General features: G+C 39.8%; 2 protein-coding genes across 4 annotated transcripts; both read right to left on the bottom strand.

The window, feature by feature from the left end:
* Nucleotides 1-38,343: 38,343 nt before the first annotated feature.
* On the bottom strand, nt 38,344-41,614 carry LOC130961143 (cyclin-dependent kinase G-2-like). Of its 3 annotated transcripts, XM_057886871.1 has the most exons (6): nt 41,379-41,614; nt 39,599-40,901; nt 39,322-39,457; nt 39,070-39,158; nt 38,860-38,971; nt 38,344-38,772 (listed from the first exon to the last, which is right to left on the bottom strand). In XM_057886871.1, exons 2-6 carry the CDS (start codon nt 40,519-40,521, stop codon nt 38,674-38,676), a joined length of 1,359 nt encoding a protein of 452 aa, XP_057742854.1. In that variant the 5' UTR covers nt 40,522-40,901; nt 41,379-41,614; the 3' UTR covers nt 38,344-38,673. The 3 variants fall into 3 exon arrangements, 2 of the variants coding, with proteins under 2 accessions (XP_057742854.1, XP_057742843.1); XM_057886860.1 differs by having other exon boundaries at nt 39,599-41,561; XR_009079378.1 differs by having other exon boundaries at nt 38,664-38,772; nt 38,860-38,987; nt 39,599-41,565.
* A 6,806-nt stretch (nt 41,615-48,420) lies between these two features.
* On the bottom strand, nt 48,421-50,163 carry LOC130980964 (uncharacterized). Its single transcript, XM_057904606.1, has 2 exons — nt 49,207-50,163; nt 48,421-49,101 (listed from the first exon to the last, which is right to left on the bottom strand). The coding sequence occupies exons 1-2, from the start codon at nt 50,161-50,163 to the stop codon at nt 48,421-48,423; spliced, it is 1,638 nt and encodes a 545-aa protein (XP_057760589.1).
* Nucleotides 50,164-72,089: the final 21,926 nt, after the last annotated feature.

Below are 72,089 nucleotides of genomic sequence, written 5' to 3'. Positions count from 1 at the left end.
TCCGCTAGGACAAATCTTGCCGTCGACCTTTTTAGTGGTGGCAACTTCAATACCCGGTAGACGGAGAGCGGCATGATGCTAACACATGCTCCGAGGTCACACATACAATCTATAAATTGAACTCCATTGACGGTGCAAGTGACCATACAAGGGCCCGGATCATCACACTTCTCGGGCAATGCTCCCATTAAAGCGGAAATAGAACTCCCCAATGGGATGGTTTCCAATTCAAGAATTCTATCCTTGTTCATGCATAGATCTTTAAGGAATTTTGCATATCTAGGAACTTGATGGATAGCATCAAAGAGGGGGATGGTTACCTCAACTTTCTTAAACATTTCTACCATTTTGGGGTCGAGTTCTATGCGCTTTCTAGCTTTCTTTGCAAGTGTTGGAAATGGGAGTGGTTGAGCAATTTCTTCTTCTAAGGTTCTCTTGGTCTTGGGGGTCTCCTTTGTTGGTTGAGCTTCATCTTCAACTATGACTTGTGGTGTCTCCTCTTCCACTACCTCTTCTATATCTATTCTCTCCTCCTCTTGAGTGATTGTGATGGGATTTGAATCCTTTGCTCCCTTCTCTTTTAATTGTGTTCCGGATCTTAGAGTGATGGCATTGATGCCCCCTTAGGATTGGGTTGAGGTTGAGAGGGAATGACGCTTTGGATTGGGGGTTGAGGAGTGGGATTTGATGGTGTGTCCATTCGTGCAAGAAGAGCTTGTAGTGTAGAGGTGAGGCCGGTGAGACCAGAAGCAAGTGTGTTTTGTAGTTTCTTTTGGCCTTGGATGATGGTCCGAAGTGTTTCATCTTGGTTGGAGGGGGTGGTTGCATATGTGAGTTGAGGAGTTTGTGATTGGTTGGGTGATGGTCTTTGATGTGGTGGTTGGTATGTTTGGTAGTTTTTTTGTGGGTTTTGTTGGTTGTATGGTTGATTTTGTTGGTTGTATGGTTGATTTTGTTGGTTGTATGGTGGCCGGTTTTGTGAGAAGTTTTGTGAGTTGTTGTTCCATCTTTGACCTCCTCCATTGTTGTTGTTGTTCCTATTCCCTTGTTGATGATTGTCTCTCCAATTTTGATTGTGATACCCACTCCCTTGATTGTAGCTTCCTCTTTGATAAGGGTGCCCTTGGTTAGGATTACCGCCTTGGTAGTACCCTTGATTTGGGCGGTCATAGAAATTATGGGTAGCCGCCAAAGTGTTGTCTTCTTGAAGGCTTGGGCACTCATCCGTGTAGTGGGAATAGCAAGAACAAATGCCACACACTTTTTGAGGGACCAATTGTTGATTGTATTGTTGAAGGGGTGGGGAGTGTTGTTGATATGGTTGGGGTTGTTGTGGTTGTTGTTGGCTCAATTGGAGTTGCTTCAAGATGGATGTCATTTCGCTCAAGGATTGAGTTAGAGCGGTGGTTTCACTACTAGTTGATACCTCATTCACGGTTCTTGGGCGGTTGACTCTTCGTCTCATATGTTGATTGGATTCGGCTAGGTCAATGATAAGTTGTCATGCCTCCTCCGCTGTTTTATATTTAGACAAGGAACCATTGCTAGAGGTGTCCAAGAGAGTTCTATCTTGTTCTCGCATCCCTTGACATATGTATCCAAGCAATACTTGAGTGTCAAGCATGTGATTAGGGCATGCGTCTAGTAGCTTACGAAACCGTTCCCAATACTCGTATAGCGGTTCCGTTTCACCTTGCACAATACAAGACATTTCCTTCCTTAGCCTATCCATCTTTTTCGGGGGCAAGAATTTATCCAAGAATCCTCTTCTAAGTAAGTCCCAATCGGAGGTGACTTCACTAGATAGAGTGTAGAACCATTCTTTAGCCTTGTCCTCAAGAGAGAAAGGGAAAGCAAACAACCATATAGCAACCTCATCGGATCCTTCCCGTCTAGTTGTTGAGCATATACGATGAAAGTCTTTGAGATGTCGAATAGGGTCTTGTGCGGGAAGCCCATGGAACTTAGGTAGGAGGTTGGTGGACGAAATTGTGATCACTTGTTCTTTGTATTTGTAGGATGTTTACTCTTAGGGCACTGTTTATTTTCACAACTCCGTTCAACTAACCAGCAAGTGTACTGGGTCGTCCAAGTAATAAACCTTACGTGAGTAAGGGTCGAATCCACAGAGATTGTTGGTATGAAGCAAGCTATGGTCACCTTATAGATCTCAGTCAGGCGAATTAAACATTATTTATGGGTTCGAGGATAGGAATAATAAAATAGAAAATAAATAATAAAAAGGATAGAAATACTTATGTAGATTCATTGGTAGGAATTTCAGATAAGCGGAATGGAGGTGCTGTAGAGCTCACGGACGCCTGCTCTCCTATTCCTTCTACTCAATCCTTCTTACTCCTTTCCATGGCAAGCTTTGTATAGGGGTTCACCATCAGCTGTGGCTACTTTCATCCTCTCGGGGAAATATCCTATGCGGCTGTCACTCGCACAGCTAACCAGTCTGGAGGCATCACCCATGGTTGATGGCTACATCCCATCCTCGCAGTGAAAGCTAATGCTCACGCACTCTGTCACAGTACGGCCAATCACCGGTTGGTTCCCGCTCCTACTGGAATAGAATCCATTGATTCTTTTGCGTCTGTCACTAACGCCCAGCAGGTTACAAGTTTGAAGCACGTCACAGTCATTCATTACCGGAATCCTACTCGAAATACCACAGACAAGGTGAGACTTTCCGGATTCCCAGGATCCTACTCGGAACACCACAGACAAGGTTGGACTTTCCGGATCCTCATAAATGCCGCCATCCATCTAGCTTATACCACGAAGATTCTGTTGGGGAATCTAAGAGATACACATTCAAGCTCGGTTGCATGTAGAACGAAAGTGGTTGTCAATCACGCGCGCTCATAAGTGAGAATAATAATGAGGGTTATCTAACTCATTATATTCATCATGTTCTTGGGTACGAATGAATATCTTGGAATAAGAATAAGATAGAGACCGAATAAAAGAAGATAGAATTGCATTGATACTTGAGGTACAGCAGAGCTCCACACCCTTAATCTATGGTGTGCAGAAACTCCACCGTTGAAAATACATAAGTGAAAGAGGTTCAGGCATGGCCGAATGGCCAGCCCTCTCCATGATCAAGTGACCGAATGAATAAAGAGTTTAAAGTGGTCAAAAGATTTTTAATACAATAGATAAATGTCCTATATATACTAGACTAGCTTCTAGGGTTTACATGAGTAAGTAATTGATGCATAAATTCACTTACGGGGCCCACTTGGTGTGTGCTTGGGCTGAGCTTGATCAATCCACGAGCTAAGGCATTTCTTGGCGTTGAACTTTGAGTTATGACGTGTTTTGGGCGTTCAACTCCGGATCATGACGTTTTTCCGGCGTTTAACTCCAGACAGCAGCATGAACTTGGCGTTTAACGCCAAGTTACGTCGTCATTCTTCGAATAAAGCATGGACTATTATATATTGCTGGAAAGCCCTGGATGTCTACTTTCCAACGCCGTTGAGAGCGCGCCATTTGGAGTTCTGTAGCTCCAGAAAATCCATTTCGAGTGCAGGGAGGTCAAAATCCAACAGCATCAGCAGTCCTTCTGTCAGCCTTTTTCAGAGTTTTGCTCAAATCCCTCAATTTCAGTCAGAATTTACCTGAAATCACAGAAAAACACACAAACTCATAGTAAAGTCCAGAAATGTGAATTTAACATAAAAACTAATGAAAACATCCCTAAAAGTAGCTTAAACTTGCTAAAAACTATATAAAAACAATGCCAAAAAGCGTATAAATTATCCGCTCATCACAACACCAAACTTAAATTGTTGCTTGTCCCCAAGCAACTGAAAATCAAATAGGATAAAAAGAAGAGAATATACTATAAAGTCCAAAATATCAATGAATATTAATTTAATTACATGAGCGGGACTTGTAGCTTTTTGCTTCTGAACAGTTTTGGCATCTCACTTTTTCCTTTGAAGTTTATGAATGATTGGCTTCTCTAGGAACTTTAGAATTTCGGATAGTGTTATTGACTTTCCTAGTTAAGCATGTTGATTCTTGAACACAGCTACTTATGAGTCTTGGCTGTGGCCCTAAGCACTTTGTCTTCCAGTATTACCACCAGATACACAAATGCCACAGACACATAACTGGGTGAACCTTTTCAGATTGTGACTTAGCTTTGCTAAAGTCCCCAGTTAGTGGTGTCCAGAGCTCTTGAGCACACTCTTTTGCTTTGGATCACGACTTTAACCACTCAGTCTCAAGCTTTTCACTTGGACCTTCATGACACAAGCACATGGTTAGGGACAGCTTGATTTAGCCGCTTAGGCCTGGATTTAATTTCCTTGGGCCCTCCTATCCATTGATGCTCAAAGCCTTGGATCCTTGCTTTAAAATTTTCACCCCTTCTCTTTTTTTTTTTTCACTGTTTTTTCTTGCTTCAAGAATCAATTTCATGATGTTTTTCAGATCATCAATAACATTTCTCTTTGTTCATCATTCTTTCAAGAGCCAACAATTTTAACACTCATAAACAACAAGATCCAAAGACATATGCACTGTTCATTCATTCATTCAAAAAACAAAAATATTGTCACCACATCAATATAATTAAACTAAATTCACTAATAATTTCGAAACTTATGTACTTCTTGTTCTTTTGAATTAAAACATTTTTCTTTTAAGAGAGGTGAAGGACTAATGGATTTTATTTCATAGCTTTAAGGCATGGTTACACACTAATGATCATGAGATAAAGACACCAAACATAGATAAACATAATACTTAAAAACCGAAAACAGAAAGAAATAAAGAACAAGGAATGAATCCACCTCTAGTGGCGTCTTCTTCTTGAAGGACCAATGATGTTCTTCAACTCTTCTATGTCCCTTCCTTGCCTTTGTTGCTCCTCCCTCATTGCTCTTTGATCTTCTCTTATTTCTTGGAGAATGATGGAGTGCTCATGATGTTCCACCCTTAATTGCTCCACATTATGGCTCAAATCTTCTAAGGAGGTATTAAGTTGCTCCCAATAGTTGTTGGGAGGAAAGTGCATTCCTTGAGGCATTTGTTGATGATGAACTTCCTCATGTTCTCCTTGAGGGCCGTGAGGAACTTCTCTTGTTTGCTCCATCTTTTTCTTGGTGATGGGCTTGTCTTCTTCAATGGAGACATCTCCTTCTATGATAACTCCAGCTGACTAACATAGATGGCATATAAGGTGGGGGAAGGCTAGCCGTGCCATGTATGAAGGTTTGTCAGCTATTTTGTAGAGTTCATTGGAGATGACTTCATGAACTTCCACCTCCTCTCCAATCATGATGCTATGAACCATGATGGCCCGATCCACAGTAACTTCAGATCGGTTGCTTGTAGGGATGATGGATCTTTGAATGAACTCCAACCATCCTCTAGCTACAGGCTTGAGGTCCAGTCTTCTTAGTTGGACTGGCTTGCCTTTGGAGTCTACTCTCCATTGGGCGCCTTCCACACATATGTCCATAAGGACTTGGTCCAACCTTTGGTTAAAGTTGACCCTTCTTGTGTAGGGGCGTTCATCACCTTGCATCATGGGTAAGTGAAACGCCAACCTCACATTTTCCGGACTAAAATCCAAGTATTTCCCCCTAACCATTGTGAGATAATTCTTTGGGCTTGGGTTCATACTTTGGTCATGGTTCCTAGTGATCCATGCATTGGCATAGAACTCTTGAACCATTAGAATTCCGACTTGTTGCATGGGGTTGGCTAAGACTTCCCAACCTCTTCTTTGAATTTCATGTCGGATCTCCGGATACTCATTTTTCTTGAGCTTGAAAGGGACCTCAGGGATCACTCTCTTCTTGGCCATAACATCGTAGAAGTGGTCTTGATGGCTTTTGGAGATAAATCTCTCCTTCTCCCAAGACTCGGATGTGGAAGCTTTTGCTTTCCCTTTCCCTTTTCTTGAGGAAACTCCGGCCTTAGGTGCCATTGGTAATGGAAAAACAAAAAAAAGCTTATGCTTTTACCACACCAAACTTAAAATTTTGCTCGTCCTCGAGCAAGAAAGAAAAGAAAAGTAGAAGGAGAAGAAGAGAATATGGTGGAGAGGGAGAGAGGTTGTTTCGGCTATGTAGGTGAAGAAGGGGTTTGTGGTGTGTGAAAATGAAGAAGAATGGGAGGGTATTTATAGGGAGAGGGGAGGGTTAGTGTTCGGCCATTTTGGGTGGGAATGGGTGGGAAAGTGAATTTGTATTTTATGGAGGTAGGTGGGGTTTATGGGGAAGAGGGGGTTTATGTGAATGGTGAATGGGGTAATTGGGAAGAGGAATTGAGGTGATTGATGAAGAAGATGTTGGGAAGTGTGACATGGGGAAGAGTAATCACATCCACAAAAACTAGGATTAGAAGGTAAGGTGTGAATATGTTAGGTGGGGATCCTGTGGGGTCCACAGATCCTGAGGTGAGGATCCTGTGGGGTCCACAGATCCTGAGGTGAAAACAAATTCCATTCCTTCACCATATAGGCATGTAACATGCCTCCATGCATCATCCTGGCGTTCAAACGCCCATTTGTGCATGTTCTGGGCGTTCAACGCCCATGTAATGCATGTTTCTGGCGTTGAACGCCAGTTTCATGCTTGTTTCTAGCGTTCAGCGCCAGATTGTCCTCTGTGTGCGCATCCTGGCGTTTAACGCCAGGTTGTTGCTTGTTTTGGGCGTTCAGCGCCAGAATGGTGCTCTGTTCTGGCGTTGAACGCCGGCCAGATGCACCTTCTGGGCGTTGAACGCCAGCCCGTGCGTCCTCCAGGGTGAAAAATTTTTTTTCTTCTGTTTTTGACTCTATTTTTAATTTTTTTGATTTTTTCGTGACTCCTCATGATCATGTACCTAATTAAACACAAAAATAACAAAGAAACAAAATAAAATAAAATTAGATAAATAAAATTGGGTTGCCTCCCAACAAGCGCTTCTTTAATGTCAATAGCTTGACAGTGGCTCTCATGGAGCCACAAGGTGATCAGGTCAACTTAAGTGTGGTATTCCCAACACCAAACTTAGAGTTTGGATATGGGGTTTGGACACCAAACTTAGAGTTTGGTTGTGGCTTCACAACACCAAACTTAGAGTTTGACTGTGTGGGCTCTTCTTGACTCTGAACTGAGAGAAGCTCTTCATGCTTACTCTCTTTTGTCACAGAGGGATGGCCATGTGCCTGAAACACAAGGTAATCCCCATTCAATTGAAGGACTAACTCACCTCTGTTGACATCTATCACAGCTCCTGCTGTGGCTAGGAAAGGTCTTCCTAGGATGATGCATTCATCATCTTCCTTCCTAGTATCTAGGATTATGAAATCAGTGGGGATATAAAGGCCTTCAACCTTTACTAGCACGTCCTCCACTATTCCATAAGCTTGTCTTATGGACTTATCTGCCAATTGCAATGAGAACAAGGCAGGTTGTATCTCAATGATCCCCAGCTTCTCCATTACAGAGAGTGGCATAAGATTTATCCCTGACCCAAGATCACATAGAGCTTTTTCAAAGCTCATGGTGCCAATGGTGCAAGGTATTAAGAACTTGCCAGGATCTTGTTTCTTTTGAGGTAGAGTTCTCTGAATCCATGTATCTAGTTCACTAATGAGCAAGGGAGGTTCACTTTCCCAAGTCTCATTACCAAACAGCTTGGCATTCAGCTTCATGATAGCTCCTAAGTACTGAGCAACTTGCTCTCCAGTCACATTTTCATTCTCTTCAGAGGATGAATATTCTTAAGAGCTCATGAATGGCAGAAGGAGATTTAAAGGAATCTCTATGGTCTCTAGATGAGCCTCATATTCCTCAGGATCCTTACTAGGAAACTCCTTCTTGATTGAGGAACGTCCCAGGAGGTCTTCCTCACTGGGATTTTCGTCCTCCTCCTCCTTGGTGCATTCGGCCACTTTGATTAAATCAATGGCCTTGCACTCTCCTTTTGGATTCTCTTCTGTATTGCTTGGGAGAGTACTGGGAGGAGTGTCAATGACTTTCTTACTCAGCTGGCCCACTTGTGCCTCCAAATTTCTAATGGAGGATCTTGTTTCATTCATGAAACTGAAAGTGGCTTTTGACAGATCAGAGACTATATTGGCTAAATTAGAATTATTTTGTTCAGAGTTCTCTGTCTGTTGCTGAGAAGATGATGGATATGGCTTACTATTATTCAGCCTGTTGCGTCCACCATTGTTGAAACCTTGTTGAGGTTTTTGTTGATCCTTCCAGGAGAAATTTGGATGATTTCTCCATGATGAGTTATAGGTGTTTCCATAAGGTTCACCTAAGTAATTAACCTCTGCCATGGCAGGGTTCTCAGGATCATAAGCTTCTTCAGAAGCTGCCTCTCTAGTACTGTTGGAAGCATGTTGCAATCCATTCAGATTTTGAGAGATCATGTTGACCTGTTGAGTCAACACTTTGTTCTGAGCCAATATGGCATTCAGAGCATCAATTTCAAGAACTCCTTTCTTCTGAGGTATGCCATTGTTGACCGAATTCCTCTCAGAAGTGTACATGAACTGGTTATTTGCAACCATGTCAATGAGTTCTTGAGCCTCTTCAGGCGTTTTCTTCAGGTGAATAGATCCACCTGCAGAATGGTCCAATGACATTTTCGAAAATTCAGAGAGACCATAATAGAATATATCTAGTATGGTCCATTCTGAAAACATGTCAGATGGACATCTTTTGGTCAGCTGCTTGTATCTTTCCCAAGCTTCATAGAGGGATTCACCATCTTTTTGTTTGAAGGTTTGAACATCCACTCTCAGCTTGCTCAGCTTTTGAGGAGGAAAGAACTTATCTAAGAATGCAGTGACAAGCTTATCCCATGAGTCCAGGCTATCCTTGGGTTGTGAATCCAACCATACTCTAGCTCTGTCTCTTACAGCAAAAGGGAAAAGCAAGAGTCTGTAGACTTCAGGATTAACTCCATTTGTCTTTACAGTGTCACAGATCTGCAAGAACTCAGTTAAAAACTGGTAAGGATCTTCAGATGGAAGTCCATAAAACTTGCAGTTTTGTTGCATTAAAGCAACTAGTTGAGGCTTAAGCTCAAAGTTATTGGCTCCAATGGCAGGAATGGAGATGCTTCTTCCATCAAATTTGGACGTTGGCTTTGTGAAGTCACCAAGCATTCTCCTTGCATTATCATTATTATTTTCGGCTGCCATGTCTTTCTCTTGTTCGAAATTTTCTGAAAGGTTGTTTCTCTTAAAGACGTTTTTGGATTGTTTAGCTTCTCTTAATTATTTTTTTTTTTTCAGAGTCCTTTCAGGTTCTGGATCAACTTCAACAAGAGTGCCTTTATCCCTGTTCCTGCTCATATGAAGGAGAAGAAAACAAGAATAGAAAGAGGAATCTTCTATGTCACAGTATAGAGATTCCTTTATGTTAGTAAAAAAAAAGAAAGGGGTAGAAGAAGAGGGATGGAAGGTTTCGGATTTATGGAGGAAGAGAGGTGAAGATAAGTGTTAGTAATTAATTAATTAAATAGAAGAGGAGAAGAGAAGGAAGAATTCGAAAATAAATTTGAAAAGATGGTTAGTGATTTTCGAAAATTATAGACAAAACATAATTAAAATTAAAATTTAAAACAAAAAGAATTTTTGAAAAAGAGAGGGAGAATTTTCGAAAATTAGAGAGGGAAAAGTAGTTAGGTGGTTTTGAAAAAGATAAGAAACAAACAACAAGTAGTTAGTTGATTGAAAAAGATTTGAAAATCAATTTTGAAAAAGATAAGAAGATAAGAAGTTAGGTAAGATATTTTGAAATCAAATTTTGAAAAGGATAAAATTTTTGAAAAGGATAAGATAAAAATAAAATAAAAGTTTTAAGAAAAAGATATTTTGAAAAAGATTTAATTTTTAAAATTACTTAGCTAACAAGAAACTACAAGATAAGATTCTAGAATTTAAAGATTGAACCTTTCTTAACAAGAAAGTAACAAACTTCAAATTTTTTGAATCAATCACATTAATTGTTAGCATATTTTCGAAAATTTGATATAAAGATAAGAAAAAGATGTTGAAAATATTTTGAAAAAGATTTTTGAAATTTTCGAAAATAATAAAAAAAATGAAAAAGATATGATTTTTGAAAAAGATTTTGAAAAGATGAGATTTTTAAAATTGAAATTTTGACTTGACTTGTAAGAAATAACTAATTTTGAAAATTTTTGACCAAGTCAACCCAAAATTTCGAAAATTTGGAGGGAAATAAGGAAAAGATATTTTTTTTTATTTTTGAATTTTTAATTATGAAAGAGAAAAAACAACAAAAATACTTTATGCATGAAATTTTTAGATCAAAACAATGAATGCATGCAAGAATGCTATGAATGTCAAGATGAACACCAAGAACACTTTGAAGATCATGATGAACATCAAGAACATAATTTTGAAAAATTTTTGATGCAAAGAAAACATGCAAGACACCAAACTTAGAAATTTTTAATGCATGGAAAATATGAATGCAAAAATGCACATGAAAAACAAGAAAAGACACAAAACAAGAAAACATCAAGATCAAACAAGAAGACTTATCAAGAACAACTTGAAGATCATGAAGAACACTATGAATGCATGGATTTTTCGGAAAAAAATGCAAGAAAATTTTTAAAAGCATGCAATTGACACCAAACTTAAAAATTGACTCAAGACTCAAACAAGAAACACAAAATATTTTTTATTTTTATGATTTTATGAATTTTTTGTATTTTTATTATATTTTTTCGAAAATATAGTTTTGAAAAACGAAAAATAAAAAGAAAAATTTTGAAAAAGATTTTTGAAAAGAAAAGTACCTAATCTGAGCAACAAGATGAACCGTCAGTTGTCCATACTCGAACAATCCCCGGCAACGGCGCCAAAAACTTGGTGGACGAAATTGTGATCACTTGTTCTTTGTATTTGTAGGATGTTTACTCTTAGGGCACTGTTTATTTTCACAACTCCGTTCAACTAACCAGCAAGTGTACTGGGTCGTCCAAGTAATAAACCTTACGTGAGTAAGGGTCGAATCCACAGAGATTGTTGGTATGAAGCAAGCTATGGTCACCTTATAGATCTCAGTCAGGCGAATTAAACATTATTTATGGGTTCGAGGATAGGAATAATAAAATAGAAAATAAATAATAAAAAGGATAGAAATACTTATGTAGATTCATTGGTAGGAATTTCAGATAAGCGGAATGGAGGTGCTGTAGAGCTCACGGACGCCTGCTCTCCTATTCCTTCTACTCAATCCTTCTTACTCCTTTCCATGGCAAGCTTTGTATAGGGGTTCACCATCAGCTGTGGCTACTTTCATCCTCTCGGGGAAATATCCTATGCGGCTGTCACTCGTACAGCTAACCAGTCTGGAGGCATCACCCATGGTTGATGGCTACATCCCATCCTCGCAGTGAAAGCTAATGCTTACGCACTCTGTCACAGTACGGCCAATCACTGGTTGGTTCCCGCTCCTACTGGAATAGAATCCATTGATTCTTTTGCGTCTGTCACTAACGCCCAGCAGGTTACAAGTTTGAAGCACGTCACAGTCATTCATTACCGGAATCCTACTCGGAATACCACAGACAAGGTGAGACTTTCCGGATTCCCAGGATCCTACTCGAAACACCACAGACAAGGTTGGACTTTCCGGATCCTCATAAATGCCGCCATCCATCTAGCTTATACCACGAAGATTCTGTTGGGGAATCTAAGAGATACACATTCAAGCTCGGTTGCATGTAGAACGAAAGTGGTTGTCAATCACGCGCGCTCATAAGTGAGAATAATAATGAGGGTTATCTAACTCATTATATTCATCATGTTCTTGGGTACGAATGAATATCTTGGAATAAGAATAAGATAGAGACCGAATAAAAGAAGATAGAATTGCATTGATACTTGAGGTACAGCAGAGCTCCACACCCTTAATCTATGGTGTGCAGAAACTCCACCGTTGAAAATACATAAGTGAAAGAGGTTCAGGCATGGCCGAATGGCCAGCCCTCTCCATGATCAAGTGACCGAATGAATAAAGAGTTTAAAGTGGTCAAAAGATTTTTTAATACAATAGATAAATGTCCTATATATACTAGACTAGCTTCTAGGGTTTACATGAGTAAGTAATTGATGCATAAATTCACTTACGGGGCCCACTTGGTGTGTGCTTGGGCTGAGCTTGATCAATCCACGAGCTAAGGCATTTCTTGGCGTTGAACTTTGAGTTATGACGTGTTTTGGGCGTTCAACTCCGGATCATGACGTTTTTCCGGCGTTTAACTCCAGACAGCAGCATGAACTTGGCGTTTAACGCCAAGTTACGTCGTCATTCTTCGAATAAAGCATGGACTACTATATATTGCTGGAAAGCCCTGGATGTCTACTTTCCAACGCCGTTGAGAGCGCGCCATTTGGAGTTCTGTAGCTCCAGAAAATCCATTTCGAGTGCAGGGAGGTCAGAATCCAACAGCATCAGCAGTCCTTCTGTCAGCCTTTTTCAGAGTTTTGCTCAAATCCCTCAATTTCAGTCAGAATTTACCTGAAATCACATAAAAACACACAAACTCATAGTAAAGTCCAGAAATGTGAATTCAACATAAAAACTAATGAAAACATCCCTAAAAGTAGCTTAAACTTGCTAAAAACTATATAAAAACAATGCCAAAAAGCGTATAAATTATCCGCTCATCAGAGGTTGATCAAAGCGGTCTTAAGTTCAAAGTTTGCATTCAAGTTGGGGTGAGTTACATGAAGGGGTTGAAGGACATAATCCGGTGCACCCGCTTCCTTGATAGTAACTCTCCTCGGAGCATCCATGGCGTTAGTACCTAAAACAAAAAAAGAGTTGTTAGTGATATTGATGGGAGAATGACTATTGCCTTCTTTGAGTGACGGTTCAATGTTCACTTTTAGTAAGGTGGTTGAGGTGGTGAAAACCTCTTCACCTTTTCCAAACTTTAGCTGCCTCCGAGCTTGTCTAATATGAAACAAAGTTCGTTCTATTTCCGGATCAAAGGGGACTAAGCTCAGATTCGGTTGTGAACGCGTCATGCAATGAAGGGGAAGTGAGATTCATGGTAACGATGAGGGGTTAGTCACTTGAACAATTTACAATGAAATGCAATTATGTACATATATACACACATTTACTCTAAACAATAACATGGCACGCTAAGCAAATTTCCCCGGCAACGGCGCCATTTTGATAAACGAAATTTATCATGCCGATATAGAAGTCAATAATGAATATGATCGTGAGTATAGTCTAACCGACACTTAAACTTCGCATCAAACAATCCTACAATCTATAACCGAGAGTACTAGTCTCCCGAGTCGTCCTCCCTTGGAATTGCTAAAGCATGCATCTTATTGATTAGGAAGCCTTGTTATGATTCTTTGAAGGTTTAGCAAAATAGATGACAAACAATCAATCTTTAAAAGACTTGGCCTAGGGTTGGCATTAGAAATCCTATCCTTATAGTTCCTTCAATGATGACAACAATTAGGCCTTGCTTCATTTAGTTAACCCCTAGGTATAGAGGAAAGTCAAATGAGAGTAACTAACTTGAGTCACAAGTTCTAGTTTTACCTTAGGAAAATATAGCTTTAGTGCACTCCAAGTCAACTAGCAATTTCTAATTCCAAATCAACAATAGACATAAACTATTCAACTCCTTCTAATGGCCCAAACCCTATGTCAAGTAAGAAACTTTTACTCCATAACTAGTGTTGGCATTTTATCAAACAATTGATGAGCAAGAATGAAAGACATAGTAAGAATGAGAAGAAAGTAGAATTAAAAGTGCTTCAACACAAGAAATTAACAACAATTAACAAAGAACAACAATGGAAATGAAATTCTCAAGAGCTTGATAAAATTCAAAACTACAAAGTTGAATCTAGGATCTATGAAAATTGAGCAATTACAAACACTAATTGAGATTGGAGAAGAAGATCTATGACATGAACAAAGTAAATCGAGAATTGCAATGGATCTCACCAAAGAGTGATTGAAAATTCAGAAAATGGATGAAGATGAACCCTAATGAGAGCTTGCAATCTCTCTCTCCCTCTCCAAGAGTGTAACTAACTATAGCCAAAAATATCTAGAACAATCTAAAGTGAGCTAAAAGTCCCTTAACCCTTCAATCTTTGGTCTTCTTAAGCTCTTCCCGCCAAGGCACTTCCCCAAGATGAGATCCCCAACTGTCTCCATGCCCAGGTCACGTGACTCTTTAAAAAATCATATTCGAACATCGGCGCGCACGTGCAAAGCACGCGTGCGCGCCACTGGGGCATCTTGTAATGTGCGCGGAGGCGTAATGTACGCGTACGCGCCCATGGAGATCATGGCCTAGCCGCTACACAAGCCGGCTCGTGGCTTGGCTCTTGGCTTTGACTTCTAGCTGTTCAATCCATGCGGGCGCGCCAAGTGCGCGCACGCGCCCTTGCTGAAGTTTCCAAAGCTCAATTTCTCATGCTCCCTTCCTTTGCGCCCGTTCTCCTTCTCTCTTCCGGTTCATCCCTACCCTATATTCTGAAACCACTTAGCACACAGGTCACGGCATCGAATGGCACCAAGAGAAGATTAGAAATGTATCTAATTTAGTGCAAAATAAGCATGTTTTCATCCATGAGGCAAAGATTAGGAAAGGAACACAAAGTCTCGTATTTTCATATAAAAAGCGTGTGGAATCATTGATAAAACCCCTGAAATCGATACAAGATAAACCCTCAAAATGGGGTTTATCACTTGCACCTCAAAGATCCCTAGCTTCTCCATTACAGAGAGAGGCATAAGGTTTATGCTTGACCCTAGGTCACACAGAGCCTTCTTAAAGGTCATGGTGCCTATGGTACAAGGTATTGAAAACTTTCCAGGATCCTGTCTCTTTTGAGGTAATCTCTGCCTAGACAAGTCATCCAGTTCTTTGGTGAGCAAAGGGGGTTCATCCTCCCAAGTCTCACCACCAAATAACTTGTCATTTAACTTCATGATTGCTCCAAGGTACTTGGCAACTTGCTCTTCAGTGACATCTTCGTCCTTTTCAGAGGAAGAATACTCATCAGAGCTCATGAATGGCAGAAGTAAATCCAATGGAATCTCTATGGTCTCATTATGAGCCTCAGATTCCCACGGTTCCTCATTAGGGAACTCATTGGAAGCCAGTGGATGTCCATTGAGGTCTTCCTTAGTGGCGATTACTGCCTCTTCCTCCTCTCCAAGTTCGGCCATGTGGGTCATGTTAATGGCCTTGCATTCTCCTTTTGGATTCTCTTCTGTATTGCTTGGAAGAGTACTAAGAGGAAGTTCAGTAATTTTCTTGCTCAGCTGTCCAACTTGTGCCTCCAAATTTCTAATGGAGGACCTTGTTTCAGTCATGAAACTTTGAGTGGTTTTGATTAGATCAGAGACCATGGTTGCTAAGTCAGAGTGGCTCTGCTTAGAATTCTCTGTCTGTTGCTGAGAAGATGATGGAAAAGGCTTGCCATTGCTAAACATGTTTCTTCCACCATTATTATTGTTGAAACCTTGTTGAGGTCTCTATTGATCCTTCCATGAGAAATTTGGATGATTTCTCCATGAAGGATTATAGGTGTTTCCATAGGGTTCTCCCATGTAATTCACCTCTTCCATTGAAGGGTTCTCAGGATCATAAGCTTCTTCTTCAGATGAAGCATCCTTAGTACTGCCTGGTGCAGCTTGCATTCCAGACAGACTTTAAGAAATCATATTGACTTGCTGAGTCAATATTTTGTTCTAAGCCAGTATGGCATTCAGAGTATCAATCTCAAGAACTCCTTTCTTCTGATTTGTCCCATTATTCACAGGATTCCTTTCAGAAGTGTACATGAATTGGTTATTTGCAACCATTTCAATGAGTTCTTGAGCTTCTGCAGGCGTCTTCTTCAGATGAAGAGATCCTCCAGCAGAGCTATCCAATGACATCTTGGACAGTTCAGACAGACCATCATAGAAGATACCTATGATGCTCCATTCAGAAAGCATGTCAGAAGGACACTTTCTGATCAATTGTTTGTATCTTTTCTAAGCTTCATAGAGGGATTCACCTTCCTTCTGTCTGAAGGTTTGGACTTCCACTCTAAGCTTACTCAATTTTTGAGGTGGAAAGAACTTTGCCAAGAAGGCATTGACTAGCTTTTCCCAAAAGTTCAGGCTTTCTTTAGGGTGTGAGTCCAACCAAATCCTAGCTCTGTCTCTTACAGCAAAAGGGAATAGCATAAGTCTGTAGACCTCAGGGTCAACCCCATTATTCTTGACAGTGTCACAGATTTGCAAGAATTCAGCTAAAAACTGATGAGGATCTTCCAATGGAAGTCCATGGAACTTGCAATTCTGTTGCATTAGAAAAACTAATTGAGGCTTAAGCTCAAAGTTGTTTGCTCCAATGGGAGGGATAGAGATGCTTCTCCCATAGAAGTCGGGAGTAGGTGCAGTAAAGTCACCCAGCACCTTCCTTGCATTGTTGGCATTGTTGTTGTTTTCGGCTGCCATGGTTTCTTTTTCTTTGAAGAGCTCTGTTAGGCCTTCTAGAGAGAGTTGTGCTTTAGCTTCTCTTAGCTTTCGCTTCAAGGTCTTTTCAGGTTCAGGGTCAGCCTCAACAAGAATGCTTTTGTCTTTGCTCCTGCTCATATGAAAGAGAAGAGAACAAGAAAATATGAAATCCTCTATGTCACAGTATAGAGATTCCTTGAGGTGTCAGAGGAAGAAAAATAGAAGGAAGAGGTAGAAGAATTCGAACTTATCAAGAAAGATAGAGTTCGAATTGTTCATTGAGGAGGAGTGTTAGTCCATAATTAGAAGGATGTGAGAAGATGGGAAGAAATTTTCGAAAATAAATTAAAAAGATTTTAAAAAAAACATTTTGAAAAATACTAATTGATTTTCGAAAACTAAGAGTGGCAAAGAAATCAAGTGATTTTTGAAAAAGATTTTGAAATTAGAAATTTAAGAAGATATGATTGAAAACTTATGGTTTTAAAAAGATATGATTGGGAAGATATGATTTGAAAAACAATTTAAAAAGATTTGATTTTGAAAATTAATGACTTGGCTAACAAGAAAAGATATGATTCAAACATTAAACCTTTCTCAACAGAAAAGGCAACATAATTGAAATGTTGAATCAAATCATTAATTGTTAGCAAGTATTTTTGAAAAAGAAAGAAATTGATTTTGAAAATATATGATTGAAAAGATTTGATTTGAAAAAGATTTGATTTTGAAAAATTTTGAAAACTTGAAAAAAAATTTTGAGTTAAAAACAAAATCTTCCCTCTTGTGCCATCTTGGCGTTAAACGCCCAGAATGGTATCCATTCTGGCGTTTAACGCCCAAAACACTACCTTTTTGGGCGTTAAACGCCCAGCCAGGTACCCTGGCTGGCGTTTAAACGCCAGTTTTCCTTCCTCACTGGGCGTTTTGAATGCCCAGCTTTTTCTGTGTAATTTCTCTGTTGTACGTTCTGAATCTTCAATTCTCTGTGTTATTAACTTGAAAAGACACAAATTAAAAATTTTTTTGGATTTTTAATAATGAGGAATAATTAAAATGTAACTAAAATCAAATAAACAATGCATGCAAGACACCAAACTTAGAAGTTTGTATACTACTGACACTAACAAATTGAGAATGCATATGAGAAACAACAAAACACTCAAGTCAAGAGAATTTAAAGATCAGAACAAGGGAATCATCAAGAACAACTTGAAGATTAATGAAGACACATGCATGAATTCGAAAAATGCAAGAAAAACAGAAACATGCAATTGACACCAAACTTTAAAATGAGACACTAGACTCAACAAAAAACATAAAATATTTTTGGTTTTTATGATTTTGTAATTTTTTTTTGGATTTTTTTCGAAAATTGAGTGAAAAAGAAAATAAGGATATCAAAATTCTTAATGAGAATTCCAAGAATCATGCAATGTTAGTCTAAAGCTTCAGTCTAAAGAAATTAGACATGGCTAGCCAAGCTTCAGCAGGACATTACATTCAAGAGCTAAATTGATGAGAATCAATCAGCTTTGGTGATGATAAGAACATCACCTTGAAACACTAGAATTCATTCTTAAGAACTCTGAAGAAAAATACCTAAGCTAAGCAACAAGATGAACCGTCAGTTGTCCAAACTCAAACAATCCCCGGTAACGGCGCCAAAAACTTGGTGCACGAAATTGTGATCTCTACTTTTCACAACTCAAACAATCCCCGGTAATGGCTCCAAAAGCTTGGTGCTCAATACCATGGTCTAAACATAATTTCGCAACTTCGCACAACTAACCAGCAAGTGCACTGGGTCGTCCAAGTAATAAACCTTACGCGAGTAAGGGTCGATTCCACAGAGATTGTTGGTATGAAGCAAGCTATGGTCATCTTGTAAATCTCAGTCAGGCAGATTCAAATGGTTATGAGTGATTTATAAATAAAGCATAAAATAAAGATAGAGATACTTATGTAATTCATTGGTGAGAATTTCAGATAAGCGTATGGAGATGCTTTGTCCCTTCCGTCTCTCTGCTTTCTTACTGTCTTCATCCAATCCTTCTTACTCCTTTCCATGGCAAGATGTATGTTGGGCATCACCGTTGTCAGTGGCTACAGTCCCGTCCTCTCAGTGAAAATGTTCAACGCGCTCTGTCACAGCACGGCTAATCATCTGTCGGTTCTCAATCAGGTTGGAATAGAATCCATTGATTCTTTTGCGTCTGTCACTAACGCCCAGCCTTCAGGAGTTTGAAGCTCGTCACAGTCATTCAATCATTGAATCCTACTCAGAATACCATAGACAAGGTTTAGACCTTCCAGATTCTCTTGAATGCCGCCATCAATTCTAGCTTATACCACGAAGATTCCGATTAAGGGATCCAAGAGATATCCACTCAATCTAAGGTAGAACGGAGGTGGTTGTCAGGCACACGTTCATAGGTGAGAATGATGATGAGCGTCACGGATCATCACATTCATCAAGTTGAGGAATAAGTGATATCTTAGAACAAGAATAAGCCAAATTGAATAGAAGAACAATAGTAATTGCATTGATACTCGAGGTACAGCAGAGCTCCACACCTTAATCTATGGTGTGTAGAAACTCCACCGTTGAAAATACATAAGAACAAGGTCTAGGCATGGCCGTGAGGCCAGCCCCCAAAACATGATCAAGAGATTCAAAGATCTCAAGATCTGATCTAAGAACTAGATGTCCAAAGATGAAAATACAATAGTAAAAGGTCCTATTTGTAGAGAACTAGTAGCCTAGGGTTTACAGAAATGAGTAAATGACATAAAAATCCACTTCCGGGCCCACTTGGCGTGTGCTTGGGCTGAGCATTGAAGCTTTCATGTGTAGAGACTTTTCTTGGAGTTAAACGCCAGCTTTTGTGCCAGTTTGGGCGTTTAACTCCCATTCTTGTGCCAGTTCCAGCGTTTAACACCGAGCAGTTTCAAAGCTGATTTGGAACGCCAGTTTGGGCCATCAAATCTCGGGCAAAGTATGGACTACTATACATTGCTAGAAATCCCAGGATGTCTACTTTCCAACGCAGTTGAGAGCGCGCCAATTGGGCTTCTGTAGCTCCAGAAAATCCACTTCGAGTGCAGGGAGGTTAGAATCCAACAGCATCTGCAGTCCTTTTCAGCCTCTGAATCAGATTTTTGCTCAGGTCCCTCAATTTCAGCCAGAAAATACCTGAAATCACAGAAAAATACACAAACTCATAGTAAAGTTCAGAAAAGTGAATTTTAACTAAAAACTAATAAAAATATAATAAAAACTAACTAAAACAAACTAAAAACATACTAAAAACAATGCCAAAAAGCGTATAAATTATCCGCTCATCACTCACAATTGCTCGTGGTGATCCAAAGCGACAAATAATATGGTTTCTAATAAAGGAAACAACAGTGTTAGCATCATCAGTATGGGTAGGAATTGCTTCCACCCATTTAGAAACATAATCTACAGCTAACAATATATAGAGATGACCATTAGAATTTGGAAATGGACACATGAAGTCAATGCCCCAAACATAAAAAAATGTCACAGAAAAGCATAATCTGTTGAGGAATCTTGTCCCTCTTGGATATATTACCAAACCTTTGGCATGGGGGACAAGATTTACAAAATTCAGTAGCGTCTTTAAAAAGAGTAGGCCACCAGAATCCACAGTCTAGAATTTTTCTGGCTGTTCTTTGAGGGCCAAAATGTCCTCCACTCTCAGATGAGTGGCAGGCTTCTAAAATGGACTGGAATTTTTAATTGAGGCACACATCGTCTAATTACCTAGTCAGCACTACACCTCCATAAATATGGATCATCCCATATATAATATTTGGACTCACTTTTCAGCTTGTCTCTTTGATGCTTAGTAAAGTTTGGAGGGAGAGTGTGGCTGAGTAGATAATTAGCTACAGGCGCATACCAAGGGACTACTTCAAATACTGCTTGTAAGTTGTCAAATTGGAAATCATCGTTTATAGGAGTGGAGGCATCCTTAATGTGCTCAAGGCGACTCAAGTGGTCTGCCACTAGATTTTGGTTACCACTCCTATCCTTAATTTCTAAATCAAATTCTTGTAGTAGCAGTATCCAACGTATGAGCCTTGGTTTAGACTCCTTTTTTGCTAATAGATACTTTAGAGCTGTATGGTCTGAGTACACTACTACCTTAGTACCCAGTAAATAGGCTCGGAATTTATCCAGAGCAAAAACAATAGCTAGAAGTTCTTTTTCAGTAGTAGTGTAATTAGACTGAGCAGCGTCTAAAGTCTTAGACGCGTAAGCGATTACGAAAGGATCCTTACCTTCACGCTGAGCCAGCGCTGCTCCTACTGTATGATTGGAAGCATCGCACATGATTTCAAATGGCTGGCTCCAGTCTAGTCCTCTCACAATTGGAGCTTGAGTCTGGGCGGTCTTCAGCTTATCAAAAGCTTGCTCACAATCTTTACTAAACTCGAACTCGCTGTCTTTCTGTAGCAATCTGGATAAAGGTAATGCGACTTTACTGAAGTCCTTAATGAATCTCTTGTAAAAACCTGCATGGCCAAGGAACAAACGGACTTCCCTCACGGAGGAGGGGTAAGGTAAACTAGAAATAACATCCACCTTTGCTGGGTCTACAGAGATACCAGTATCAGAAATAATATGTCCTAGAACAATTCCTTGTTTCGCCATAAAATGACAGTTTTCGAAATTTAAAACAAGGTTTGAACTAACACACCTATCCAATACTCTAGATAAACTACCCAAGCAAAGGCTAAATGAATCACTATATACGCTAAAGTCATCCATAAAACCTTCCATACAGGTCTCAATGAGATCAGAGAAAAGACTCATTATACACCTTTGGAAAGTAGCTGGTGCATTGCATAAGCCAAATGGCATTCTTTTATAAGCATAAATCCCAAAAGGACATGTAAAAGTAGTCTTTTCCTGATCTTCAGGAGCTATATGGATTTGAAAATAACCTGTATAACCATCTAAAAAGCAGTAATGAGATTTACCTGACAGGCGATCAGGCATCTGATCAATGAATGGCAAGGGGTAATGATCCTTGCGAGTGGCTTGGTTGAGACGCCTGTAGTCAATGCAAACTCTCCATGAATTATGTACTCTAGTTGTCAGAAGCTCTCCTTGCTCATTTCTTACAGTTGTGACTCCTGATTTCTTGGGCACCACTTGTACTGGACTGACCCATTCGCTATCTGAAATGGGATAAATGATATCTGCTTCAAGTAGTCTGGTTACTTCCTTCTTAACAACTTCTAAGATGGTTGGATTCAATCTTCTCTGAGGTTGACGGACAGGCTTTGCTCCTTCTTCTAAGAATATTCTATGTTCACAAACTTGAGGGCTGATGCCTACTATATCCGCCAAGCTCCATCCAATTGCTTTCTTATGCATCCTCAATACACTAAGCAGTTGTTCTTCTTGTTGGGAAGTGAGCTCCCTTGCAATAATAACTGGGAACTTCCGCTTGTCCTCAAGGTAAGCATACTTGAGGTGTGGAGGAAGGGGCTTTAATTCTATTTTCTGCTTAGGTCTTGGCTCTTGGTCATCTGGGGCTTGTGATAATGGTGAAGTGCTCTCATTATCCTCTGAAAATATCCCCACACTTGGACCTTGCCCTATGTACTTCTCTTCTAATTCTTCCTGGTGAACTTCAGCTACGGTTACATCAATGATGTCATACTGGGAGATAGAATGACCTTCCGGAGGATGCTTCAGAGCTTCATTTAAACTGAATTTCACTATTCTGCCATCTATTTCAAAAGAATAAGTTCCTGAAAATGCGTCCAGCTTGAACTTTGAAGTCTTCATGAATGGTCTTCCAAGCAGGATTGATGATGGCCTCCCGGAGTCATTAGGGGGCATTTCCAGGATATAGAAATCAATGGGAAATGTGAGCTCCTTAATGCTCACCAATACATCTTCAGCAACTCTAATCACTGTAATAATGCTTTTATCTGCCAACACAAAATGAGCTGCCGACCTTTTTAAGAGGGAGCCTTAAAGCATTAAATATAGATAAAGGCATTATACTAACACACACTCCTAGATCACACATGTAGTCAGAGAATATCACACCTCTAATAGTACAGTTGACCATACATGGACCTGGATCACTACATTTTTCAGGTATACCTCCCATTAAAACAGAGATAGAACTACCTAAGGGAATAATTTCTAATTTATTAATTTTATCCTTATGTATACATAAATCCTTTAGAAACTTCGCATATTTAGGTACCTGTTGAATGGCATCAAAAAGGGGAATAGTTACCTCAACCTTTTTGAATATTTCTACCATTTTGGGGTCAAGTTCCATCTGCTTCCTGGGCTTCTTTGTGAGTTGTGGAAAGGGGACAGGACGTGCGTTATCTGCAACTTCAACATCCTTTGGTGCTTCACCCTGTGGTTAAGTTTCCTCTTCTTCAACTATATCATGTATGTCCTCTTCCTCTTCAACATCTTCCACTTCTACTGCATCTTCAACTGGGGTGTGTTCTGGTGGACTTGGCTCCTCTTGGTTCCCATTGTTATCTCTGCCTCCTCTGTTATGATTGTCCCTCCAACCCTGGTTAGAATTATCTCTCTAACCTTGGTTGGAATTGTCTTGCCATCCATGGTTGTAGATGCCACCTTGATTGTTTCCTTGATTGGGGTGGTCATAGAAGTTATGAGTGGCTGCCACAGTGTTGTCTTCCTATTGGAGCTGCGGACATTCATCAGTGTAATGACTATAATCAGCACAGATCCCGCATACTCTTTATGGAACCAGCTGTTGGCTTTGCTGTGATGGAGAAGGCTGAGCTTGCTGAGCTTGTTGTTGACTCAATTACATCTGCTTCAGTAAGTTGGTCATTTCACATATACTCTCAGTTAGAGCAGTAGTCTCTTTGCTAGAGGATACCTCTGCAACAGTTCTTGACCGGCTTTGTTTCTGCCTGTGATTCCTAGTAGATTCAGCTAAGTCATTGATCAATTGCCATGCCTCATCAGTAGTCTTGTACTTTTTCATAGACCCATTGCTAGCACCTTCCAATGTGGTCTTATCTTGAGGTTTCATGCCCTGTGTGAAGTAGCCGATCAACACTATCTTGTCAATCATATGGTGGATACATGCTTCCAGAAGATTGTTGAAGCGCTCCCAATATTCGTAGAGAGTCTCAGATTCGTCCTGAACAATCATGGAAATGTCTTTCCTCAGTTTATCGGTAACTTCAGCTGGAAAGAATTTTTCCAAAATTCTCTTGAAAGCGTATCCCAGTTAGAAATAGTTACTCCGGGTTGAGTGTAGTACCACTCTCTTGCCTTTCCCTCAAGAGAGAATAGGAAGGCTTTTAACAGAATAAAAGTTTCATCAGCACCATCACGCTTAACAGTAGAACAAGCTGTCTGGAAATTCCTAAGGTGCTTGATAGGTTCTTGAGTAGGTAAGCCATGAAACTTGGGCATCAAGTTGAGTAGTACAGTCTTTATTTCAAAATATACAGCCACCACTGGGTGATGCGCTTGATACGATTGCAGTGTGAAATCTGGGGCTCCAGCTTCCTGGATAGTAACTCTCCTAGGTACTGCTATGTTATCTACACGTGAATCTACTGAATCAGTAGTAGAGGAGCTTGTTTCTTCCTCAAATGGCGATTCAGATTCACCCTCGGATGAGATTGGTGAATTGACGTTAATCACTTCACCACCCTCAGAGGCTAGCCGACGTCGAGCTCGCCTAATACGTGAAATAATTCTTTCAATTTCGGGATCAAAAGCGGCTAAGCTTGAATCAGGCAATGAACGAGTCATTCAGTGGAAGAGACATATAGCTCATGATAACAAAAACAAAATAAAATAAAATGCAGATAAATAAATTCCAATCAATAAATTAGCACTCTATTGCAACTCCCCGGCAACGGCGCCAAAAATTAACGTAGCGAAAATTGGCAGATTAAGAAATTAATATAAGTGATACGTTGCAAGTACAGTTCTTAACCAACAAAAATCCGCTTATCAATTTAGAAAGGTTGTCACAAAATTAGAATTAAAATATCGGGAGTATGAATCCCAGGTCGTCTCCCAACGAGTTGCAGGAAGATGTGATATCTTATTAATCAGAGGTTTTCCAAAATGGTTTTGAGTTTGATAAACGGGAAATTAAATTAGAGAATTGATGTAATTTAAATAAAAATCTTGACCGGGAGTAGATTAATCGAAAGTTCTATCCTTGTTGGAGTTTTCCCAAGATCAATTGATAATTGAAGGTTGTTCTACTTAGTTATCCTTTACTAGGTAAAGGAGAGTCAAGTAAGTTGGAAGTCTACTTCTATTCACAAGTTCTAATCCTCTCCCTTGGAAATGATTAGTGTCAGTGACTAGAGAGCCATCCAACAATAAACCCAATTACAATTTTACTCTTGAGCATTCCAACTCAAGGGTCTCCTTTCAATCAACTCCCAATCAAGTTAGAGAACTACTCACTCATCATGGATGTAAATTTCACAAAATAAAAATAAGGAATAAGGAAAGACATGATAGACAATAATAAAAAAATCAATTAAAAATAAAAATGGTTCTTGTATTAATGAATCCTAAAAATAATCCTATTGTAACTCTGAACAAATTAAGGATATGAAAGAGTAAGCAACAAGTAAAGAGAACAAACTAGAGTGATGAAATCTTGCATAGGTAATAACTCTTCTCAATATCCCAAGCCAAAAAGCAATAAAAACCAAATCCTAAGAACTGTGAATGTGTAGAGAAAAAACCTAGAGGAGGAGTAAAATCATATCTAAAAAACTAAGAATGTTATGGAATGAATGTTGTCCTTCGTCTCTGCATGTTCCCTGGCTCTAATCTGTGTTTCTGAGCTGAAAACTGGGTTAAAACGCGGCCCAGAATTTATGCCAGCGACTTCTGCAATTCTGCAAATCGTGCACGTCACGCGGCCGCGTCGTCCACGCGTTTGCGTCACTCAGCATTTTCTGTGCCACGCGTGCGCGTCGTCCACGCATTCGCGTCACTCGTGCAGCTTTCAATCCACACGTTCGCGTCAGGTACGCATTCGTGTTGCTGTGAATTTCTCCATTTTGCGCGGTCGCGTGAGCCATGCGCCCGCGTCACTTCTCGCTGGTCATCTCCTCAATTTCTTGTGTTACTTCCATTTTTGCAAGCTTCCTCTCCATTCTCTAAGCCATTCCTGCCCTATGAAGCCTGAAACACATAACACACAGATCACGGCATCAAATGGTATAAAGGAGACTAAAAATATACAATTAAAAGATCTTTAGGAAGCAAGTTTTCAATCATAGAACATTTTCAGGAAGGAATTGTAAATGCATGCAAATCATATGAATAAGTGGGTGAAGACTTGATAAAACCACACAATTAAACATAATATAAATCATAAAATAATAGTTTATCAACCACCTTCCTACCATGAACCCTTTCTCCCAACAAATGAACCCTCCTGTCCACCCCAAACCTCTATGGAGAAAGCACTTACCGATCTAAACTCTGCTATACAAGCTCTTGTCACCCAAATTGGACCACCAAATACCTTCAACAATCAACCCTCAAGCTCTAGTGCACTTCCTTTTCAATCCCATAATGATCTCTCCATCCCATCACCACCCTCCATAGAAGAGCACCTACATCCATCAATCCAAGAGCAACAAGATCCCAATGATGCTATTGACATGGAACAAGAGAGAAGGGATCATCTTCATGAATCCATACTTCATAAGGAGCTAGAGGAGGCACTAAAGGTAAAGGTAGAAGAGACCTTTGCAGATGAAGGAGTAGTTGAAGGGAGTTGTCATAAAAAGGAAATCATCAAGGAGGAGTACGATTTTATACTAAAACAACTAGCCGAAGCCGCAATAGTTAAAAAGAAAGTGGTTGTAAACTTAGGAGATGCTGAACCTCCATGGGAAGGTCAAATCATAGAGCCTCCTTCCAAGGTGTTTGATGTTGATGTTGAGGAAGGTGTACAACCTCCAAGGCATATCATAGTTGAAGACTTAGAAGAGGTTGATCAAGAGATGGAGATTCAAGAAGAAGAGGCACAACCTCTCATTCCCTTGGTGAGCAATGAAGAAGAGATTGAATTGGAAGAAAGCTACTAAGAGGAAGAGGTTGATATTGAAGAAGCTTGCAAAGAGGTGGAAGTTGTCAGAGAAGAGCACAAGGGAGTGGAGCTTGCAAATTCATTAGAAATACCTCTCCCAAGGCCATTACCGTCCAACACAACATTCAAGTGGGTAAAATTCTTATCCTTGACCTTTACCTTCCCACTTTAATATGGGCTACTGGAGATGGATGGTCAACTTAAAACTCTTTGTGGCATTAAGAGTAAGAGGAAGATGGTTAATGGTGGGCAACACAATCCTAGGTTCATTATGGTTGAAAGCTCAAAGTTTAAATGCAAAGGTTGGTGTCGAACTCGATTGAATGGGTCTAGGAAGATATTTGGGTGCTTACGTGAGAATTCTAAAGCTGAACCACCCGGATGGAATCATGATAATCAACTTGAAGACGGGTGTAGAAACAAGATTTGGGATCCAGGCATATATGAGGATCAAATTTGGGAGCTCAAAGCTTGTGAAGAACTCCATCAAAGCTTGAAAATTTTACTTGGTATTGATAGAGCTTATTGAAGTCCAAGCATTGGTGGAAGTTTCAGGATGAGTTCAAGCACAAGCCGCCATCACAAGGAGCTCATCAAATGTCCAACTTAAGGGCTTTAACTAAAAGTGCTAGGTGAGAGACAACCCACCATGGTATGATCGTTCCTTTCTCAATTATAATTTTATTTAGTTTTGTTTATTTTTGAGTTTTACTTTATTTTATTGAACCTGGAATCATTCATAAATTTTGCATAAGCATCTGCATTCTGCATTTTTGCATTTAAAAAAAAATGCACGCGACGCGTAAGCGTCGCTGACGCGTCCGCGTCACAAGTGCATTAGGAAGAAAAGAAAAGTGAACAGAATGTCACGCGAGAGCGTGGCTGGAGGTGTGCCTCAGGCATAAATATGCCCACGCGACCGCGTCGCTGACGCGTTCGCATCGTTTGCGAAATAGCCTCCCCACGCGTTCGCGTCACCCACGCGAATGCATGGCCCTATAAAATCGACGTAAATGGGTGCATGGCAGAGAGTTATGATGGAGTAGGGCTGGACTCGTGCTAGAAGCACAAGCCCTACCACGCGAACGCGTGCCTCACGCGTCCGCATCGTTTTTCAAAATGGCCATTCACACGATCACGTCACCCACGCGAACGCGTCACCCAGTTTTTTTTTGGCAAAATGAGTTTGAAACAGAGAGTTGCGCGAACGCGAGGCTGCACTCGTGCCAATCGTACAAATCAGGCCACGCAATCGTGTGACCCACACGTCCGCATCACCTGACCTTATCGCACACCACGTGACCGCGTCACTCACGCTTCCGCGTCGCCTGCGCTGCACAACTTATCCAGATCAGCTCCAATTATCTTATCTTTTCTTTTCTAATCCTAATTTCTTCTATCTTTTCTTCTTTCTTCTTTCTTTCTTACGTTATCTCTTTAACTTCTCTCATCCCTCTTCACTTCAATTTTATTTTACTTAATTTATTTTCATATTTCATTCATTGCATTTTAATTTTGTGCATATTTTTCTTTTCTTTTCTAAATTTATTATTTTTCCATTGGTGTTACTTGTTCATATTCAATTGTTGCGTCTTTTCTGGAATTATTTTGGTACTCAGTGACTTGTTTTACACTGTTGGGTAATATTATTTAAGTCAATGCCAATCTTTTATGATACTTGTATTAATTTTGCATTGACATGAATTTATATTGTCTTTCATTACCCACACTCCTCCCCTTTGTTGCAAATTTTGCACCATTGGTATGCCATGTGCTTCTATTGCTTTCTCACATACATGTTGTAGCTACCATGTAATTGAGACTTTCATTATTTGGAATTAACCCACCCAGACTTTATTTATTTTCTTATCTTTATTTCTGGGTTACTTTTTTTTCTTTTTCCTCTTCTTTCAGGCTGGCCACCGAGAAAGGAAAAAAGAAACTTTTATATGGGGCAACAGACAAGTCCATCTGTACAATCTCTAGAGAAAAGCATCAGTTGAAGCAACCCGTCCACTTGCACATCTTAGCATGCACCGAGGACGGTGCAATCTTTAAGTATGGGGAGGTCGATACCGATCTCCATGGGTTAGTTACTCTTCTATCTCAACACCAATGGTTTATTTTCCTTGTTAGTTGTTGCATTTGCATGTTTGATTGCATATTTTACCACTTGGTTAAAGTAATATTTTCTTTTTTCAAGAAACTTTTTAGAGTATTTCACTAATTTAAATTAAAACTTTTTATTAAACTTGTTCGAAGGAATATTATACTAGAACATGGTTTAGAGCTCGAACACACAAAACCAGTGAGATTTTGAGCCTACTTGATTGGTTGCATCTTATCAACCAATATTTTATTTTTTATGTGTATTTTTCTCTCTAAAATTGTGATCTTTGTCTTGCTTAATTCTATATTTCCATTGTTTAATGTATGCATGCACTTATGTGATTGAGGCCTTGTTTCACTAAGCTTACATACCCATATGGCCTTTACCTTTCATTATCCCTTACAAACCAATTTTAGGCCTATTTTACCCCTTTGTCCTTTACTTTAGCTCATCACTAACTCTAAGCGGAAAATAATAATGTCCTTAATTTGAATCCTTGGTTATCTTAGACTAGTGAGAGTGCTCATGAATTAAGTGTGGAAAAAAGTGGGTTTGGAAACATTTGGTTTAAGAATTGGGTGTTATATATCTTTATGAAAATGTGAAAGAAATGTTTAGGACATGTTCATGCATTCAATAATTTAATCACATGCATTGAGAAAAACAAAAGAAAAAAATATAAAAAAATAAAATAAAATAAAAAAGAAAAAAATAAAAGAGAAAAAGAAAAGAAAAAGAGTAAACAATAAAAAAGGGACAAAATGCCCCAAGGTAAATGGTAAAAGCAATGCATATGTACTGTACTCGAAATTATAATTAATGGATAGTTAGATTTTGTATTATAATTACATGGATTGTCCTAAGTTAGGTGAAAAGTTTATGTTAATTAAGGATTCAGATTTTAGTCCACTTGGCCAAATACAATCCTACCTTGACCCTAACCCCATTACAACCCTTAAAAGACCTCTTGATATGTGTATCTGTGCATTAAATTTTTTGTTGATTGTTTGATGAAAAGCAAGCCTTAGAAAGCAAGATTAGTAGAGAATTGAGAGAATCGAACCTCAAACACCTGAGCGATTAGAGTGTATACACTTCCATTGAGAGTTCGATGCTCGATTCCTTGTTCTCTGCTTTCATGAGCTATTTTCTTCTTGCAAGTCATTTGTACTTTATTTTGTGATTTGAATTAGTGAAATCCAGTTCATATTTGTTCTTGAAAGATTTATTTACTTTTTCACCAAGTAGGTAGAATCATTTTAGCATGTAGTTGCATTCATATACATAGGTTGCATTTCATGAGTCTCACTTTCCTTTATTCATTCTCTTTGTCTCCTTGAGCTTAGCATGAGAACATGCTAATGTTTAAGTGTGGGGAGATTGATAAACCACTATTTTATGGTTTATCTTGTGCTAAATTGAGTGGTTTTTATCAGCTTTTCACCCACTTATTCATATGAATTGCATGATATTACAATTCCTATCCAAATTTATTCTATGATTGAAAACTTGCTTCCTAAAGCTTTAAAAAATTGTGTATTTTAATTTCTCTTTTATACCATTCGATGCCGTGATCTGTGCGTTAAGTGTTTCAGGCTTCATAGGGCTGGAATAGCTTAGAGAATGGAGAGGAAGCTTGCAAAAATGGAAGGAACACAAGAAATTAAGGAGATGACCAGCGAGAAGCGACGCGGACGCATGGCTCACGCGGACGCATGGACGACGCGAACGCGTGCTTAGCGCAAAATACAAACGACGCGAACGCATGGACGACGCGGACACGTGCCTAGCGCAGAACGCAATTGACACGGATGCATGACTGACGCAGACGCGCAAAAGAGCAAAACTCCAGATGACGCAAACGCGTGACCCACGTGTACGCGTGACAGACGCCACGTGCAAAAATTGCAGAAAACGCTCCTAGCAATTTTTGAACCCTCTTTTAGCCCAGATCCAAGTCCAGAAGCACAGATTAGAGGCTATAAAGTGGGGAATCCATCCATTCATCAGAGAGAACTGATACAACACTTATAATTCATAATTTTTAGTTCTTAGATGTAGTTTTTAGAGAGAGAGGTTCTCTCCTCTCTCTTAGGTTTTAGGATTAGGATTTCTTTTAGTCATTAGGTTAGGATTGTTTCTTCATACCAGGTTCAATATTTTTTTATTTTGACTTCTCTTATACTTTTAGATACTTAATGCTTTTATTTATTCATGACTTATGTTGTCAAATTGGCTTATTAACTCTTCATGTTAGATTTGGATTTTCTATTTAATGAATTTTTGAGGTATTTCAGATTTATGATTTGTTTCTTTTATTTATGATATAAATAATTTGGATTTTTCTCCTTTTGGCTTTGGTTGAGTAATTAGAGACTCTTGAGTTATCAAACTCTTTTGTTGATTGATAATTGGAAGTTGCTAATTGACTTGAATTCCACTAACTCTAGTCTTTCTTTGGGAATTGACTAGGACTTGAGGATTCATATTGATTTATCCACTTACCTTCATAGTTAGAAGTTGACTAAGTGGGAGCAACGAGCAATTCTCATCACAATCGATAAGGATAACCAGGATAGGACTTCTAATTTTCATACCTTGCCAAGAGTTTTCTTAGCTATTGATTTATTAATTCCTGCAATTTATTTCTCTTGTTCAAACCTTTCAAAAACCCAAAAATACTATTTTCCATAACCAATAATAAAATATACTTCCCTGCAATTCCTTGAGAAGACGACCCGAGATTTGAATACTTCGATTATTTATTTTTATTCGGTTTGCTTAAGTGACAAACAAAACTTTTGCACAAAAGGATTCTCTATTGGTTTAGAAACTATACTTACAACGCGAACTTATTTGTGAATTCTTTACCGATAGAGAATTCTGATCATCACCCCACCACATGCAGCTGCCTCCGGTTGCACCGTTTAGAGTCGTTGCGTGCTGCTCTATCACCAGGTCTCCTCCCCTGCCTCCATGTGTAGCTGTCAACTCTCTCCACCCCGGAAATGTGCTGGATGTTTAATTTACTAGGTATGTAGATGGTTATTTTGTTCAATTCAATTTAAGTATATACAATTAACAAATGTTGGATGGTCATTTCACTAGGTAGCCTGATGATTATTTTAATAACTATGTGTATGGTTGTTTGATGACAATCTCGCAATGGTGATTGGGGGAGGGGGCTACAGAGGTGGACGATGATGGCCGGTGAGGGACCTTCTAACGTCGGGGAGGTGGGATGATTGATGAGGGTGGGGGTAGCAGACAGTTTGGGGGAGAAGAGAGTGTTTGTGTGAATTTCTTTGGTAAATTAGGGTTGAAATGGTTAATTTTTTGAAATAACTGTTTGGGTTTTTTGGTTTAGGTAATTTGGGGAGTTTTCTTACTTTCCTCCTATATTGGGCCAAATTCAAAGCCTATTGTTCACATTGTTTAGATTCTTTATTGTCTCACTAGCCGAATTGTTAGAAGCAAATCTAAAGCCATGCTTTTTGTATATCATATTCCGTTTGCTAAGATTGAACCCGTTCAACATAGGCTATGAAAAAGAAAATCCCTTTCATCTACCAAAAACGGCACAACTGCAAGCTGCATCTAATGAAACTAAACCTTGGTCCTGACTCTAGATATTTCACATTTTTCCTGTAGATTATAACTCTGAAACTTTTATCATATCACATATATTCACTAAATTCTTAACAAAATTACAATACACGCAGCTAAGTTTATCTATTGTTTTTTTTTAACTGGAAAGTGAGGGGATTCATTCAACGAAAACCATAAGGTCAGTAACGTCAAATTGAGTACATGAACAAGAGCATCCTTCATTCACACAGAATTTGGATTGGTAGGTGCCAATTGTGCTAATTCATGAGCAATTTTGTTTCCATCTCTCTTTACATAAATGAAACTAATTGATCTAAAATTACTTACTAGATCTAGGACATCAATAATAAAAATTCCAAAACAAAAGTCTAAATGACCTCTTTTTTGAGAGTGTCCACTACCTCTATATTGTCACTCTCTAATGTAATGTTAGTAAAACAACACTCCATTGTTAATTTTATACCAACAAAGGCTGCATAAGCCTTTGCCTCTCGGAATTCAAGTGGGTACGGTATGACCCATGAAGTTGCTGCCATTATTTGACCCAAATTGTCTCTAACTACCACTCCCACACCACCATTAAAATTTCTAAAAATTGCAGCGTCAACATTAACTTTCAGGACAGAGTCTGGCGGGCACTCCCAATTTTGCATTGATGGATGCTGCTGTTCATTCCCTCTTATCCTCGTTTCCTCTCTAAACTGGGTTTGCCAAAATTTTTCAAAGAGGGATTAGCTTTTTCCAGCTCTTCTTCGATCTTCAGCACCCTTTCCTCAAACACCATGGAGTTTGTCGCCTTTCACAATTGATTCAGCATGGTACATAAGAGTCCATTTTCTTCTTTCTGGAGAATTTCTAATGTGTTCACTATCCATTTTTTCAGGTTTGTATCGCTTCTAGCTTCGGTTCTAAGGGTGAACGAGAATCAAACCATAATCTTTTCACAAATTCGTAGTCTCTGAAGATGTGCTCCTCAGTTTCCTCCTCATTTCAACATCTAGTGCAGATCGGTGAATAGTTAATCCCTCTTCTGCTCAGGCTCTTCTTTGTTGGCAAGGAGTAATGTAAGAGTCTCCATATAAAGTTTAGTATTTTTGGGTGAGCTTTAATTTTTGATAGTTTCTTCCAGGTATTCTCTTCCTCTTGGTATATGCTTAAATTGTATGGTTGGTTCTTGTTTTGGATTTTAATTTCATGACAGGCCAGTTTGACTCTGAAATTTTCATCTCTAGCTTTCTTCCAAATAAACCTGTTTGGTTGATTTGACCTGGAAATAAGAATTTCGACAATCTGCTTTGCTTCAAAATTTAAGAATATCTGGTTTATTAGCCTTCTATTCCATTCTTTGTCACATATTGTCATCATCCCTGCAATTGTTGCATTTGCTTTTTAGAATCTTTGGGGGAGACTATACTTTTGACCCATTTTATTTTGGCAACCACGGGTCCTTCCAGATCTTGATGTTGTTTCTATTTCCGAATTTCCAACAACCTCCCATTTTCAAAACTTCTTTTGCTTGCCAAATGCTCCTCTAAGTATAGCTTGGTGTGAAACCAATCTCCGAACGTAGAAAATTTTTCCTATTAAAGTACTTGCATCCTATGGTTTTGGCAGTTAATGAATCTGGATTTCTGATCAATCTCCATCCTTGTTTCACAAGGAGAGCCTTGTTGAAAGCTTCAATAACTCTGAATCCTAGTCCTCTGTTCTTTTTGGTAGGCACATCTTGTCCCATTTTATCCAGTGAATCTTCCTCTCTCCGTTCTTTGAGCCCCAATAGAATCTGTTGGTCATACACACAATATGCTGGTATAGGCCGCTCGGAAGTTTGAAGCATCCCATTATGTTTGTTAGGATCGATTGTGCAATGGACTTGATAAGCACCTCTTTCCCCACCCTCGATAGACACTTCTCCTTCCACCCCTTCAACTTCTTCTACACTCTATCTTGGACATACTAAAAAACTTGTTTCATTGATCTCCCAACAAAAGTAAGGATCCCTAGGTACTTGGAGTGTCTTTGGAAAACTTTTATCTCCAAATATTCTTGGATAAGCTTCTGTCTGTTAGTTGGTACATTTCGACTAAAAGACAATTCCGATTTTTTCAAGTTTATTCGATGTCCCGAGGCCCTCTAATATGCAATCAGGGCTTTCTTGGTGGCTTGAATGTCTTGGTCATTAGCTCTAGTGAAGAGTATACTATCCTCGGCGAAGAATATATGGTTTATTTTGGGCCCTTTCCTTGAGATTCTAGTTCTGTGGATCAGCCTGCTGTTAAGCTATTTTGTGCCTTAATGAGGGTTTCCGATAGGGCTTCAGTACAAAGGATAAAAAGGTATGGGGATAGGGATCCTCTTGCCTCAATCCTTTTGATGGTTTAAAGCTTTTGGAAGGGGTACCATTTAGTAGTTGAGAAAGACGGAGTGCTAATGCAATTCCAAACTATTTGCACCCATTTGTTTGGAAACCTCATTAAGATCAGGACTTCTCTCAGGAAGCTCTATTCCACTCGATCATATGCTTTTTTCATATCGAGTTTCATTCCCACAAAACCTCTTCTTCCTTTTGACCTTTTCTTCATGTAATGGAAAGCTTCAAATGCAAGATTTTCTCCAACTATTTATGAAAGGGTTGACTTCAACCTGCTTGCCAAAGTTTTAGTTGTCAATTTGAAGATGACATTACATAGGGATAATGGTGTATATTCCCATGTATGCTTTGCCTTCTCAACTTTTGGTATCAAACAGATGTTGGTTTGGTTAATAGGTGTCGGATCTGCTCCTTCATTCAGAATCTTAAGCACCGCATTTTCCACTTGATCTCCCACGATATTCCACATTCTTTGATAGAAAATTGCTAGTAAGCCATCCGTCCCTGGTGCTTTTATGGGATGCATCTGTTGAATGCCTTGGAAAATCTCCTCTTTTGTGAATGCTGCATTGAGAGTCTCAAATCTGTCCTTGTTTATCCTCCTCCTAACCACATCAGCCACTTCCTTTTCATTCTGTGTTTCTTCTTATTGGAACAGATTTTTGAAAAAACCCCTCATGACCTCTTCTATCTTGTCTTTATCTTCGTACCTTATGCCCACATCATCTGTGATCACTTCAACTATATTCCTTTTTCTTCTTTATGATGCTTTTTTGTGGAAGAATTTTGATTTTGTCTTCGTGCTTCAACCAGGTTGCTCTTGATCTTTGGCTCCACCATACTTCTTCCATCTTTAATAGCTCAACTAATTCTGCTTCTTTCTCCTTTGTTTCTTTTATCACATCTTCTGTTTGGGAGATAGAATTTAGTTGGCTGATCCTCTCTTGGGCTCTCTCGCTCTTCTTGGAATATTACCAAAATTTTTTTGTCCCTAATAGTCCAGTTTCTTGCTATAACTTCCAATCCTTTCTTGAATGCTCTCTTGGCAAGACTCCTAGGCTTCCTTCACTACTATCTCACATTCTTCATTTGACAGCCATATCTCCTCGGACCTAAATCTTCTAGGACCCTTCTTCCTCTTCCCTACTTCACCGGCTAGTCCATCAAGATTGGACAACGGTCTAATTTATATCTGAACAGGTGCTGAACCATCATTTTTGGGAATGTTTTAGACCACTCTCTATTAGCAAAGGCTTTGTCTATTCTCTCTTGTATGTTTTTCTCTCCTGCTTGTCCCTTGGACCATGTGAAAAGATAACCTGCATATCCCACATCAAGCAATCCATATGTTTATACCGCCTCTTGGAAGTCTCTAATTTGGGAATAATTCAATTGGTTTCCCCCTTACTTCGCTTGTTGTCCCATCACTTGGTTGAAGTCCCCGAATATTGTCCATGGCATATCAGATGCTTGCCCAAGTGTTCTCAAGAGGTCCCAACTTTCTTGTTTATTTTGGCTCTCCGAAAAGCCATAGAAGCCCTTTGCCCTCCAACAAGTACCGCTGCCCGCTATTCTCACTTCCATGTCAACATGGTTGTTTGACATAGAAATCATCTCAACCTCCAAAGACCTATCCCTATAAAATAGCCAATCCATCCCCCTTTTGTCTTCCATCACCTCAATCCATAACAATAATGTTGTTCATTCCACCCTTATATTTTAATATATCATCATCTTATTCGCCTTTTTCCTAATCTCCATTAAGAAGACTATGTTGGGAGCTTGTTTAGAGATTTAATTGCTCATGGGTTCCCAAGCCCACGACAATTCTATTTTAAGATCTTCATTGGTCTCGGCGGAATTGCTCTGCAGCCTCCACTATTTCTGTTTTATTTTCAAAGAATTACTTTTTGGGCTTTGTCTCCCCATCCTCAATCTCCATCCCATCTCTGTCAATTATCTTCCTTTTTTGTGCCTTGTTTTCTTTTTCTATTTTTCTCTCTATATCATTTGGTATTTCTCTGGCTTGTTTCTTCCATCTATTTGTTGTGCTTGCATTCTCTCCTTTGCTTGAGTTTGTAATTTCCTAAAGCGGAATCCTATCTTCTTTCTTCTTTTCCCTATCTTTCCAGTTTGCTTCCTCTTCGATCTCCTTATTCTCCTTCACACTCATTTCTCAGTCTAGGCTTTTTTTTTTTTTTTGGCTTGTCCTTCCTCTTGTCTGTTGATTTCTATGAATTTTTTTACTGTAAACTCATGAAATTCCTTTCCCTTTTTGATCCCATCCTCCAGATCCCTCTTCGGTGAGGAGGTTCCTAAAAGTGTTATCACAAGGACCTAGCTGTTACCTTTTCCAATGTTGGTCCCAAAAGAGTCCACCATTGGCAAACATACTAGTTTTTTCATTAGTTTCTCTAAGATTATTGCTTTACGCTTTCCTTCTTCCTTATTTTCTTCTTGTTGTTTTGCATTTGTTTAACTGTTTATTATATCAACTCTAACACCAGTAATATCTGCTTTTATCGAGGGACCAAGAGATTTGAATTTATACATACCTCTTTCCTCATCTTGTTTTTCTTTTTCACAGCTATTTTCTTTATGTCCTGCTCTTTCACAATAGTAACGAACTGTTGGTAATCTTTCGTACTTGAAGATTACCCATGTAAGGCCATCCTTCTTGCTCCCCACGTTTGTTCCTTTCATGAAGGGTGTTAATACTCATTCTGACAGTTGCTTTGATGAATCTCACTTGGTATTTTCCTACTTCAAATAGCTCGCAGCTCACTACATCTCCCATACAGGCAGCTATCTTTTCTCCAAGTTTTGGTGTTTTGCAATGTTTCGGGAGATCCCTGGTCTGCATTTTCATCTCTACCTTATCTAGGCCTTTGTCTTTCTAGTCTTCGGCTCTCTCCCATTTTTCCACTAGCAGCTAGGCATTCCTGAAGAACCCTTTTAGCACCTTGTTTAAATCGGCCTCCTTGTTGAAGAAAAACTGATTGATCTTTAGTTGAACTTCTATAACTCTAAAGCCTGCTGGTTTCTCCATATGTTGGATAGCATAGATCTTTAGTTGAACTTCTATAACCCTAAAGCCTGCTGGTTTCTCCATATGTTGGATAGCATTGTCTGGATCCATGTAACATTGATGTTTTTGTTTGTTACTAGCTTCACAATGATGTTATTTTCGCATGTTGGGACACTTTCTGAGATGTCATCGTCATACACGACAAGTGTTCCTTCCTCGTCAGGTTCTTGTTCTATTGGTTCTACGTATTCTCCTTCATCAACCATTGTTTGTACTCCACCTCGTTGGGACAAATACTTTCCACTCCACTAGTTATCACTAGTGAGGACTCTTCACACGATGTATTACGGACAGTAGCACTACACTCTTCAAACCCTAGGAGAGACTCCCAAAGACATGAGGAGAGAGGATGTATAGGAAAATAAAAAAACAACAAAAAAGTTTGTGTGGTGGGTTTTACTTGGCTTAAGTTTAGCTGTTCTTATATTTTGGCATTCCAAAAAGAAATAAAAACAAAACCTATATTGAATTGTTAAAATACAGATAAAGGAAAAACAAGTAAAACGAGGAGAAAACAACTATGACAAAAGAAAGAGCATTGAGATAGCATGGAACTCATCAAATCTACAGAATAAATCACGATACACATGTACATCTCTAAGCGAATACGAAACGAGAATTTGAGTAGACAAATACATATAAGGCACAACGCCAACCAACTCAACTACTATATATACATCAATCTGCCGCTTTCTAATTAATAAGTAGCTGGAGCCTAGGTTAATTCCTTAGCCTGTCCATTGCTATCATATCATTTATCCGGATATTCCCTGAATGGGAAGGACCTAATTAGAAACAATGACGATAAAAAATAGCATTGTTCTTGGTTTTTAATCCGCACTAAAAGTGGCTTAGCCACGCAAAGGAGGGAAAATTGGCTTGAAATCAGATTTTGCAAGGGGGACTTCATGGAACCAATCATGAAGAAGGGCCTCTTCTGCACTTATCCTCTGGAAAACAACAAACAATTCAGACAGTTATTATTCAGTTCACATCACGGAAAGGCAATCAGAATTCATTTAATTAACAACATATACCTCTTCTGGATTGTAAGTTAGAAGCTTCTTCAACAAGTCGAATCCTAGCTCAGACAGAACTGGTAAACCAGTAAAAGATGTGGCTGGAAATTTCTTCCTTAGCATATTGTACCTGAAATAGCAATCATCTATGGTCAAAATCCTTAGCATATTGTATCAAAGAGTAACAGTTGTAGAGAGGGAAACTAAAAAGAGGTAGTGTGTACTCACGGTTGTTTAACAAATTTTGCTTTAGGACCAGGTAATTTAGATAAGCCCGGCCAAATCTTCTCATCAGGTGTACCCAGGGTCCTAAAAATCTGCAACGTGCAAACAGTAACAAAGAAATGTTAATAGGATTCTCCAAAAGATAATAGACATTATGATTTAATTTAATTTTCTCCATGGGTGGGTTTTTTTTTTTTTGGGGGGAGAGGGGGGGGGGGGGGGGGGGGGTATCCAGGTGAGTTGAGTAGTAATAACCTTATCAATTTGTTCAAGTTCTGTTCTACCCGTGAACAGAGGTTCCTTGGCAACCAACTCAGCCATTATGCAACCCACTGACCACATGTCAATTGCGGTTGAATATTCCTTAGCTCCTAACAAAAGCTCTGGAGCCCTGCACAGAGTAGCAATTCCCCTTTGTTAGTTTGACATGAATACCATGCTCTACAGAACTCAAAAACAAAAATACCAGATACGCACATAATGATGAGATCAATACAAAATTGGAAAGCATAACTGTGACAATGAAACTCACCTGTACCATAGTGTCACAACAATAGGAGTATATGGCTTCAGTGGGCTTCCAAACTGCCGGGACAACCCAAAGTCACATATTTTCAGCTCCCCCTTGTCGTTCAGCAGAATGTTTGATGTCTTTAAGTCCCTATGGAGAACCCAATTGTCATGGAGATACTTGACACCTTCAAGAAGTTGCAGCATCAAAGATTTTATTTCACCCATACTGAAGGGCTGTTTCTTTGCCTCCATCAGTCCCTTAAGGTCATGCTCCATGTACTCCATCACCATGAAAGTACCATCATAATTATCCACAACTACTTCTTTAACATCCACAATGGAGGGGTGATCAAAAGACAAGAGAATGTTAATTTCCCTCAAGGATGACAATGGAAAGCCATCCCTTTCTATATTCATCTTCACCTTCTTCAATGCTACTATTTCTCCGGTCTTCTTATCCCTAGCCTTATAGACAACACCATAAGTTCCTTCGTTGATTTTCTTAATCATTTCAAACTCACACACACTTCTGCAACTCTGAAGCATGTTTATATTTCTCTGCAGGTGCATTAAACCGGCATCTTCATCAGAATCACATGCATAATCACCAACATCACTCTGTTCCTCATCATCGACCATGGAGTCAGTAGGGAATTCCTTTTCAGAATCACTACCATCAAAGTGGCCCCCACTATTATCTCGTCCATTGCTTCCTGAGGATCTAGTGATTGTGCTTTCTGAACATTCTCTTTGAAATTCACCAATCTCAGGACTTGGCTTCACTTTGCCAAAATTAAATTCATCAACAGCACCCACCGGTGATTGACCATCAGAAGCCCATCTAGACATTTTGATGTTCCACCCTTGGGCATTGTTCTCTTCATCTGCTTCTTGGTCATCATGCCCTGACTGCAAGACACAAGATGAATTTTGTGGAGGCATCCTAGAGACACCCCCATTCAAACGACCATCTTGTACCGGGCTTTTCAACAGAGTTGGACAGGAGTGAGACACAGTAATAACCTGTGTGGCCCCTTTTTTGGAGAGGATCACTCCTTCCTTCTCTGGTAGATCCCACACAATCGGAGAAAATTTTCTTCTCTTTTCCGGTGGTGGCAAGACCTCATCTCCATCAACTGCTTGAAACCCTGAGGCAGGTTCATAGTCACGCACCCCAGGTTCGACACAGAGCTCACCTTCCTCTCTCTCCTCCTCTTTTCCAACATGAAACCCATTCTGTACAGAACCATGCCTACAGTGATCAAGCTCCTTGATGGAACTCTCTCTGTAAGATTCTCTTCTCAGAACAACACCTTTTCGCCCTGCCGCCATTTGATAGTCACAAGCACAATTCCTCTCAATCAGTAAACCAATTTATTGAGGAAAATATGTATTCAATCCAAAAACCCCTTTAAAATCTCAAATTTCCAACCCTAACCCCAAAAATAGAATCAATATTCGATTAGGTTTTCAATAATTCACACAACCCAATCAAGAACACGAAAGGTTCAATTACAATAACTTATCTTATCCTTCTTTTCCTCAATACAGCCAACAGTGAATTGTATCAAATCGGGGGAAAGTAACAGCATACGAAAAATACACAAATATCAAATTGAGAATTAAGAACAAAAACAAAAACACAACATTAATTAAGAAAAGCAACCGGAGATCAAAGATAAAAAAAAAATATGGCATGGATAGGGAAATCGAGAGGAGATCGATTGGGAACAAAACCCTAGGTAGTGGTTGGTTCGTCTTGATGGTTATTATTTTTCAGAGGTTTCGAATGGCCTTACCGGCGGCGAGACGACAGAGAAAAGAACTGATGAAGGAAACGAAGGAATGAACGAAAGTAGCGAAGGGTCTCTCCGATCGATGATTCGAGAGAAGTTTTTGCCAGCAGCCTTTCAAGTTTCAGTTTCAGATGTGTTGTTAGTTCATGTTTGACGCTGTTTTCTGTTATTTAATGGGTTGTGAGATTTCTTTAAAATATCGCGTTGCAACTTGCAAGCAGAGGGCGGCCCAATTATTCTATGCTAGTCGGTGGCTTTTACGCGTATTCTATCTTTCCGAGTTTGGCTGTTTGGCAATTGGATTCATGTGCGGGTAACTAGATATTTTTTTAAAATTGTCTATCATTCAGATTTTAAAGAGAAAAAAATTAAAAAATAAGTAATTTTTTATAAAAGTTAATATTTAAATTAATTAAATAATATTATTTAAATCAAAAGACTAATTAAAAATAAAAAATTTAAAAGATAAATAACATTTTTCTTTTGTCATTGACAAAACCAAATTGATTATTGAACTGATTTAATGGTTTAATTAATTCAAATAGAATCAAATTATAATCTAAAAAAAATAAATTGTTGTTGAACTAATTTTATTAAATATATAATAAAATTATTAAAAATTTAATATATAATTTTAAATATTTAAATTTAATAATTTTTAAATTAATAAAATTTAAAATTTTATAATTTTACTTAATAATTTATTCATATTTTATTATTAAAATTTATAAAATATTTTTTTTAATTAACTTCAAAGTTCTAATCAAGTAATTTATAACAATTTTTAGAACAAATATTCAGAGTCCAAAAACAAAAAAATTAAATAATCCAAAAGCACTAAAAACAGAAAAATTAAGCAAAAAATTTATATTTAGCAATCACATCACCAGTAACCTAACTTAGAACATAACAAACAAAAGAAAACAACGACTCAATAATCAAATTTCAGTAACTCAGAGTCAATAAAATTAAAAAAATAAGAAAATATAAATTGAAGCAAACATAGATTTCACTAGTGCTTATTCAATTATTTCATATTTCAAAATCATACAAAAACAGAAACTCCAAAAAAAAATTAAACAAGTAGAGGTTACTGGCAATGACGGAGGAACCAAATTGACGGCGATAAAAGAACGAAAATCAACTGTCAATGAGAGAGGAACAGCAAGACAGAAACGACGATCGAGCAAATTGACTAGCGAGGGAGGAATCAAATTGATCGCGCCTCAATCTGCAAGTCCACGATGATCACGACGACGACGACGACGACGACGACGAAGAGAAGAGTAGAAGACGACCATAAGCTTCGATTTGCAAGTCCATAGACAACGACGTGGAAGAGAAGTGGATTGACGACCAAGAACTTCGAACTGATCCTGTGGTTGAGGAAAAGAGTTCGGCGATGACAGTGCGTGACACTGGCTGCTGCAGCTGCTAGCTGAGAGAGAGAGAGAGAGAGAGAGAGAGAGAGAGAGGAATTTTGTGATAGAGAGAGTGGGAAGGCTCTGCTATAGTATTCTGATTTTTCTTTTTCTTTTAATTAAAACTCTAAAAATCGTTAAGAAACTAACAAGTTCTATCGGTTTGCTAATTTATCGTCGATTCGACTGGTTTTTTACTGTTTTTTGCCAGACGATTTTCAATGTCAACTGAACTGGCTAAGGGACAAATTCTCGGTTAATCCGATTGAACCAATTCAATTTTCAAAACTTTGGTTTTCACCAAGACTATTAGAACCGAACCGATCATAAAACTCTTTTAGTCATTAATTCATCAGATTAGAGGTTCAACCGATTCAACTATAATTCAATTGTAATAATCAAATTATAATAAAATAATATATAAAATTTTAAATAAATAGAAAAACCTAAATATATTATAATATAAATTTTAAAAATAAATAAATTAAAAATACAAAACCAACTAAAATTTCATAATCTTATGTAAATACAACACAAGAGTTAAACAAAATAGAAAATAGCTACATATCAAAGTTCATATATAAAAAAATTCATGATATTATATATATTATAGAATAATAAAAAATTATACAAAAAATGCATTAGTTTAATTATATCTTAATTCTCCTTTTTTTTAACTTGAAAATAAATATATTATATATCTTTCTTTATCTTTTATTTTTTTATATATTTAATATTTAATTTAAATTAAATGTATTATATTATGTTAGTATCTTAAAAATAAGTACAGTTTTTGTCATTAAATATAGTTGTTAAGAAAAAAACTTGTTAACAAAAAAAATACAAAATCTTATAAAGAGTAAAGTGATAAATAGCTCCCTAAAAAGTTTAGTTTCAGATTAATTAGTTCTTGAAAAAAAAATGTATTAATTTGATTTTTTAAGATAGCAAACATTAGATATGTTATGTCCTTCTATCAATTCATCACATAAAACATAATGATGGTGCTTATAGGTAGGGCTAGAAGTGAGTCAAGGCAGCTCATGAGTTAGTTCGAGCTCGATCGTTAATAGCTTGATAAGCTGAACTTGTGAGCTGGTGAGCGGAGCTTGAGCTTGGAATTGAGCTCACAAATTAAATGAGCCGAGTTTGAGCTTAGATAAACTCAGCTTATTAGCTCATGAGCTGCCTCGATTATATTTATAATATTAAAAGTATAGATTAAATACATATAAGATATATATATATATATTACATATATATTAATGTTCTTAATTATTAAAAATTTTATGGTCAGTTTTTATACATAATTTTGATGTAAGACATAAATAAAAATTTATAGTTGATAGATACACAATATATAAAATTTATCTTTTTAATATTTTTTAATATATATAAGTTATAATTAATTGATATAGAATTATAGATTATGTTCCTATTATTTGAGTTAGCTCGTGACCTCGAGTTAACTCGTGAGCTTTCATTGAGCAGAGTTTGAGCTTACGAAATAGGCTCGATTGTTAATGAGGTAAGTCGTGAGCCGAACTTAATTTTCATGAGCTGAGCTTGAGCCTGGTCTAGCTCGGCTCAACTTGGCTTACTTCCAGCCTTAGTTATAAGTAGCTAATACTACTGTGACATGTCTATTTATGAAATATCGTCACATAGATAATAATTTTTGGAGTGAAACTACACCTGTTTTGGTAGGATTCATGGTAAATAAAGAGCAATTGATAAATATTATATGAAAGCTCAAAAGATAATGAATGTTTTGTTATCCAAAACTATATCGTTTTTATACTCATGTGGCAACAATGGGACACGCACCACTATAAATAACGAAATACATGGACAATTTTATTTCGCTTTGTGCTATCTATTGACAGAAGGATATACATGTCCAATATTTACTATTATGGAAGGACCTAATTAATACTTTTTTTTTTCAAAGACTAATTAGTTCAAGGTCAAAATCCTTAAAGATGTAATTGTCACTTTATTCTCTTATAAAGACTAGTCCAATGCCATGTTAACCCTAATATATGATAACATTTTCTTTCACTAAGAGTTTGTTTAAAAACTCCTAGAATAGAATTCTCTAGAGAAATAGAATTCTATTTCATGTTTTAATATTAAAAAATAGCATATATTTCAATTTAATGAGAATTCAATTCTCATTTTAAGGTTGTTCGGTTGATCGGGTTCCTGACGGATCGGGTGGATAAGTGAAGGGGTGGATAGGTGAAGATGTCTTAGTCCTGGTCGCGCTGATTGTGGGTCTGCCGAGCTAACGAGCACTTGGGCTGGTGAACGGATGAGGGGGGGTGCCACCTGCAAAGACACTCCGACGCTCAAGTCAGTAATGTGCAGGCGGGCAGGATAATGGGGTGATAGAATGTGACGTACCTCGGGGGAAGAGCCAATCTTCCCCTTATATACATGTCAGTAGTGGGCCCCTTATGGGACAGGCCCATATTTCCGAGGACGCTGTCCTGCAGCCATGTATGAACCGTACAGGACGCGTGTCCGGGTCGGTTGGAGGGCGCGTGTCCGGGTCGGGTACTGCTTGGGTCGGGTCGGCCCAAAGCTGATTCTGGGCCGGGCCGTAACAGTGCCCCCACGCGCCAATGGTAGTCGTGGGAGCTACCAATGACGTGTCGTCTCGCATCTCGTCTGGTCGGTCGCTCGTGGGGAGGACGTGCCCCCAAGGCGCGTCTCTTGGTTGCTCAAACAACCGTTTCATCGCTTCGTTTCCTGCGCCGGGCATTGAATGCTCATAATGGGGTAAAAAAACCCCGTTTGAAAAGACCATTTTGCCCCCAGGCGTTTCGCGCTCTGGAGGCAGTTTTTAAACGAGTGGTTTTGATATTTCTGCACTTTATGCACTTTTTTCGCACTCCCTATTCTCCTTTCTTCCTCCTTGCTACAAGGCTTTGCTGTGGTGCCTCCGTTCGTGCTTCTTGCATTTTCCCAGATTCAACTTCATCTTCCTTTCATCGATTCAGGTAACTCTTGGATCATCCTTTTTTATGCAATATTTCTGTGCGCTTGTTGTTTGGTTCTTTGAAGTTATCGTGTAGTTTCTTAGTTGCGAGTAGACGTGTTTAGGGGAAAAAGTACCATTCCAGGGTAGGTTCTTTCTTGCTCTTTTAGCCATTTAGTCTTGTTTGGCCTTAGTCGGGAAGTCGTGAGGGTGGTGTGTGTGTTCGGCTTGAGCAACCGATCTCTTAGACTAACTGGATGGTACCCCCATGTAGGTATGGCTCGCACGGTCTCCCGGGCATCCGTTAATCCTGCGGCGTACGACCAATACGCTTGGGTCGTCTCTGATATAAGGGATTCCCCCAATCAAATGGGTGAGGAGGAGCTCACCGAGTTCCGACAAGCCGGATATATGTGCGGCGGGACTGACGAGGAGGCCAACTATGACGTCTTCGTCCCGGCTCCTCACGAGCGTTTGTATGAAATCAACTTCCAACCCCGCCAGGTCGCCGACTGGATTTGGTTCTATAAAGTCATGTTCACCCAAGTCGGGGTCCGCATTCCGTTCTCCGCCTTTCAGATGGCGCTCTTAAACCGAATCTCCGTGTCACCGTCGCAGTTGCATCCGAACAGTTGGGCTTCTATCCGCTGTTTCGAGATGGTCTGTGAATATCTCGAACTGCCGGTGTCCGTGGATGTTTTTCTCTTTTTCTTCAACCTCACAAACCCTTCCAAGGAGGGAAAACATAGAAAGGGGTTCATGTCCTTCCGGGCTGCTCAGGGTCGGAAGATTTTCGGCTTGTTCGAAGATTCTTACCATGGGTTTAAGGATAAGTATTTTAAGGTCCGCCCGGCCAAAGGTCGTCACCCCTTTTGGTTGTCTCTGGAGGGGGTACGGCTCATCCCGACTTATTGGAGCTTCGGGGCGGGAGCCAATAGTTTTATTAAGGTGGTTTATAAAAACATGTCGGCAGTAGATCAGCAGATTGCCGAGGTGCTAAACGCAGTTTTTGGGAAGAACCCGGTAAATCCCCATCTCCTTATGGGTGACCGGGAGTCCGGCCGTAACTATATTTGTGAGATGCTTTTCACTTTTCCCTTTATCTTTTTTCCTTTTTGTTGGTATTATGTGACGATTAACCGACCTCCTTTGTTTTCCAGCAGTGGATATGTCTGCGTCAGTGACTGGTCTTCCCGACCTGTTTCAGACTTTCCTTGGTGGTGGTGATGATGAAGAGGATAATGATCAATCTGTTGCTGAGACGTCCGCAGCTCCCCCAGAGGACAAAACTTCTTCAGGGCAGGAGGCCGTTGTTGGGGGGACCGGCACCTCAACGCAAGCCGCCCAGGTCGAGGTCGGGAAAACGGTTCATGACTCTCCCCCTCGCGAAGTGGTAGGTCCAGGGGGTTCGACGTCTGCTCCTGACGATGACGTGGAGGTGGTCGTCCCTACCCCTAAAAGGAAGAGGACGGCGTCTTCTAGTCCCGAGGGGGTCCTCACCGTCATGGAGAGGAATTTTGATGCAAGTAACTTTATAGATACCCAACTCATTCCTGGCACTGAGGAGTACTTCCATGAGTCTTCCCTTGCCGGGCAGGCGAGGTGGATGTACCGAACTCTTCTGCGGGGCGCCGTGATAGCCCGGAAGGCCGAGTTTGAGCTGTCCGGGATGGAGTCTCTCCGTCGGAAATTGGACTCCGCTGGGAAGGCCAACAATGAATTGAAAAGTGAAGTGGAAACTCTCCGGCAGCAGTTGACTCAATCCTCGGAGAAGTTGGACGCCGCCGAGAAGAAGGCTACCACCGCTGAGCAGAAAGCTACCTCCGCCAAACAAAAGTTAACAGCTGCTGAGAAAAAACAGAAAAAGTCGGACGCGACGATTGAACGTCTGGTCGAGCGTGAGATGGCTCTGGAGAAACAGGTCGGCGAGGCGCAGAAGCGTACGGCCGAAGTCGAGAAGGAGAAGCAGGCCGTGGAGGCCGATCTGGCAACGTGGAAGGCCAAGTATAAAGACGTCGTCAAACAGGGCAAAGGCGCGATTTTGGGCACCGAGGAGGCCCTGAAGGCTCAAATTAAAATTGTTGCCCCTGAGTTCGACACGTCGGCAATTGGCGTTTTTAAGATTATTAAGGATGGCCAGGTTGTTGATGTTCCGAAGAAATGAACTCTTTGTTTCATCGTTTTTGTTTAGCCGTTTTGTTTTGGCTTGTAGACAGTTGTTTTTGGCCGTTTTGGCTTACGAACAGTTTAATCTTAGCCGTTTTAATTTTGGCTTGTGAACAATGACTCTTTGGCCGTTTGCTCGTGTTGTCGCGATGACGTTTTTCTTACTTGTCCGATTGTGTTATCATTTTTAGTAACCGTTTTTGGTTTATAGTTGTTTATATCGGCGGCCCGTGGGCTCTCGTGTAGTTGCTCGTTACAACGGTAGTTGATGACCTCCCGGGGTGATCAGTCCCGGGTTAGGTGTCGTTGATAGTCACGACAAGATGATTTATCTGAAAAACGGAGGTAAAATAGAATGGAGAATTTGCACAAGTGTATCTTATTCGGTATCCACATAAAAGACTTGAAAGTTACTATGAAATTCAAATGGCAAATTAACTACTTAGCTAGATTAGCCGGCAGGTTGCTGCGTCCTCTAGGAGTAGAATCTTCTAAGGTTGTCCGCGTTCCATGTTCTCGGGACCTCCTTGCCATCGAGCCTTTCTAACTTAAAGGCCCCTTTTCCCATCACTTTCTTGACTCTATATGGGCCTTCCCAGTTGGCCGCTAGCTTGCCTTCTCCTGGGGTCGGCAGGCCGATATCATTTTGCCTCAGGACGAGGTCGTTTGCCCCGAATTTCCTTTTGAGCACTTTAGTGTTGTAGCGGAGCGCCACTCTTTGCTTTAGCGCCGTTTCTGTCAAGTGGGCCATTTCTCGGGCTTCCTCTATCAGGTCCTTTTCTACAGTTTCCTCTACTCCTTTCAAAAGCAATCGCGGGCTTGGTTCACCGATCTCCACGGGTATTACTGCATCCACCCCGTACGTTAGTCGGAAAGGGGTTTCCTTGGTGGAGGATTGCTCGGTTGTTCGATAAGACCAGAGGACCGATGCCAGCTCGTCGGCCCAAGCACCCTTTTTGTTGTCCAACCTCTTTTTTAGCCCTGAAAGGATAACCTTGTTGGCGGACTCCACTTGTCCGTTCGTCCGAGGGTGTTCTACCGAAGAGAACCTTTGCCTTATACCTAGGCCGTTGAGAAATTCTGTGAACTTTTTGTCAGCAAATTGTGTGCCGTTGTCCGAGATGACGACTTCTGGTATCCCGAACCGTGTTATCACCTGCCTCCACATGAATTTTCTGCAATTGGCTGAGGATATGCTAGCCAATGGTTCGGCTTCTATCCATTTGGTATAGTAATCAATTGCCACTATGAGATATTTGACCTGCCCAGGGCCGACAGGGAAGGGCCCTAAGAGGTCGATTCCCCATTGAGCGAATGGCCGGGAGGTCGTCAGCAAGCTCAACTCGTTTGCCGGTGCCTTGGCAAAGTTGGCGTTCTGTTGGCACTTTATGCACTTTTTGACAAACTCTTTGGAATCTGCCATCATCGACGGCCAGTAGTACCCAGCTCGGATCAACTTCCTTGCTAGGGCTTTTCCTCCGATGTGGTGCCCACAGCAGCCCTCGTGGACTTCCCTGAGGACGTAGTCCGTTTGGTCGGGGTGTAGGCACTTCAGTAGGGGCTGGCTGAGCCCTTTTCTGAACAGCTGTCCTTGGATGACGGCGTATTTGGCATCTTCTCTCCTTAATTTCCCCGCATCCTTTTTGTCACCAGGGACTTGGCCGTGTTCTAGGTAGTTGGTGATGGGGTCTAGCCATGAAGGACTTAGGGTTGTTATGTGTAGTGCAATTGCAGGTTCCCTTGTCATGCCTTGGATGAGAGACCGGTTTCCCTCCCCTGGCTTCGTGCTGGCTAATTTTGATAGGAGGTCTGCTCGTGTGTTTCTTTCTCTGGGTACATGCTGGACCGTGACCTCGTCGAACTTTTGGCTCAAGCTTTTGACCTTTTTCAAGTACTTCTGCAACAAGGGGTCCTTGGCTTGATAGCTGCCGTTTACTTGGGAAGTGACGACTTGGGAATCGCTGCATACTTCCAGCCTTTTTGCGCCGACCTCTGTTGCTAGGGTCAAGCCTCCTATGAGGGCTTCGTATTCTGCTTGGTTGTTCGAGATGGGGAACTCGAATCTGACCGACTGTTCGTATACGACCCCGTTTGGACTTTCTAGGATGATCCCGGCTCCTCCGAAGGTCTGGTTGGAGGCTCCGTCCACATGGAGCTTCCACCGTGTACCCATGTCTTCGCCTGGGTCTCCTGTTACTTCAACCAAAAAATCCGCCATGGCCTGCGCCTTGATGGCTTGCCGGGGCTCGTACCGTATGTCATATTGAGAGAGTTCGATGGACCAAGTCATCATTCTTCCCGCCAGGTCGGGTTTTTGGAGAACTTGCCGGATCCCTTGGTCCGTTCTGACGACCACTTGGTGACTCTGGAAATACTGTTTTAACCTTCTCGAGGAAGTTAGGAGTGCTAAGGCCAGCTTTTCCAACTTGCTATATCTTAACTCTGCTCCTTGTAGGGCCCTGCTTATGAAGTAGACTGGTTGTTGGGTCCTCCCGTCCTCCCGCACTAGTACTGCGGCCAGGGCTTCGCTTGTTATAGCGAGGTACAGGTGCAGTGGTTCCCCATCCCTTGGCTTCCCGAGAACGGGAGGTGCCGCTAGGATTTCCTTGAAGTGTTGAAAGGCTTCTTCGCACGCGGGTGCCCACTCAAACGCCATCCCTTTCTTCATGAGGTTGAAGAATGGCAAGGCCTTTGTCGCCGAGGCCCCTAGAAACCGGGAAAGTGATGTCAATCGCCCTGCCAACCTCTGGACGTCCTTGACACAGCCCGGGCTCTTCATCTGAAGTATTGCCTGGCATTTCTCCGGGTTGGCTTCTACCCCTCTCTGAGTTATCATAAATCCCAGGAACTTGCCGGCTTCCATGGCGAAGGCACACTTGAGGGGGTTCAGCCTCATACCATGTCGACGGAGGGACGCAAACACACTTGCCAGGTCGTTTAGGAGGTCGTCAGGTCGTGTTGTTTTTGCCAGGATGTCGTCCACGTAAACTTCGACCGTTTTCCCTATGAGGTCGTGGAATATCCTGTTCATCAGCCTTTGGTATGTCGCTCCTGCATTTTTCAAGCCAAATGGCATTACCTTGTAGCAGAAAGTTCCCCCTGGCGTTATGAACGCCGTTTTGTCTTCGTCTGGTCGGTGCATCGGTATCTGATTGTAACCGGAGTAGGCGTCCATGAAACTCAGATATCGGTACCCCGCCGCGGCGTCGACGAGTGCATCTATGTTGGGGAGGGGGAAGCAATCTTTAGGGCATGCTTTGTTAAGGTCAGAGTAGTCCACGCACATTCTCCATCTGCCATTGTGTTTTTTCACCAATACCACGTTTGAGAGCCACGTCGAGTAGTCCACTTCTCGTATGAAGCCTGCTTCTAGGAGGCCGGCCGTTTGCTTGGCTACCTCTTCTGCTCTTTCCGCCGACATCTTTCTCCTCCGTTGAGCCACTGGGCGTGCTTCCGGCTTGACGGCTAGGTGATGTGAGATGATTTGTGGATCAATGCCCGGCATGTCGGCTGGCGTCCATGCGAACAGGTCTTTGTTGGCCCTTATCATTTTAATCAAAGGCTCCTTCAACTCATGTGGGAGGTTCTTGTTAACGAATGTGAACTTTTCGCCTTCGTCACCGATGCTAAATTTCTCCAGGTCCCCTTCTGGTTCCGGCCTCGGGCTGTCCTCTACTCTGGCATCGAGGTCGGCTAGGAACACGCCAGATGCTTCCTTGGACTTCTTTCTGAGGGAAAGGCTGGCGTTGTCACAAGCGACCGCCGTCTCGAGGTCTCCTCTTATGGTCCCTATGGATCCATCATCGGTGACAAACTTCATAACTAGTAGCTTGGTGTTGATTATGGCTTCAAAATCATTGATTGTTTTTCTTCCCAGGATGATGTTGTAGGCTGTGGAGTCTCGGAGGATCACGAATTCGGCCATCGCCGATCTTCGGCCTTGCATCTGTCCTACCGAGATCGGTAGGGAAATGACTCCGTCTGGTTTGATGAAGTGGTCGCCTAACCCGATAACCCCGTGCTGGTGGGTCGTCAGGTCGGTATCCTTCAGCCCCAGTGCGTCGAATACATTGCGGAACATGATGTTTGAATCAGCCCCCGTGTCGACAAGGATCCGTTTGACGAGGCCGGTTCCCACTCTGGCCGTTATGACCATGGGAGGGTTTTCCGGGGCGTTGCTGAACCATTGATCTTCTGGGCCGAAAGAAATGGACGGAGGTTTTTTGGTACTCTGCACAGGTGGAGATGAGATCGCCAGAACCTTGGCGTCTTTCTTGTGTGCCGACCGGGATTTTGGTGCAGCGTTTTTTGCCGTTACCACGTTTATCACCGTGAGGCCGTGGTCTCTGTCTTCGGGCTCCGGTCGCCGTTTGGCCGAGCGTGTCTTGTCTTCCTCGTCCTGATCACGATAACGCCGTCTCGGCTCCCTGATGAGATGGGAGAACGCTGCTAGCTTTCCTTCCCTTATCGCCTGTTCTAATGCATCCTTCAGGTCGAAACAGTCCTGTGTTTGATGGCCATATCCCTTATGGTAGTCACAATAAAGTTTCTTGTTTCCACCTGTGCGATCCTTTAGTGGTCGGGGCTTCGGAAGAATTCCCTTCTCACCTATTTGTTGATAGACTTCCACGATGGGGAGGGTGAGTGGAGTGTAGTTAGTAAACTTCCCGACTCGAGGGAACGGCCTAGGAGCTTTGTTTGATGCCTCCTCCCTAACCTTTTCTTTTGCTCTCTCCCCGTCGCCACCGGACTGCCGAGCCTGGCTGTAACCGGACTGCCGCTTATTGGCAGCCACGACTCGGCTGACCTCCTCGTCGTTTATGTATTCTTTGGCCACCGTTTGGATTTCATGCATCGTCCAAACCGGCTTCGTGGTAAGGTGTTTCCGGAAGTTGTCGTTGAGGAGGCCATTCGTCAGGCAGAGACTGGCCACCGAGTCGGTCAAGCCGTCTATTTCCAAGCATTCGTCGTTAAACCGATCTAAGTATCTCCTGGTCGGCTCTCCCTGTCTCTGGGTTACCCCGAGGAGGTTGATAGGATGCTTGGCCTTCGCTATTCGCGTTGTGAATTGAGCCAGAAATGCGCGGCTGATGTCTGAGAAACTGTAGATGGAACCTTGGGGGAGGCCATTAAACCATCTGATCGCTGGTCCTGCTAAGGTTACCGGGAAGGCGCGGCACCTTACTTCGTCGCCTACTCCCTCTAGGTTCATCCTAGCCTCAAAGGCCGTGAGATGTTCTAGGGGATCTTGAGTTCCGTCATACCTCATGTCCGTTGGTTTGTCGAAGTGTTTCGGCAACCGGACCTCGAGGATAGATCGGTGGAACGGCGTGACACCCATTATCACAGGTTGTCGTATTCTCTCGGATTTCCCTTCTCCGTCCTCACGACCTCTCGCCGTTCGGCGAGATTGTCTGCCGCGAGAGTAGATGACTGTGTCATTCCGTCTTCTCGGAATGGGTGATTCCTCTTGCGTGCTCTCTGCTTCCATCCGGGATGCAGATATACGCCGTGAGCGGCTTCGGTGAGAGCTCTCTTCCTCCTCACCCCCAGGAGATGGGGTGTAGCTTGGGTCGGTAGACCATCCATCCCTCTCCCGGTTGGCCAGCTGTCGTTCTAGGTTCTGGACCCTGTGGCGTAGCTCCTGCATTATTATGGCGCTATCGCCGCCCGTTCCCCCGAATGGTCGGGTTCTCGTGTGTTGTTGGGGGGATCTCCGGCCTCCCCTTTGCGAGGCGACGGAGGCTGCCCCCTCCGCTCCGGCTGCTCGAGCTCGGTCGCCGGGACCTGGCGCGACTTCCATTCAGGCTAAGAAGTCCCCACAGACGGCGCCAATGTTCGGTTGATCGGGTTCCTGACGGATCGGGTGGATAAGTGAAGGGGTGGATAGGTGAAGATGTCTTAGTCCTGGTCGCGCTGATTGTGGGTCTGCCGAGCTAACGAGCACTTGGGCTGGTGAACGGATGAGGGGGGGTGCCACCTGCAAAGATACTCCGACGCTCAAGTCAGTAATGTGCAGGCGGGCAGGATAATGGGGTGATAGAATGTGACGTACCTCGGGGGAAGAGCCAATCTTCCCCTTATATACATGTCAGTAGTGGGCCCCTTATGGGACAGGCCCATATTTCCGAGGACGCTGTCCTGCAGCCGTGTATGAACCGTACAGGACGCGTGTCCGGGTCGGTTGGAGGGCGCGTGTCCGGGTCGGGTACTGCTTGGGTCGGGTCGGCCCAAAGCTGATTCTGGGCCGGGCCGTAACAAAGGTCATATACAAATCAGACCAAAATAGCTTTGATTTCTAATTCTATTCTCATTATTTGATAAATAAAAATTGATAAACCAAAAATATACTCATTAAAAATTTACTTTATGACTGTTGAAACAGCACTCTAACTTCTATTGAAGCTTTTTCATTGTTGACGTCCCAGCTATGCAAAGATCTCCCAAGATTGCTTGCTTATGAGCTCTCTTTTTCTGAATTGTTTCTACCATTATTGCCACTCTTATGCATCCCTCCGCCAAGCCAGTCCCACGCCTTCACATAGGAGACAACTGATGAGCCTAAGGCTGCCATTGAAGCTCTGAAAGAGGCCTCAGGTATCCATAGCCATCAAACTAACGACGTTCGCTGATGCGCTGATTCTTCTGGGATTGAAGCTCTACCATACATCTTCTCTTTCGATCTGGCAAAATATTCGTTCTCCTTATCTTCTCATTCTGGGTCACCAGTCACTACCTACACTTTAACAAAAAGAAAATACAAAAAAAAAAAACTAAACCATAAAGTTAACGGTATCTCATTTATTAGTAAAAAATCTCTAGAAATTAAACTACGGATAAACTTTGGACAATTACACCTTCAAAATTATGGAAGGCGAACAACAGGAAAAGAAAATGAAAAAGAAACAATTTACTTTGTTGAAGCTAAAATAGTAATATTACATATATTTTAAACATTCACTTTTCATTCAATTCTTTTAGTTCCAAATTTAAGAATTGATGTGAGAATTGAATTACAAATCAATTTTCTGAAAAATTTAATTCAATTCCATTCCATCTTTCCATCTCATTAGAGTTTCCAAACACACTCTCAACTAGCACTGTAGCCACATCACACATAATACAACCAATGTGATAACAATATCTTCTACTAATTTTGGATCACTTTCTCCAACATTCTCTTTTTCTTCTTCTTTCTTTTTCATCTCTTCAACCTAGGCTTCTCATCATTGCCGCATCTGCCATTTATGGCATTAGTGTCTCTTCGTCGACTCTATCTTTATCCTGCCTCTTTTCGTTGTTGCCGTTAGTGAACTCTTCTTCCTTTGCACTACCGCTTTTTCCATTGCATTTGATGATCTATAGATATGCCTCTAAGTCTCTCGTCCATGCTCTGCAAAAGGAGAAAAAGATAATGATGACAGAGCAGATGGGACTTAGACAAAGGCGGCTGGAGAAGAAGAAGACGATGACTATGGTTGCTACCTGCCGCAATGGATGAGACAGCGAAGGTGGAAGTAGTATAGGAATAGAGACAATTTCTTTTTTTAATTTCTGAACCTGTTTTTTATTTTATTTTATTTTATTAACACTAGACAACATCGTTTGTGGGGAGGGGGTTTGATAAAAACGGATTGAGTCTCGGTTCGGTTCAATCTACTGGTTTTTGGCCGATTTTTCGGTTCTAAAATGGTTTTTGATTCCGAGGATTCTTCTAACAGATTGAGTTAAGTTATTCATCGGCTTTTCGGTACGACTAGTCTGATCGATCAATTCGATCTAGTTTTTAGAACATTGGTTTTCACTTTTTACAAGATTTTATTACCGATAATTTTTATTTAATTAAGTTTTATTATTTGAGTAAATTGAAAAATTTGTCCCTGCAAAATTACCCATTCTCAAAATTAGTTTTCTAAAAATTTTTCTAATCAAATTCGTTCTTCAAAGATTTTATGTGATATCAAATCAACTCCAAATTAAATGAAACTTTGAGGCATTAAAATTCCTTAATTTGGAGCTGATTTGATCTAATTTCATAAACATATCATCTTAGCAACCAATTAAGATTGCCATGTGTGTGCTGTAGTCAGTGTGGTACCACTTAATATACCATATCAGTAAACTCTGACAGTATCAATAGCGAAAGTGATGGAAGGATAAATATGATCAACTTAAAATGTTTGAAGGATGAATTTGATTAGAAAATCTTTTGGGGACTAATTTAAAAAATAAGTAATATTTTAGAGGCAAATTTAACTATTCATTCTTTATTTTTTTTTTAACGGTACGCTGCTTTTTCTTTTTTCATTCATATGTCATCTTGCCGTTAATTTTTTTTTTTGTATATTGGCTAAATAGGTGTGATTTATTTTAAAGTGAAAATCTCGTACGGTTATCTTTATGTGAATTTGATATCTTAAAATATTTAAATAATAATTTAGTCAAACAGATCAAATTATCTAACAATTTTTAATTATTAACTTTACATAAATTACATATGAGTCTCTACTTTATTTTAATATTGAATTATTTTAGTTAAATACATTAATATAGAGGTAGTTAGGTGAAATTGAAATCGTGAGGGACGATTTGCAAAAAAAAATTAAACGGAAAAACAAACCGTAACTTTGGATTTCATGTAGCACAAATTTTTTAATTTTCCAATAAATTAACCTGACTAACGATTACTATAACACAAATATGCAAAAATAAAATAGAAAAATGAAATTGTGACTAACGTTTCATGCAAGACAAACAACTGAAAAGCAAACTGTGACCAATTTGTTTAATTAAGAATTTTTAGGTTTTTATAAATTATAATCTTGGCTCACGATTTGTCAAAATTTTACCTATATAAGGAAATCTGTTCTCCCTTAGTATTTGTCACTTCTTCGCTTCTTTTTTATTCTACTAAATATTCATTCTTTTTCGCTACTAGTTTTTTTTCCTTCTTATGTGTCATGTGAGAGCTAGTAAAGTTCTTGAAGGAAAAAATAGATAATAATATTAATTTAAGAGTCTATTAAAGTTATCAGATTTTATTACAAACACATGGCGTCATATGTAAGAAATAAAAATTTATTAGCCGTTTAATTAGAATAAAATAATAATTTAATTGTTCGAAATAAATTAAAAATGATGAGAAGTATTAAATTTAAAAGTTTTATAGAAAAAATAAAAATTTTAGCATAAAACAGTTAAATTTGTTTGGTACTGTAAGTGAGAAAGTTAAATTAATGAGTGAATAAATATAGTATTATTGTTGAATTCAATTTTTTATATTTTTATAGTAACAAATTAAAACTGTTCTCTTTAACTATTTTAAATAATGGTTTTATAACCGTTACCATGATTTGTATTTAAGCAATGATTTTTTATTATTGTTTAAATAATTGAACAAAAGAAACGCATAAAAACCGTTGTCAAAATGCTACACTTTAAAACCATTCTATTAGATGCTCTTAGACAACAGTTTTTACGGTGTTGCTATTAAAGTTTAATTTTTCATTATGCTATAGTAACAAAATAAAACCGTTCTCTTTGATTATTTCAAAGAACGGTTTTATAATCATTACAACAACTGTTTATGAAACAATAATTTTCTAATATTATTTAAATAATTATACAAATTAAACAATACCAATAAAAATAATTTCAAATAATCATATAAATTTAAACTATTTTTCCTATAAATAGTAAATTTATAAAATACTAAAAAACTATTGTTATAAATATGTAACAAATATTACTTTTGAAAAAAATAAATTAAAATAAATTTATAATAATATTATATATTTGTGTTATAAATATATAAAAAATATTATTTTTGAAAAAAAATAAAGTTAAAATAAATTTATAATAAATATTATACATTTTTATTATAAATATATAACAAAAATTATTATAAAAAATAAAATTAAAATAATTTTAGAATAAATATTATATATTTATTGATAAATCTCACACTAAGATAAACACTAACATAAGGGTCAGACTCTGATCTTCTCTTCGAAACAAACCATCAGGCGCACTCTTCCTCGCTCCGCCATCAACCCTAACCGACACTAACCCATGCCATCAGAGTTAGAGGCATCATCACATCGCAGCTCACCATGAAGCCCTAACCCACTATCGAAGGTGCGTCATCCTTCTTCCCAAAATCGTTGCTGCGCCCTTCTTCCCGAAATTGTCACTGCGTCTTTCTTTCCAGCGTCGCTGAGTCTCTCCTCTCTGCGGCATCGATGCTTCTCCCCTCTCCGCGGCATCACTGATTCTCTGTTCTCTGTGGCGTCCTTGCTTCTCCTCTGTTTTGCTTTTGCTTCGCTGCTTCTCCTCTGTTCTGCTTCTACTTCGCTGCTTCTACCTTGCTACTTCTGCTTTACTGCCTTGGCTGATTGTGGGTTGTGCTTCGCTGCTTCTACTTCACTGCCTTGGCCGTTTGTGGATTGTCATCTGTGGTAAATGGTCTTCTTCTCTGATTTTCTATTGTTTGGCTGTTAGCTATTTTTGTTGGAGTTAAGAAGAAGAAAGGAAAGTGGTGTGTGAGCTTCTGATTTTGCTTTTGTTTTGGCATCTTCACCAGTTATACACACTCCTATGTCTTTTTCTTTGTGTTTGTTTCAGTCCTTTGAATAATGATTAGATTTTGGATTATGAGATGAGACTTGATTAACTGATTATGGTGTTACGATTAGGGAGCGGAATAAAGTATGGGAAAATGGGATTTGCTTATATTTTATTAAGATGGGAGTTTGACTAGGACACTTGATGGTAAAGAAAAGAACAATTTTATTGAATAAATTTTTATATTATTGTTAATATCTTTATCAAGTGTTATATATACAAGTTGATGAGTGATAAAAGGGGTTCGTTTTCTAATTAAATTGAGCATATAAAGTATTTATTTTTCATAAAATAAAGAATGTAGTACATGTAACATTTGTGTAATTTAACATGCCATTGAGTAACGCTTTGACTATATGCAAAGAAGAAAATAAAAAAAAAGTTTCATTACTGTTAGAGACGATGGTTTTTTACTTTGTATATCGCTTCTTAGCTCTTTCCCCATGTCATTTTTTTTGCTATTGCTTTTGTTCACTAAATTATTATTTGGAAATGCTTTTGTGATTTTATTTTGATTTTAATATTGATTTAGTATGTAACTAGTTTTCTGTCAATGCTGCTCTGATTTTGTTTTGATTTTAATATTAATTTGTTATAATATTGTTATGATTTTGATTTAGTAATTAGTTCTCTGAAAATATTGTTCTGGTTTTATTTTGATTTTAATATTAATTTTATATTGATTTAGTATAATGCTGCTTGATTTTGATTTGGAAAATGGTTTTCTGGAAGCACTATTTTGATTTTATTTTGATTTTAATATTAATTTGGTATAGTGCTATTCTGATTTTGATTTGGTAATTTGTTATCTGAAAATGTTGTTCTGATTTTGTGTTGTTTTTAATATTGATTTTGGTCATTGCTTTGTTTTGGTCATTAATTTAAAATAAAAAAATATTACCACAATTATGAAGATTTGTATATGGTTGATTGGTTTGGTGGCTTCTACTCATGTGCTATTATTTTGAGTCTCTTTGAACTGTTTAATGCAAATAAGTTTGATTTTGTTGTTAATTTTTGGATTTCATAAATCAGAAAAGTATTTTGGTTCACTAAGTATAGTGAATTTGTCTATTTGTGCCTATAGATAGGTTGAAGGTGCTTTTGTTACGTGGTAACTAGTGTCTTTGGTGGGTTTTGTTTGATTTATAGGTGCTAATGCTAGTGTGTAGTCATGAAAGTGATAGTAACATTAGTATTAGAGTTATGGTTATGAATTGCTTATATTTTTATTCTTTGTTGCTGTTGTAGTTTGTCTCTTTAAAACCAGAAAAAGAGAATCAAATAGTGTGTCTCTCTGTAGCTGCCAATATCTTAGACATTGAGTTGCACTACAGGTAAATCATTTAATATATTATCTTTTTAAATTCGTTTGAAGATTTAATTGTTAAGAATATTTAGTGATTGATTGATTGCTTAAGCCTCTTTGCATAGTTTGATAGATATAAATTGTTAGTTTCATGATTGGTTGAGATGTTCTCTTTTGAACATTTATGGTTGACTTCTATAAATCCTTTAGAAGTAATAAGCTCTTGATTGGAAAAATCACTTATAGTTAGTTTAAAACATATGTCCGTGTCTTTTATTTTAGTTGACAAAGTAATGGACAAAAGGTGGACTAGTTTACCAAAACATACTGAGGGGGTTACCAACATGGTGTTAATTCATTTTTGGATTTTGCCTTTTCTAAAGGTAGACCACAAGGACAAGAAATTCTTTGTCCTTGTTCTATATGTAACAACATTAGTTAGGGGTGAAGGGATGAAGTTTATAATCATCTAATAAGTAAGGGATTTCAAAAAGGTTACACTGTGTGAGTTCATCATGGCAAAAGGATAAGTCACATGGATAGTGATTCCGATGAGGTTGAAGTCCATTAAAGATTTGTCAACGACATTCATGGGTCGCTAAACGAGACATTTCAGCATGTGCTTGAAGGAGATAAAGATGGTGATGGGTCAAACGAAGATGCAAAAAAGTTTTATAACTTGCTTGAAGAAGGAAAACAAGAGTTGTATCTTGGTCGTAAAAAATTTTCGACAATATTATTCGTTATCCGAATGTATATGTTGAAGACTCTTAATGGTTGCAGCAACACATCCTTTACTGCTCTACTTGAATTATTAAAAGAAGCGATTCCTCATTTGAATATTCCTGATTTTTTCAATAAAATTAAGGCCATGGTAAAAGATTTAGGACTCGGTTATAATAAAATTCATGCTTGTCCCAACGATTGTATTTTGCTCCGGGATATATATGAAGATGATGAATTTTGTCCAATTTGTGGAACTTCCAAGTACATAGAAAATGTTGAGGTAGATACGGAAGTTGATAAGTTGAAGAAAAACATGTGCCTGCAAAGGTTTTGAGGCACTTTTCCTTGATTCCAAGGCTTAAGAAGTTGTTCCTGTGTTCAAATATAGTTGAATCATTAAGATGGCACGATGAACATCGTTAAAAAGATGGAAAGTTAAGACACCCAGTTGATGGCCAATCATGGAAATACTTTGACAGGCTTCATCCCAATTTTGCTAAAGAATCTCGTAACATAAGACTAGGGCTAGCTAGTGATGGATTTAATCCATTTAGAACCATGAGCATCTCCCATAGTACATGGCCAGTAGTTTTGGTCGCATACAATCTTCCTCCATGGTGTTGCATGAAACCAGAGTATGTCATAATGTCCTTGCTCATCCCTGGACCATGTTTGCCTGGAAAAAGTATTGATGTGTATCTTTAGCCATTAAGAATTGAAGGTTTTATGGAGTGGAAACATATGATGCTTTAAAGAATAAAGCTTTTCAACTACATGCAGCACTTTTATGGACTATAAGTGACTTTCCATCTTATGCTATGTTATCCGATTGGAGCACAAAGGGAAAGTTAGCATGTCCTTGCTATAATTATGACACCTTCTCTTGTTATTTAAAACATAGCTGGAAGATGTGCTACATGGATCACCGTAAATTTCTGGCTGTGGATCATCCATATAGGATGGATAAAAGATCTTTCAATGGCGATGTTGAATTAAGGTCTTCACCAACTTTATTAGATGGGGAACATGAGATAAATTCAAATTCAATTGTTGAATTGCATGCAAAGTTCTTGAAAAATATGGAAGTTAAGTGAGAAAAGATGTCTTCTGGTCAATGGTACGCGAAATTGTGAACAATACTTTTCATAACTCTCATAATCCCCGGTAATGAACTCCAAAAACATGGTAGCTCGATTCCATGGCATTACACAACTTCGCACAACTAACCAGCAAGTGCACTGGGTCGTCCAAGTAATAAACCTTACGCGAGTAAGGGTCGATCCCACGGAGATTGTTGGTATGAAGCAAGCTATGGTCACCTTGTAAATCTCAGTCAGGCAGACTCAAATGGGTATGATGATAAACGAATAAAGCATAAAGATAAAGATAGAGATACTTATGTATATCATTGGTGAGAGCTTCAGACAAGCGAATGAAGATGCCTTCCCTTCCGTCTCTCTGCTTTCCTACAGTCTTCATCCAATCCTTCTTACTCCTTTCCATGGCAAGCTTATGCAAGGGTTTCACCGTTGTCAGTGGCTACCTCCCATCCTCTCATTGGAAATGTTCAACGCACCCTGTCACGGCACGGCTATCCATCTGTCGGTTCTCAATCAGGCCGGAATAGAATCCAGTGATTCTTTTGCGTCTGTCACTAACGCCCCGCCTTCAGGAGTTTGAAGCACGTCACAGTCATTCAATCATTGAATCCTACTCAGAATACCACAGACAAGGTTAGACCTTCCGGATTCTCTTGAATGCCGCCATCAGTTCTCGCCTATACCACGAAGACTCTGATCTCACGGAATGGTTGGCTCGTTTGTCAGGCGAGCACTCGGTTGTCAGGCGATCAACCATGCATCGTGTAATCAGGAATCCAAGAGATATTCACTAGAGCTTTGATTGCTTGTAGAACAAGAGTGGTTGTCAGTCACCTTGTTCATGAGTGAGAATGATGATGAGTGTCACGGATCATCATATTCATCAAGTTGAAGAACAAGTGATATCTTGGACAAAGAACAAGCGGAATTGAATAGAAGAACAATAGTAATTGCATTAATACTCGAGGTACAGCAGAGCTCCACACCTTAATCTATGGTGTGTAGAAACTCCACCGTTGAAAATACATAAGAACAAGGTCTAGGCATGGCCGAATGGCCAGCCTCCCAAAGTGAGTTCAATCACAAAAACATGATCAAAAGCTCTCTAATACAATAGTAAAAGGTCCTATTTATAGAAAACTAGTAGCCTAAGGTGTTCATAGATGAGTAAATGACATAAAAATCCACTTCCGGGCCCACTTGGTGTGTGCTTGGGCTGAGCAATAAAGAATTTTCGTGTAGAGACTCTTCTTGGAGTTAAACACCAGCTTTTATGCCAGTTTGGGCGTTTAACTCCCATTTAGGTGCCAGTTCCGGCGTTTAACGCTGGAATTTCTTGAGGTGACTTTGAACGCCGGTTTGGGCCATCAAATCTTGGGCAAAGTATGGACTATCATATATTGCTGGAAAGCCCAGGATGTCTACTTTCCAACGCCGTTGAGAGCGCGCCAATTGGGCTTCTGTAGCTCCAAAAAATCCACTTCGAGTGCAGGGAGGTCAGAATCCAACAGCATCTGCAGTCCTTTTGAGTCTCTGGATCAGATTTTTGCTCAGATCCCTCAATTTCAGCCAGAAAATACCTGAAATCACAGAAAAATACACAAACTCATAGTAAAGTCCAGAAAAGTGAATTTTAACTAAAAACTAATAAAAATATACTAAAAACTAACTAGATCATACTAAAAACATACTAAAAATAATGCCAAAAAGCGTACAAATTATCCGCTCATCACAACACCAAACTTAAATTGTTGCTTGTCCCCAAGCAACTGAAGATCAAATAGGATAAAAAGAAGAGAATATGCAATGAACTCCAAAAACATCTATGAAGATCAGTATTAATTAGATGAGCGGGGCTTTTAGCTTTTTGCCTCTGAATAGTTTTGGCATCTCACTCTATCCTTTGGAATTCAGAATGATTGGCTTCTTTAGGAACTCAGAATCCAGATAGTGTTATTGATTCTCCTAGTTAAGTATGATGATTCTTGAACACAGCTACTTTATGAGTCTTGGCCGTGGCCCAAAGCACTCTGTCTTCCAGTATTACCACCGGATACATACATGCCACAGACACATAATTGGGTGAACCTTTTTAGATTGTGACTCAGCTTTGCTAGAGTCCCCAACTAGAGGTGTCCAGGGTTCTTAAGCACACTCTTATTGCCTTGGATCACAACTTTATTTCTTTCTTTTTCTTCTTCTTCTTTTTTTTTTCATTTTTTTTTCGCTTGCTTTCTCTTTTTTCTTTTTTTTTCTTTTTTTTGTATTCACTGCTTTTTCTTGCTTCAAGAATCATTTTTATGATTTTTCAGATCCTCAGTAACATGTCTCCTTTTTCATCATTCTTTCAAGAGCCAACATTCATGAACCACAAATTCAAAAGACATATGCACTGTTTAAGCATACATTCAGAAGACAAAAGTGTTGCCACCACTTCAAAATAATTAAACTGTTATAAAATTCAGAATTCATGCAATTCTTTTCTTTTTCAATTAAGAACAATTCTTAAGAAAGGTGATGGATTCATAGGACATTCATAACTTTAAGGCATAGACACTAAGACACTAATGATCATAAGACACAAACATAGATAAACATAAAGCACAATTTTCGAAAAATAAGAAAACAAAGAACAAGGAGATTAAAGAACGGGTCCACCTTAGTGATGGCGGCTTGTTCTTCCTCTTGAAGGTCTTATGGAGTGCTTGAGCTCCTCAATGTCTCTTCCTTGTCTTTGTTGCTCCTCTCTCATGATTCTTTGATCTTCTCTAATTTCATGGAGGAGAATGGAGTGTTCTTGGTGCTCCACCCTTAGTTGTCCCATGTTGGAACTCAATTCTCCTAGGGAGGTGTTTACTTGCTCCCAATAGTCTTGTGGAGGAAAGTGCATCCCTTGAGGTATCTCAGGGATCTCATGATGAGAGGGGTCTCTTGTTTGCTCCATCCTTTTCTTGGTGATGGGCTTGTCCTCATCAATGGGGGTATCTCCTTCTATGTCAACTCCAACTGAATAACAGAGGTGACAAATGAGATGAGGAAAGGCTAGCCTTGCCAAGGTGGAAGACTTGTCCGCCACTTTATAGAGTTCTTGGGCTATAACCTCATGAACTTCCACTTCTTCTCCAATCATGATGCTATGAATCATGATGGCCCGGTCTAGAGTAACTTCGGACCGGTTGCTAGTAGAAATGATTGAGCGTTGAATGAACTCCAACCTTCCTCTAGCCATGGGCTTGAGGTCATGCCTTCTCAATTGAACCGGCTTGCCTCTTGAATCTCTCTTCCATTGTGCGCCCTCTTCACATATAACTGTGAGGACTTGGTCCAACCTTTGATCAAAGTTGACCCTTCTAGTGTAAGGATGTGCATCTCCTTGCATCATGGGCAAGTTGAATGCTAACCTTACATTTTCCGGACTAAAATCCAAGTATTTCCCCCGAACCATAGTAAGATAATTCTTTGGATCCGGGTTCACACTTTGATCATGGTTCTTGGTGATCCATGCATTGGCATAGAACTCTTGAACCATCAAGATTCTGACTTGTTGAATGGGGTTGGTAAGCACTTCCCAACCTCTTCTTCGGATCTCATGGCGGATCTCCGGATATTCACCCCTTTTGAGTGAAAAGGGGACCTTGGGGATCACCTTCTTCACGGCCACAACTTCATAGAAGTGGTCTTGATGCACCCTTGAGATGAATCTATCCATCTCCCATGACTCGGAGGTGGAAGCTTTTGCCTTCCATTTCCTCTTTCTAGAGGTTTCTCCGGCCTTGGATGCCATAAATGGTTATGGAAAACGAAAAAGCAACGCTTTTACCACACCAAACTTAAAAGGTTTGCTCGTCCTCGAGCAAAAGAAGAAGAAGAAGAGTAGAAGAAGAAGAAATGAGGGAGAAGGGGATGGCTTTGTATTCGGCCAAAGAAGGGGAGAAGTGGTGTTTAGGTTGTGTGAAAATGAAGGAGTGAAGAAGGGTATTTATAGGAGAGAGGGGAGATGGAGTTCGGCCATTATGGGTGGGTTTGGGAGGGAAAGTGGTTTGAATTTGAAGGGTGAGGTTGGTGGGGTTTTGTGAAGGATGGATGTGAGTGGTGAAGAGAAAGATGGGATTTGATAGGTGAAGGGTTTTTGGGAAAGAGGTATTGAGGTGATTGGTGAATGGGGGAAGAAGAGAGAGGGTGGTGGTGGGGTTAGTGGGGGTCCTGTGGGGTCCACAGATCCTATGGTGTCAAGGAAAAGTCATCCTTGCACCAAATGTTGCTCAAAATCACGTTTTGAGTCATTTCTGGCGTTAAACGCCGGGCTGGTGCCCATTCCTGGCGTTTAACGCCAGGTTCTTGCCCTTTTCTGGCGTTTAACGCCAGTCTGGTGCCCCTTTCTGGCGTTAAACGCCCAGAATGGTGCCAGACTGGGCGTTAAACGCCCAACTGCTAGCCTCACTGGCGTTTAAACGCCAGTGGGTTCTTTCTCCAGGGTGTGCTGTTTTTCTTCCTGTTTTTCATTTTGTTTTTGCTTTTTCAATGGATTTTGTGACTTCTTATGATCATCAACCTACAAAAAACATAAAATAACAAAGGGAAATAGATAAAATATAATAATTGGGTTGCCTCCCAACAAGCGCTTCTTTAATGTCAGTAGCTTGACAGAGGGCTCTCATGGAGCCTCACAGATACTCAGAGCAATGTGGGAACCTCCCAACACCAAACTTAGAGTTTGAATGTGGGGGTTCAACACCAAACTCTAAGTTTGGTTGTGGCCTCCCAACACCAAACTTAGAGTTTGACTGTGGGGGCTCTGTTTGTCTCTGATTTGAGAGAAGCTCTTCATGCTTCTTCTCCATGGTGACAGAGGGATATCCTTGAGCCTTAAACACCAAGGATTTTTCATTCACTTGAATGATCAGTTCACCTCTATCAACATCAATCACAGTCTTTGCTGTGGCTAGGAAGGGTCTGCCAAGGATGATGGATTCATCCATGCACTTCCCAGTCTCTAGGACTATGAAATCAGTAGGGATGTAATGGTCTTCAACTTTTACCAAAACATTCTCTACAAATCCATGAGCTTGTTTTCGTGAGTTGTCTGCCATCTCCAATGAGATTCTTGCAGCTTGTACCTCAAAGATCCCTAGCTTCTCCATTACAGAGAGAGGCATGAGGTTCACACTTGACCTTAAGTCACACAGGGCCTTCTTGAAGGTCATGGTGCCTATGGTACAAGGTATGGAAAACTTCCCAGGATCTTGTCTCTTTTGAGGTAATTTCTACCTAGACAAGTCATCCAGTTCTTTGGTGAGCAAGGGAGGTTCATCTTCCCAAGTCTCATTTCCAAATAACTTGTCATTTAGCTTCATGATTGCTCCAAGGTATTTAGCAACTTGCTCTTCAGTGACATACTCATCCTCTTCAGAGGAAGAATACTCATCAGAGCTCATGAAAGGCAGAAGTAAGTCCAATGGAATCTCTATGGTCTCATTTTGAGCCTCAGATTCCCATGGTTCCTCATTGGGGAACTCAGAGGAGGTTGGTGCACGCCCATTGAGGTCTTCCTCAGTGGCGTCCACCTCCTCTCTTTCCTCTTCATATTCGGCCATGGTTATGGCTTTGCACTCTCCTTTTGGATTTTCTTCTGTATTACTTGGGAGAGTACTAGGAGGGAGTTCAGTAATTTTCTTGCTCAGCTGTCCCACTTGTGCCTCCAAATTCCTAATGGAGGACCTTGTTTCAGTCATGAAACTTTGAGTGGTTTTGATTAGATCAGAGACCATGGTTGCTAAGTCAGAGGGGTTCTGCTTAGAATTCTCTGTCTGTTGCTGAGAAGATGATGGAAAAGGCTTACCATTGCTAAACCTGTTTCTTCCACCATTATTGTTGTTGAAACCTTGTTCAGGTCTCTGTTGATCCTTCCATGAGAAATTTGGATGATTTCTCCATGAAGAATTATAGGTGTTTCCATAGGGTTCTCCTAGGTAATTCACCTCTTCCATTGAAGGGTTCTTAGGATCATAAGCTTCTTCCTCAGATGAAGCATCCTTAGTACTGCCAGGTGCATTTTGCATTCCAGACAGACTTTGAGAAATCAAATTGACTTGTTGAGTCAATATCTTATTCTGAGCCAGTATGGCATTCAGAGTATCAATCTCAAGAACTCCTTTCTTCTGACTTGTCCCATTGTTCACAGGATTCCTTTCAGAAGTGTACATGAATTAGTTATTTGCAACCATCTCAATTAGTTCCTGAGCCTCTGTAGGCGTCTTCTTCAGATGAAGAGATCCTCCAGCAGAGCTATCCAAAGACATCTTGGATAGTTCAGAGAGACCATCATAGAAAATACCTATGATGCTCCATTCAGAAAGCATGTCTGAGGGACATTTTCTGATTAATTGTTTGTATCTTTTCCAAGCTTCATAGAGGGATTCTCCATCCTTCTGTCTGAAGGTTTGGACTTCCACTCTAAGCTTACTCAATTTTTGAGGTGGAAAGAACTTTGCCAAGAAGGCATTGACTAGCTTTTCCCAAGAGTCCAGGCTTTCTTTAGGTTGAGAGTCCAACCATATTCTAGCTCTGTCTCTTACAGCAAAAGGGAATAGCATCAGTCTGTAGACCTCAGGGTCAACCCCATTAGTCTTGACTGTGTCACAGATTTGCAAGAACTCAGCTAAAAACTGATGAGGATCTTCCATTGGAAGTCCATGGAATTTGCAATTCTGTTGCATTAGAGAAACTAATTGAGGCTTAAGCTCAAAGTTGTTTGCTCCAATGGCAGGGATAGAGATGCTTCTCCCATAGAAGTTGGGAGTAGGTGCAGTAAAGTCACCCAGCACCTTCCTTGCATTGTTGGCATTGTTGTTGTTTTCGGCTGCCATGTGTTCTTCTTCTTTGAAGAATTCGGTTAGGTCCTCTAAAGAGAGTTGTGCTTTGGCTTCTCTTAGCTTTCTCTTCAAGGTCCTTTTAGGTTCAGGGTCAGCTTCAACAAGAATGCCTTTGTCTTTGCTCCTGCTCATATGAAAGAGTAGAGAACAAGAAGATGTGAAATCCTCTATGTCACAGTATAGAGATTCCTTTAGGTGTCAGAGGAAAAGAAGAGTAGAAGACAGAAGTAGAAAATTCGAACTTATCAGAGAAAATGGAGTTCGAATTTTGCATTAAGGGATAGTGTTAGTCCATAAATAGAAGGATGTGAGAAGAAGGGAAGTGATTTTTGAAAAAGATTTTGAAATCAGAAATCAAAAAGATTTGATTGAAAACTATTTTGAAAAAGATGTGGTTAAGAAGATATGATTAGTTTTAAAAGGATGTGATTGAGAAGATATGATTTGAAAAATATTTTAAAAAGATTTGATTTTGAAAATTAAAAACTTGGCTAACAAGAAAAGATATGATTCAAACATTAAAACTCTCTCAACAGAAAAGGTAACATACTTGAAATGTTGAATCAAATCATTAATTGATAGCAAGTATCTTTAAAAATGGAAAGAGATTGATTTTGAAAAAGATTTGATTGAAAAATTGATTTGAAAAAGATTTGATTTTGAAAAGATTTTGAAAACTTAAAAAAAATTTGAATTGAAAACAAAATCTTCCCCCTTTAGCCATCCTGGCGTTAAACGCCCAGAATGGCATTCATTCTGGCGTTTAACGCCCAAAATGCACCCTTTTTGGGCGTTAAACGCCCAACCAGGTACCCTGGCTGGCGTTTAAACGCCAGTCTGTCCTTCTTCACTGGGCGTTTTGAACGCCCAGCTTTTTCTGTGCAATTCCTCTGCTGTATGTTCTGAATCTTCAATTCTTTGTATTATTGACTTGAAAAGACATAACTTAAAAATATTTTTGGATTTTTAATAATCAAAATGCAACAAGAATCAAATAACAATGCATGCAAGACACCAAACTTAACAGTTTGTATACTACTGACACTATATGAGACACATAAACACTCAAGTCAAAAGAATTCAAAGATCAGAGTAAGAAATCACCAAGAATTATTTGAAGATCCTTAAGACACATGAATGTATGCAATTGACACCAAACTTAAGATGAGACACTAGACTCAAACAAGAAATTTTTTTGGGTTTTATGATTTTTTTGAATTTTTTGTGTTTTTCGAAAATTAAGTGGAACAAGGTATCAAAATTCTTAATGAGAATTCCAGGAATTAGTGCAATGCTAGTCTAAGACTCCGGTCCAGGAATTAGACATGGCTTCACAGCCAGCCAAGCTTTCAAAGAAAGCTTCGGTCCAAAACACTAGACATGGCCAAAGGCTAGCCAAACCTTAGCAGATCACTGCTCCAAAAGCAAGATTGATAAATATCAACAAGCTCTTGTGATGACAAGTTGAAACCTCGGTCCAATGAGATTAGACATGGCTTCTCAGCCAGCCAGACTTCAACAAATCATCATGAAACTCTAGAATTCATCTTCAAGAATTTCGAAAAAAATACCTAATCTAAGCCACAAGATGAACCGTCAGTTGTCCATACACAAAACAATCCCCGGCAACGGCGCCAAAAACTTGGTACGCGAAATTGTGAACAATACTTTTCACAATTCTCATAATCCCCGGTAATGAACTCCAAAAACTTGGTAGCTCAATTCCATGGCATTACACAACTTCGCACAACTAACCAGCAAGTGCACTGAGTCGTCCAAGTAATAAACCTTACGCGAGTAAAGGTCGATCCCACGGAGATTGTTGGTATGAAGCAAGCTATGGTCACCTTGTAAATCTCAGTCAGGCAGACTCAAATGGGTATGATGATAAACGAATAAAGCATAAAGATAAAGATAGAGATACTTATGTATATCATTGGTGAGAGCTTCAGACAAGCGAATGAAGATGCCTTCCCTTCCGTCTCTCTGCTTTCCTACAGTCTTCATCCAATCCTTCTTACTCCTTTCCATGGCAAGCTTATGCAAGGGTTTCACCGTTGTCAGTGGCTACCTCCCATCCTCTCATTGGAAATGTTCAACGCACCCTGTCACGGCACGGCTATCCATCTGTCGGTTCTCAATCAGGCCGGAATAGAATCCAGTGATTCTCTTGCGTCTGTCACTAACGCCCCGCCTTCAGGAGTTTGAAGCACGTCACAGTCATTCAATCATTGAATCCTACTCAGAATACCACAGACAAGGTTAGACCTTCCGGATTCTCTTGAATGCCGCCATCAGTTCTCGCCTATACCACGAAGACTCTGATCTCACGGAATGGTTGGCTCGTTTGTCAGGCGAGCACTCGGTTGTCAGGCGATCAACCATGCATCGTGTAATCAGGAATCCAAGAGATATTCACTAGAGCTTTGATTGCTTGTAGAACAAGAGTGGTTGTCAGTCACCTTGTTCATGAGTGAGAATGATGATGAGTGTCACGGATCATCACATTCATCAAGTTGAAGAACAAGTGATATCTTGGACAAAGAACAAGCGGAATTGAATAGAAGAACAATAGTAATTGCATTAATACTCGAGGTACAGCAGAGCTCCACACCTTAATCTATGGTGTGTAGAAACTCCACCGTTGAAAATACATAAGAACAAGGTCTAGGCATGGCCGAATGGCCAGCCTCCCAAAGTGAGTTCAATCACAAAAACATGATCAAAAGCTCTCTAATACAATAGTAAAAGGTCCTATTTATAGAAAACTAGTAGCCTAAGGTGTTCATAGATGAGTAAATGACATAAAAATCCACTTCCGGGCCCACTTGGTGTGTGCTTGGGCTGAGCAATGAAGAATTTTCGTGTAGAGACTCTTCTTGGAGTTAAACGCCAGCTTTTATGCCAGTTTGGGCGTTTAACTCCCATTTAGGTGCCAGTTCCGGCGTTTAACGCTGGAATTTCTTGAGGTGACTTTGAACGCCGGTTTGGACCATCAAATCTTGGGCAAAGTATGGACTATCATATATTGCTGGAAAGCCTAGGATGTCTACTTTCCAACGCCGTTGAGAGCGCGCCAATTGGGCTTCTGTAGCTCCAAAAAATCCACTTCGAGTGTAGGGAGGTCAGAATCCAACAGCATCTGCAGTCCTTTTGAGTCTCTGGATCAGATTTTTGCTCAGATCCCTCAATTTCAGCCAGAAAATACCTGAAATCACAGAAAAACACACAAACTCATAGTAAAGTCCAGAAAAGTGAATTTTAACTAAAAACTAATAAAAATATACTAAAAACTAACTAGATCATACTAAAAACATACTAAAAACAATGCCAAAAAGCGTACAAATTATCCGCTCATCAGTCAACAGCAACATCAACCACCACCACCACTTAAGAGGATAAAAACCCTTAGTAATAGGGAAAGGGAGCAGAACTTAAGAAAAAATGGTGTCCAAGCAAATGAAAAGCAGAACTTTGTAGAAAAGCCAAAAACTCTTGCAAAAGAAAAAGGACA

The sequence above is a fragment of the Arachis stenosperma genome, chromosome 1 (genome assembly GCF_014773155.1).
Source record: "Arachis stenosperma cultivar V10309 chromosome 1, arast.V10309.gnm1.PFL2, whole genome shotgun sequence".
Lineage (NCBI taxonomy): Eukaryota > Viridiplantae > Streptophyta > Magnoliopsida > Fabales > Fabaceae > Arachis > Arachis stenosperma.
The sequence above is the reverse complement of the archived record's forward strand: the minus strand, read 5'-3'. Positions and strand labels throughout refer to the sequence as shown.

Excerpts from the sequence above, each read along its gene's own strand:
- LOC130961143 (XM_057886860.1), bottom strand. The coding sequence starts at position 40,911 with ATGGCGGCAGGGCGAAAAGGTGTTGTTCTGAGAAGAGAATCTTACAGA. Across the intron at positions 39,458-39,598 it reads GTTGTGACACTATGGTACAG|GGCTCCAGAGCTTTTGTTAG; the intron begins GTGAGTTTCATT and ends TACTCTGTGCAG. Across the intron at positions 39,159-39,321 it reads AACTTGAACAAATTGATAAG|ATTTTTAGGACCCTGGGTAC; the intron begins GTTATTACTACT and ends TGCACGTTGCAG.
- LOC130980964 (XM_057904606.1), bottom strand. The coding sequence starts at position 50,163 with ATGGCGGATTTTTTGGTTGAAGTAACAGGAGACCCAGGCGAAGACATG. Across the intron at positions 49,102-49,206 it reads TCCCTGTCGGCCCTGGGCAG|GTGATAACACGGTTCGGGAT; the intron begins GTCAAATATCTC and ends ATGTGGAGGCAG.